The sequence below is a fragment of the Hemibagrus wyckioides genome, linkage group LG14, assembly GCF_019097595.1.
Source record: "Hemibagrus wyckioides isolate EC202008001 linkage group LG14, SWU_Hwy_1.0, whole genome shotgun sequence".
Lineage (NCBI taxonomy): Eukaryota > Metazoa > Chordata > Actinopteri > Siluriformes > Bagridae > Hemibagrus > Hemibagrus wyckioides.
In genome coordinates this window covers 25,521,556-25,593,644 of record NC_080723.1, presented here as the reverse complement: position 1 = coordinate 25,593,644, position 72,089 = coordinate 25,521,556, and the positions used below count along the sequence as shown (strand labels likewise).

The window sequence follows — 72,089 nt, the reverse complement described above, 5'->3', positions numbered from 1 at the left end:
CCACACTTGACACAATTCTGGTAACCTTCGAGTCAACAAAGCATATTCAGCCTTGATTCTGGTTTTAACTAGAGCTGTCAGCATTTTTTCATCATCCTGGGTGCCGCCCCACTGCATTTTATTTTTTCGTGTAAGCCATGTAGCAAGTTTAGCCTGACCCATGAAGAAGTAGTACAGCTTTTTTCTTTGGAACATACTTTACACATAAAGATGCTCTGTCCATGTGACTCCCAACCCTCTGCACCAAGCTCTAAGCCATGAAAAAAACCTGTGTAGACGTTCACAATGCATAAACAGCCCCTAGAGGGGTCGATGTGTGCCACGTGTCTGTTTGTGACCACGGTCCCATGCACTGCCACTATAGATCAGCTGTACGCTTCTCTATGGGTGGTTTGTACAGGGACCTCCAGCATCCTCATGGGGAAGAGTCTGGCATCAACAGCTCTGACCAACGTGACTCCTTTAACCCTGCCAGAAAATCTCTTTGAGCAACTTTGACACAGGTTTCATACAGTGCTTTCTTAGAGGCATCTTCCAGTGTTGTTAATAGTGGTGTTTGGAGGGACAAAAGTGCTCCCTTCTCCTGCTGATACTTCCCCACTGCTGCAGAGATTGATAAGGGAGGTGGGAGCTGATGGCTTCTCCCACACTTCTCACACTTCTCCCAGGATCCTGCCCCAGAGCCTCCCTGAAATGGGATGGTAGAGCTGAAACTACCTCTCCGAGCAGTCTCTGCATAAGGCGGGCTGACAGTATTCCAATCTCAGATCACAGATCCCTAGCAGCCTTCCGGTCACTGCCAGATCTCAGATCCTTGATTTTGGTGAGCCCTGCTTTCCAGAAATGCTGTTGGATGTAGGGAGAGGAGAGCATTCTGGACTGTATCTGGGATTGTGAAAGAGTGGTTCTTCTTCAGTGCATGGAAAGGGCTGTGTGCCAATGCTGCTGATCCTCAACGCTGAAGACCAGTCTCTCAGGACTGACTGGTAGAACAGTGTTGTTGCTGACAGGTCCATTTCCCTCAGGTTCAGCACCAATAGATTCTTTATCATAGTTCAAATGTTCAACGCGCTGTAGTAGGGTGTAAGCCGTGTCAGCCCATGCTAGTCCTTCTTCATAGAAAAGCCTTTGTGCTGTCTGCAGTTGGAAAGTTCTGACACGACATGACAGGTCAATCAGGCCTTGACCACCCTCCTGCAGCGGCAACTAAAAACAGAGGCACGAGTCCAGTGCTGTCCAGCCCAGCAAAAAGTCACTATACTCTTTTGAACATCCCTGATCAGTGACTCTGGAGGTTCGAGGACAGTGAAACAATGCCACAGCAAGGAGGCTATCAGATTGTTGGTAACCAGTACTCTCCCTCTGTAGGATAGCTGGGGCAGGACCCAGGTTCACTGAGACAACTTGGTACAACACCTTCCCCACTACCCCCTCCCAGTTCTTGTTTTGAAAGCCAGCTGTTCCTAAAAACACCCCAAGATATCTCAAAGTAGAAAACCTCTTCCTACACCAAAGGCTTCGAGTACCTGAAAGAGATGATCGTGATCAACCCTGTCAAAGGCTTTTTCCTGAACTAAAGACAGAAAACCCAGATCACAAGAGTTCAGCCTGCACAGTTCAATCACATCTCTAACAAGAAACAGATTGTCCATTATGGTGCGGTTTGGTATGCAGTATGACTGGTTTCTGTGCACTATCGTGTGTAAAATCTTAGAGTCACTGCTTAAAAGTGCCACAGGTCTTCAGTTCTTAAGAAGTCCCAAGTCTCCTTTTTTTGGAAGTAGTGAAAGTGCTGCTCTTGTGCAACTCACCAGCAATTTTCCATTGATAAAAGAGCTTTTGAACACCTCAAGCAGGTCTGTACCTAGTGCACGTCCAAGCTGCTGGACTGCAGTGGCCACTTCTTGAAGTTCAGGACCTGCACCTAACATGTTGCTCTGTTCAGGGGACAGTTTGGGAAGTTCTCTGAGTAGCTCCTCTGTGCAGGATGGTTCGTAGGCCTCAGCACTGTAGATGTCTATGTAAAATTTGGCCTTTCTCCTCATTTTAGATTACAGTTCCATCTCCTTGTCTGAGATAAAGCATCTGGTTCTGGGGTTTTGTCTTTTTGGTGAGGCTGAAGAAAAAGCTGGGGGCATCCATGTCTTTAATGCTGGAAAAGAGGCATGCAGGACAAGCGGCTTATCCATGCAGGAAAGAACTTAAAAACCTCTTCCTTCCAGTAAGCCACCCATGCTCACATCGTTACTGCAGATCTTTTTTTTTTTTTTTTGTATTTATTTATTTCTGTTTCAAGTTCTTGAGATTTGCTCTATTGTATTTGTATTATTTCCAACATGTATGTTGTGTATTTCTGACAGAATATCTTAATGTGTGTTTTCCCCACCTCCCACCAAGAATCTAGACTCTAGACTAGACTAGAATCACCTCTTCTTTTTCTCCACTCGTCCCAAAACCTTTTAAATTTCACACAAAACCCCTCACCCTGAAGCAATTTTGTGTTGAAGTCACAGTATGTCCTGTAGCGTCTCCAGGTTGGATCACTTGCTCATGGGGTCAGTTCCATCCTTCTCAAAACTCAATTAACCATTACGCAGCTCACAGCTGGGCCTCACTGCTTATAGTTGCTTCATTATACCTCAGCCGACATGCTGTAACTCATGGGAGTGAGTTCTGACTGAAGACACACACACACACACACACATACACACCCACACACACACATACACACACACACACACCCATACCCCCACACACACACCCACACACACACATACACACATACACACACACACACACCCACACCCACACATACACACCCACACACCCACGCACACACACACACACACACACATACACACACACCCACACCCACACACACACACACACACACATACACACACACCCAAAGCGGCTGGAAATGCTCATCCTGACCCCCCCCCCACACACACACACATAAGGAGAGTTCCTTTATTCAAGTTTCAATAAAACAATAGTAAAACCCTACCTGAGCCTACTATACATTAATATAAACTTTATCCATTCCTGACTTCACCATAAAGTATGCAAATGAGTGCCTGAGCGGAGACAAAGAAACTTTTTCCCTCCAAAAGTTTCAGGTGTTGGATTGGTCACTCTAAAAAACTGGGCGCGACCAAGGGATCAGTAAAAACCCTAAGCACCCATCTATCGTTGCTCGGCTCCGATTTTTCTCTGGGACAATACTTTCACTACAATACTTCTGAGACTTTGCCGGCAGCTTCAATTGAAGAACTTTGTTTGCACCACCGAAACCTTTTTCGTTCCAGCAGAATCTCTTGCTTACTCCGAGGACTTCGAATCTCCGAACCTCCTTGGTCCACTACATCTGGACTCTTATCAACGAACCAATGCAAGTAAAAGTTACTAATTATTTTAGATCCACAATTTTAAGCTGAAGCCCCTTTATTTAAGGCGAATCCTAATTACCTTGACGATTCTCACACAGGTGTAATCAAAACTCGATCTGAAACTTGTCATATTTGATCTCTTCTCTGTTTCCTTATCTCCTTCTCTCTCTCTCTCTCTCTCTCGTTCTGATTTCCTCCGTATTCCCTTCCTTAATCTCAATCTCTCTTTGCCTACTTATCCCCTCTCTATAATCCTTATTCTGTCTTTTATGTTATGTGTGTCGTAGTTAGTATGTGTTGTGTGTTTCTGTTTTATTAAATGCATTTTATTCACGAGTGATTGTCTCTGTGCTTTGCTCACAATTTTGGGGTCCCTGAACATTGACCTTGCTACGTGCTAAATTACAGCTAGTACTTTATAAAGTAGTTATTCTTTCTTGGCCAGGAAGATAACTTTTCCTGGAATTAATAAATAATTATACTGTCTGTTCGCTGGACAAACAAATCAAATAATTGTGTTATTGATTCTCTGACAGTTAGTTCTAAACTCCATTTGAATATTTATAATTAATTATAACCATACACATAAGTGTAAGTTATAATTACACTTAAATATTTAAATTTTGAGCTAATTTCGTCACAGTCCTGTGCTTTTTTATATCAGATGTCATTAGGTCTATTGTGACTAAATGATGATCTGGAATCCCAGTAGGGGAAATGCTTTATAAAATCTACTTCTATTGTGTTTGGTTATGTAAAACCTGTCCAGTCTTGCTGCAGAGATCCTTGTGTCAGTAACTTTAACCCATGTGTATTGTTTAATTCCCTGTTTTTTCCCCTCCACACATCAACTACACTACACTGACTCTTCAGATGTCTTTGCGGACTGTGGGTGTGGTTCTTCCCCATTTCTGTCTAAGGTAAAATCTATGGTACAATTCCAGTCCCTTCCCATTACCACTAATGGTCTGCTAATGTGTTGTAGGGCATTCTTGAGTTTATTAAAAAGCTGTGCTCTCTCACCACCATTGTTGGGATCACAAACATTTATAAAAAAAAGAATTTTATCCCTCTTATTTCTGTCTGTACCATTAAGACCCTACCCTGCTCTAGCTCTGTTCCCCACATTGTCCAGTCTGATTCATTAGCCCGATCACTGTGAGTCTCTTGTAAGAAAGTTATGTCTATTTTTTGCACTGTATCAGTTCTTTAACTACAGCTCTTTTATTTCTGTCCCTGCCACCATTGATGTTTAAAGACCCTTTAACTTCTTCACTGGAGGGATTAAGAGAAGGAAGAGGGAAGAACAGGTAAGAACAGCAGTGAAGACAGAAGAGGACACCCAGTGTGATGACTTCATTTCCGCTTTCTTTTGCCAATGGACTTCCGTAGCTTTGCTAAATGATTCTGTAACCTGTATCTCTTCTTTTTATCTAATTCCTCATAACTCGGTGTTCGTTGTCTTTACTGACTAACATCTTTATACTCTCTGAGACCTCTGCACACATTGACCATACCACAATTTTGAAATCCCCCATGCTGTCTAACCCACCTGTTTGTTCTAATACCTCTGCTCTGTTCAGCATGGTCACTTCTACTGATGCCTTCTCCATCCTTTTCATCTCTACACATCTCTCTACAGTTGTCTGAATGTCTGACCCGTTATTTGTTTTTTTCACTTTCTTTTACTTTCTCAATCTGTTTACCATCATCTACTTGTTCGTCACATGTCTGTTCACTGCTGCTCTGCGCATTAGCCTCTACAGTGGTTTGGTCAGTGTTCTGCCCTCCGGCAGCATCTGACTGCCCCACACTACTACTTGTTCCATCCTGCCTCTCAGCCCTGTCTCCTCTGGGCCCAACTTCCTCATTGTCCTGTGTTCTGTGTGGACAAACAAACTTTTTGTGGCCGATGTCCCCACACTCAAAACACCTCATGTTCCCGGGACTGGCAAATAGCATGTATGATTTTCCTTCATACCACACCCTGAAAGATATATCTAAGGTGGGTTCATTCAGAAACATGAGCACTGTGTGCCTGAAAGAGACGACGTGCTTCAGTGAGGGGTTTTTACAGTTCAGTGAAACCATTCTTATATCGCTCACTATCTTCCAGAAGCGAGACAATTCCCGCTCAATATTCTCATTAGGAATAAATGGAGGAATATTAGACACTGTAACTTTGGTTGTTGTTGCGTCCAGCAGCGTTACAAAGTAAAACTCTCCATTTACCCTGATACCGTCTTCAGTCAGCTGCCGCACGAGCTCTCTGTCTTTTACAAACACCACCACAGCTTTATTCATCTGCAATGCAGACACAATGTTATCACATCCCACACTCTCTCCTACCGCCAGTAACACCTGCTCCACCGAGACCTCGGAGCTGACCTCACACCACTATGGGATCAAATTTCCACCAAAAGTATCCCAAAAAATTCCCAAATTTTGCGCTGCGAGTTTCATGTAAATTCGGGGTGGCTTTAGCGTCACCACTGGTCCACTACATCTAGACCAGGGGTAGGCAGGTTCAGTCCTAGAGAGCCGCAGTCCTGCAGATTTCAGCTCCAACCCTAATCAAACACACCTGAACAAGCTAATCAAGATCTTCAGGATTACTAAAGCTACAGGCAGGTGAGGTTTTTTTTCAGGGTTGGAGCTGAAATCTGCAGGACTGCGGCTCTCTAGGACCGAACTTGCCTACCCCTGGTCTAGACTGACAGCTCCTCCTCTAGCCAATCAATGCTACTCGCAGTCATTGGCTATCTGGACAATCGTGCAGTTTTTTCGCTCCACAAGTTCTTATGGCTCATTCCCGTCAGCAAAATGCCGGACAGTCTCAGGTACCTGAACATAAATATATTGTTGGTGGCTGACATATACACTTTTTAAAGTTTTGCAAAATAAAATGTTGTCCTAGTTGGTCATTATATAGCTAGTGTCATTATATAGCAAAGATTTTTATATTTTAGCCGTAGTTAAGGTTATTGACTGTATAATCTAAAAATGGGGGAAAGTGTACCTGCTTTTCCATGAGGATGATGCTATTATGTATTCATCCTAATTAATTGGGACATGTGGGACGTGTGTCAGGTCTTTTTCCATGATAGTACAACTGAAAACAGTATCAAGACCATCCAGTGGTGCATTTAGACCATTCAATAATTTACCTCTAGTTTATTTTAAGAAATGTACCAGATTGTTGTCATTGTGGTTTGCATGTACCATGTGTGATAAAAATGTATGACTTTGTACAACAGAATGAAAACATCAAAAAAAGTGAATGCTTTTTTTTTGTTGTTGTTGTTGATAATTTCACTTTTTTTTGATATTCATAGATTGTTTCAAGGTTGCTTAAGAGAGACTTCTGTCTCGCCTACAGGAAGCCATACAGCACCTGCCTCTGGACCTGGATTATTTATATTTTATTTGCACAAATGGCTTAATATTGATCACTTCACACAAAAATCGTGCACACTTGCCTCGAGAGGTATATCTCTGTCAAACCTGTGTTCTATACTTTCTATTCGACTGGACACAAGGCATACCACTTCAGTTTCTGTGGATGAATTGAAATTCGACCAGCAGGACGTCTGAAACTCATCGTATCTGAGCAGCACCTCAGACAATTGATTGAAATTGGTCTAAATGTACCCTGCATTTCAAAACTGCTGGCTTGTCAGCACGAACTGTAGAACGGAGAATGCATGATTTTGGTATTACAGTGAGAGGAACATACAGTCATCTGACAGATGAAGATTTAGACAATTTTGTGGTTGCAATCAAAACAACATCACCACACTCAGGTTACAGAATGACGAGAGAACACGTGCAGGCTCTTCGTCATCGGGTACAGTGGAGCAGAGTCTGGGACTCTATGAATAGAGTCGATTCAGCTGGAGTCCTTGGTAAAATGTCACAACTTGGACATGTTGTAAGAAGATCATATGCAGTTCAAGCATCTCTGTCCCTTGTGCATTTGGACACCAACCACAAGCTGATCAGGTAAGTCAAATGTTTTTTATTCTGTTATCAGAACTGTTTATTTACCTGTGTGTTTAAGACACTCTCTTTATATTTAGATATTTGGGGGCATAGACAGCTACTCAAGAAAGGTTAGTGGTGGATTTTTTTCATGAAATAATTGTATAAATGTTTTGTAGTCATACAGTTATGTAGATGCTAGTAACTTTATAAAACAAGTTATTCATTAGATCATGTATTTGGGAGCAGCAACCAACAACAGAGCAGAGACTGCTCTAGGTTTTTTCCTTGAGGCAGTAGAGAAACATGGAGTTCCCTCACAGTATTTTTGCACATTTGACTACATCCATCCATCCATCCATCCATCCATCCGTCTGTCTGTTGGTCTTAAAACCTTCATTAATATTTAAAGCTGCATCAAATGTCAACTCTTCAAAATTTAAGATATTACATTTATTTTTAAAACTGAGGACACCATGCCAACACCAAAGTTTGATGTTCACAGTTCAGGGCTGTGGCGGGGGAAGTTTCATTCATAATCGAAGGTAATTTCTTGTTTGTTTAGGGTGGGTAATTCCCTTCAACTTTTTGAATTATAAATGACTGTTGGCTAATTGTATGTAAGAATATTTTTGTTTTTCATGTTTAGGGTTGAAAGGTTGTGGACAGGTGTGTGGATGTCCCTTTCGAACTTGTATTAGGATGTTCTACACAGTCTGGAAGAAAGTAGCTCTCTTGAGCCATCAAAAACCCTTCACCTCTTCTGTGTACATTATGTTTTTCTTCCACGCCTCCTAAGAGACCTAGGTACTTTTACTGATGCATGGAATGACCATTCCATCCGTACAGAGCAAAATCTTTCCCCCAATCAGCTATGGGAAATAGGAATTGCACAGAATGCAGTCAATGTTTCATGTGACATGGAGGTAGGAATGTAATGGCAAAAGTGCAATGCAGTATGTTTTATGTATATTATTCTTTTTTTTTTTGTTTTTTTTTATTCTAGGACCTCAACATTTCGTTGCCCGAATGCACTTACCCTCTGGAGGAGCAGAACACAGGAGTAGTGGTCCCTCAGGTGGAGTGTCTGCTCTCAGAGGATGAAATGGCACAACTGAGGACAAACATTAATCCAGTCTCACAGTCAAGAGACTTTGGCCAAGATATTTACTTGTCAGTGCTAGATTTTGTACAACAGCTTGTTGAAGCATAAAGCAAGAAAGTATAATTCTTTGATTTTTTTTCTGTAAAATTTATGGTGTCATTTTAACTAATCTGTACCTAGCAATTGTAACATTTTTTAAGCCTTAATTTATTTCATAACCAATGTGAAATTATGAGTGAATGAACACCTTTGATATGAAAATAAAATACAAGCAATGACTTTTGAAACCATTTTTTAACATTTTAATTAACATACAAAGGTTCCCTTAGAAAAAAGAACTTTCAAATGTAATGCAGCATTAAAGCAGTACCTGCTGTACCTTTGCACAGATCAAGTTAGTTAAGGAGAGCTAATTAACTCAAAAAGCAGCACTTTTAAAAGAGGCTCACTTAAAACATTTCAGAATAGAAATAAAAACAGAAAATTCAACTGAAGTATCTTAATGAAAATATAAAATGACTCCAGACTTCCAACAGGTTGGGATAAGAAATAAGTATTAACAGAAAAACTGTAAATTAATTCAAGATTCAAGATTCAAGAAGCTTTATTGTCATTTCCCCCACATATATCTGACGCAGTACAGAGTGAACTGAAACAGCGTTTCTCCAGGACCTGGTGCTACAGAAACATACAACAACAAAGAGTTCAACACAAAACACCACCACAGAGCTAGGACAGAAGTTGTCTTAGCCACGTAAAGTGCAGTGTGCAGCTAGGTGCAAACAGAGCATAGACAAGACAAAAGACAAGAAATACAAGAAAGACAACACAAAAAACACAGGACACTTAGTGCAGAAAAAGAAAGAAAAGAACATGTACTGGAATGTAAGTGAAATAAAATAAGATAAAGTGAAATGATTGTGCAAAAATACAACAGCAGCGGTTGAGGTAGTGCAAATAGAAATAAACATAAATACAACTATAGCAGCAGATGACAGGTAGAGGTGCAGTAAGTAATGAACAATATAAATTATGTGAGTGTGTGTGTGTGTGTGTCCACACAGTCAAGAGAGTGTGTGTGTATCTGTGTGTGAGAGAGACAGAGAGTTGTATACAGTTCAGTCCTGAGTGAGAGTGTGTGTGTGTGTGTGTGTGTGTGTGTGTGAGAGTGTAGAACAGTTCAGTCCTGGTTGTTGAGGAGTCTGATGGCTTGAGGAAAGAAACTGTTACAGTCTGGTTGTGAGGCCCGAATGCTCCGGTACCTCTTTCCAGATGGCAGGAGGGTGAAGAGTGTGTGTGAGGGGTGTGTGGGGTGTGTAAGAGTGTGTGTGAGGGGTGTGTGGGGTGTGTAAGAGTGTGTGTGAGGGGTGTGTGGGGTGTGTAAGAGTGTGTGTGAGGGGTGTGTGGGGTGTGTAAGAGTGTGTGTGAGGGGTGTGTGGGGTGTGTAAGAGTGTGTGTGTGGGGTGTGTGGGGTGTGTAAGAGTGTGTGTGAGGGGTGTGTAAGAGTGTGTGTGAGGGGTGTGTGGGGTGTGTAAGAGTGTGTGTGAGGGGTGTGTGGGGTGTGTAAGAGTGTGTGTGGGGTGTGTGGGGTGTGTAAGAGTGTGTGTGAGGGGTGTGTGGGGTGTGTAAGAGTGTGTGTGAGGGGTGTGTGGGGTGTGTAAGAGTGTGTGTGAGGGGTGTGTGGGGTGTGTAAGAGTGTGTGTGAGGGGTGTGTGGGGTGTGTAAGAGTGTGTGTGTGGGGTGTGTGGGGTGTGTAAGAGTGTGTGTGAGGGGTGTGTGTCTGTCCTCACTGTCCCCTGAAGGGTCTTGTGATCTGAGACGGTCCAGTTCCCAAACCAGGCAGTGATGCAGCTGCTCAGGACGCTCTCCATGGTCCCTCTGTAGAACACAGTCAGGATGGGGGGAGGGAGATGGGCTTTCCTCAGCCTCCTCAGGAAGTAGAGGCGCTGCTGGGCTTTCTTGGTGATGGAGCTGGTGTTGAGTGACCAGGTGAAGTTCTCCGCCAGATGGACACCAAGGAATTTGGTGCTCTTGACGATCTCCACAGAGGATCCATCGATGGACAGTGGAGAATGGTCACTCTGTGAACACTCTGTGTTCAACTTCATATAGTAACTCTCTGAAGCTGAACTCTAACCCTAGAACTTAATTTGTTCTAATGAAGAAATAAATCCACATTTTGGGCAGCCTAACAGCAGATCTAACCCTAGTGCGTAGCCCATTTTAGTTTTGGGTGAACCATCTTATAAAGATTACTCAGATAAAAATAATAATTATATTATTAATAATGATAATGAATAAATAAAATAATACAATGCAATGCCCACCTCCACATTCAATTTCTTGAAAGTAGTTTATGATTTTGCTTTCTGCTGAAGCCCTTGAAGCTCCTCTAGGACTCATTTCAGGAGCAACGTGGCTGAGAATGTAGTCAGTGTCTGGCTGGAAAAAGAACAAATTTTCAGTAAAAAAACTGACTGGAGTTTAATTTGGTAAAAAACATTTGACTTACTGTGCAATCCTCTCCAGGAACAAACAGACTCTTGCAAAGATTTGGATGTTCCTTAAGAATGTCCAGCAATCCATAGAGCTGAAGGCCTTTATGCAAGTCTCCAAGCATTGGTGTGACTCAAAATATTGCATGGAGAAAAATTGCTCTTGAGAAAAAAAAAAAGACTAATTTACTTTACAGTAAAAAACTGAATCTCTAACCAATATATTTTATTCTGTTTAGAATGAAAAAGTTATGCAATCAAGGTTAACCTGAATGTAACGGGAAACAGACTTCTAATTCTGTCATTTGTGGCATTTAGTGTTTAAAAGATAAACGGAAGGAAAAGCATGGTCCATACTTACCTAATTATGGCATCGTTTTGGTCCATGTTAAATGTCCCAGTGTATCCACAGCTAAGGATTTCATCTGTGAATTCTGACAGATTAGTTGCCTCTTTGACCTCATGAAAAACACAACAATAACAGGATGCCAAAATGTGGTATTATGCAAAGAAACAATACAATATACTGCTGCTAGCCATTAGGGAGTATTTGGAGTTACGCTACCTTTGAGATCAGCAGGGAGAATTCAATATCATCAATATCATTCTTGAAAATTTGGAGCATATCAATTTCCCCAGTGGTGAGATACATGTAGCACCACTCTCTCATGAAACATGGGGCTGGACCACCTTGAGCTAAGCTAACTGCAAAGATCTCTCCTGCAGTCCTATTATTCCAAAGTGAGAAAGATTTCCACAAACCTGAAGAGATCATTGTCACGGTCACTGTTGGAGTACTGTGGACTCTGCTCTCTGACCCAAGAAAAGGCGTTTTTGCAAAGCCACAGATCATTTCTTTGAGTAATATATGGAGAGAAAAAAGTGTGTGAATTACATAGATAATTATCTTTTTTTTTACACAGACACTTTTACTATACTTGATAACTTGCCTGTAAGAAACTCCTTCCGTAATGCACCAGAGTCGACTCCAGCTTCACCGATGAAGGTTACCTTTAGCTGGTTGTTTGGATTTCCTTTCTTTTGTCTTTGCCACTGCTTGAGCCCCCTCTTTAGTAAATTGTCACGTGAAACACAAATGTGGAATTGGTTTTCTTCATTTATACGGCTAGCAAGCAGCTCCAGAAGATCTTCTAAACTGTGGTAGGTGACATTGGGAGATAAACCAACATTACACAGTGTAACAGTCAATTAAGATTTTTGGAATGTTTACTAAGTGAAAAGTTTACCATAACACTTGTTGAGAGCTTGCACATTATACTGTATCATCAGCAGAATCATCACTTTGCTGTGATCCAAAGACTCCACTGTAATGTGAAGAGAATAAAGTGATTAGTGAAGTAAAGCATTTGTGATTGATTTATATCTGTACATTAACTTATCCCTATAGATTGTTACTCACATTGATTTTCTTCTCCACACAGGCTGGCATGCATTTCAATTTGTCTACAGGAAATTTCATCTGACATTTCGGACATGGTAAAACAGACTACAAACAGCAAATAGAAAAACAAATGTAATAGAATTTAAATATATAAAAAACATGATATAAAAGCACAGTGGGATAAAAATTACAAAAACATTTACAAATGCATGCATACTGAAGCCATCATAAAATAAACAAACAATTATACAACATTAATCCATTACCTCTTCATTCGAAGATGTTGACTCTTTTAACTGGCAAACCTGAATGCAGAGCCAACGCCTTCGGAGGCATGCTTTTGTTGCATGCTTTTGTTGCCTAAGGCATTTTTTGGAACTCTCTGGCATCGGTTGGGAGTGGATTAAGGTCAAGTTCCTCTTGTAATGGAACCACATACAACACTGTCTTTCCATATCCTGAGGCAGATTTAATTTGACAACCAATGTAACCTTCTGAGTCGGGAGGAATAATGTTTAGCCGTCTTACACCACTTCCCCCTATAAAGAAAGATACAATTTTTTATATACCAAAACATACAAATAGTATTAGACTCAAATAGTAAAAAAGAAGATATAAAGTCACCAGTAGCTTTATAGAGCATCCAACCTCCCCTTAAACCCTCCATTTTGGGGAATGCCTCATACAGCACACTGGTAAACTATTAGAAAATGCAAACAACTTCACTAATTCTTAAGATTTCTACAAGTACTGAAGAGTCTAGAGTAAACTTATATTTTCCAGTTGTCGACAAAGACAAACAGACCACCTTACCTCTGAATGTGGCATGTCCATTGTTACTGATATTGTCCTTTTTCCAAGCCCTGCTTGAAGAAGCTTCAGTTCATGTTTAGTTGAAGGGGTAGTTTCAGAGTTTTTATCCAGAACAAATACATTTAAATCAAAAGGTTTGATTGATTTTGTAGTTTTTGTTCTGGATGGTACATTTATTCTCTTTTTCCCAGACACTGCATGTCTTCTGAAAATGCTAGGAAAGGCCCTACAAGAAAAATAATTTTTATTTAATATTATACTTTTTAATGTAAAAAACTAATGTTAGCAGGTAAATAGACATATTTAGGGTTGTTTAACTAAGTTCACATTTAACTTTGTAACATCAACTTTAATAGAGTAGGGGTTTAATTATGTACATAATGCCTGCAAATAAAAGCTTTTAATATATTGGATTGAATATTCATTCTCTGTGTCCAGCAACATTCACCTGGCCATGTCCTGATCAATGGTGGTATTTGTCTGTCTTTGTACTTGTACTGATGTCTGCTGCCCCTGAACCTGCACTTGACCTTGTGGAGGTGGGGCTACAGGACTCTGATTAAGAGAGATGAGGCTCTGTGCTGCACTAACCACATCCGGGTACTCTGTCTGCTAAACACACAGTTAACATTAGGAGTTATATAATAAGTTTAATGTTGTGCATTTACAAACTATCCAGAACACTTCACTTTTTTGATGTTTTCATTCTGTTGTACAAAGTCATACATTTTTATCACACATGGTACATGCAAACCACAATGACAACAATCTGGTACATTTCTTAAAATAAACTAGAGGTAAATTATTGAATGGTCTAAATGCACCACTGGATGGTCTTGATACTGTTTTCAGTTGTACTATCATGGAAAAAGACCTGACACACGTCCCACATGTCCCAATTAATTAGGATGAATACATAATAGCATCATCCTCATGGAAAAGCAGGTACACTTTCCCCCATTTTTAGATTATACAGTCAATAACCTTAACTACGGCTAAAATATAAAAATCTTTGCTATATAATGACACTAGCTATATAATGAGCAATTAGGACAACATTTTATTTTGCAAAACTTTGCAGTAAATATTCATAATATACGTAAAAAGTGTATATGTCAGCCACCAACAATATATTATGTCCAGGTAGCTGAGACTGTCCTGCATTTTGCTGATTGGAGCCATAACAACTTGTGGAGGGAAAAAACTGCACGATTGTCCAGATAGACAATGACTGCGAGTAGCATTGGAGTGACGTCAAATTCCCCTCTTCCATTGATTGGCTAGAGGAGGAGCTGTCAATCTAGATGTAGTGGACCAATGGTGACGCTAAAGCCGCCCCTAATTTACATGAAACTCGCGGCGCAGGATTCTGAATTGAAAGTGAGGGGAAAAGAACATAAGCTTAAAAAAACTGAAAATATGAGCAGAAAGCAGGATTTTGAGTGTGAATAGGATAACTCTGAATTCACGTTTCAGTTTTGTGCATTTTATTTGTTTTACGCTTATTATTTTTTAAATCGAGACCGCAATACTTTTGGCGGAAATTTGATCCCATATACCGCACCCTCCACCGCTCAGGAGGGCCCCCATCCCCGCACTCCGCCATCCCCGCACTCCGCCATCCCCGCACCCCGCCATCCCCGCACCCCCCGCACTCCGCCATCCCCGCACCCCGCCATCCCCGCACCCCCCGCACTCCGCCATCCCCGCACCCCGCCATCCCCGCACCCCCCGCACTCCGCCATCCCCGCACCCCGCCGTTCCCGCACCCCCCACACTCCGCCATCCCCGCACCCAGCGCACTCCCCGCCCTCCGCCATCCCCGCACCCCGCCATCCCCGCACCCCCCACACTCCGCCATCCCCGCACCCAGCGCACTCCCCGCCCTCCGCCATCCCCGCACCCCGCCATCCCCGCCATCCCCGCACCCCCCACACTCCGCCATCCCCGCACCCAGCGCACTCCCCGCCCTCCGCCATCCCCGTACCCCCCGCCTTCCGCCATCCCCGCACCCCCCGCACTCCCTGCACCCCGCCATCCCCGCACCGCCGGCCTCCGCCATCCCCGTACCCTCCGCCATCCCCGCACCCCGTGTTTTGTGTTTGTTTTTCGTGTATGTTCAGTCTGAGGTTCTGAGTACTCTGGTCATTAATGATAGCTCTGTACTTCCTGCATTCAGCCTTCCATCCGGGTTTTATTCAGTTCAGTCTTCACTCCATCAGACCAGAGAATCTGTTGCTCAAATTTCTGAAGAAGTTAATGCTGGTTCTGATAGAAAGGGGTCAGAATACACAGTGCAGGACGGGTCAGGGCTGTTTTGGCAACAAAAGGGGAACCAACACAATATTATGCAGGTGGTGATAATGTTATGCCTGGTCAGTGTATAGTACTGAACAAAATCCTTAGACTCACATTAAAAGATTATATAAGGATATTTATATCTTTATTTATTTTTAGAAACAATGAAACTTCTCAAATGAAATACAAAGAGCAGTTAAGAACAGCAGAGAAAATGGAGTGACCTACTTTCATACACATATGGCTGGTACGTAGTGGTGTTTGTGGGTTTTGTGAAAGGAAGTGCCACTTCACAGTGTTCAGACACTCAGAGTTTTGTTCTGCTAAAACAGGAACATTTAAATCATTAATGGAGAAACGTGATGTTCTATAAGATCTGACATGGTTTCACTTTTTGCTTCCCAAAATGTAAAGCCAGAACTCTCTCTGTTTCCTTCAGTTCATTGTAGGAGCTTGTAACAGGAATAAATATATTTATATTAATGGAGCAATAAGAGCGCATGTTACAGCATCTTCATGTTTAACCACATCCTCATGTTTTAGCACGAAGCAGACGAGATCGGAAATCACGTGTGAGACCCAGACACATGCAGGGCTCTTATCAGTCTGACTGCAAAAACACTTTAATGATTATTAGAGGTTTAAATCAACTACAAAATTCTCTAAAATATAGTAAAGGAGTTATTTACATTCATTTTCTGTTTGTAATTCTGAACTCTGTGTTTGTCTTAGTGAACTTTTATCTTATGTTTATGTAACAACTTTTATCTACAGCTTACTCTGCTTTGCCCTCCAAATGAGAGTGACTGGACAATACATCCTCAAACTGCTAGGAATTCTTTCAATTTGTTTGAACTAAATAAACTGTAATAAAGAATTAGAGACTCGGGCTCATTGCAGCTAGCAGACGCTGGGATTAGCCTGATTGTCCGCCAGGATATGTGGGTGTGGGGGTGTGTGGGTGTGGGGGTGTGTGGGTGTGGGTGTGTGTGGGTGTGTGTGGGTGTGTGTGTGGGGGTGTGTGGGTGTGGGTGTGTGTGGGTGTGGGTGTGTGTGGGTGTGTGGGGGTGTGTGGGTGTGGGTGTGTGTGGGTGTGGGTGTGGGGGTGTGTGGGTGTGGATGTGTTTGGGTGTGTGTGGGTGTGTGTGGGTGTGGGGGTGTGGGTGTGGGTGTGTGGGGGTGTGGGGGGGTGGGTGTGTGGGGGTGTGGGGGGGTGTGGGGGGGTGTGGGTGGGGGGGTGTGGGTGTGGGGGGGTGTGCGTGTGGGTGTGTGGGTGTGGGTGTGGGTGGGTGTGTGTGTGTGGGTGTGGGTGTGTGGGTGTGGGTATGAGTGTGAGTGTGTGTGTGTGGATGTGAGTGTGTGTGTGTGTGTGTGTGTGTGTGTGTGTGTGTGGGTGTGTGGGTGTGTGTGTGTGTGTGTGGGTGTGTGTGTGTGTGTTTGGGTGTGTGTGTGTGTGTGTGTGTGTGGGGGTGTGGGTGTGTGTGGGTGTGTGTGTGGGTGGGTGTGTGTGTGTGGGTGTGTGTGTGTGTGTGTGGGTGTGTGTGTGGGTGTGGGTGTGTGTGTGTGTGTGTGTGTGTGTGTGGGTGTGGGTGTGTGTGTGTGGGTGTGTGTGTGTGGGTGTGTGTGGGTGTGGGTGTGTGTGGGTGTGTGTGTGTTGAGAAATTTCAGGAAAGCCTTGTTGGAACATAATTGTATAAAACTAACATGACACACCTACAAGTAAACAAAAAACTAAAACAATAATGAGTGTAATGATGAGTGAGATTATAGTCTCTCTTCTTCAATTCATCTACACACACACACACACACACACACACACACCATGGCTGTGTTGCTGTTGTTTTTTTTACACATTTTACCTCTGAAAAAATTCATAATAGAAATGATTCCATATTTCTCATCTTAAGAGATGTGTGTGTGTGTGTGTGTGGGTGTGTTATGTGATGCAATCATTACATCAGTGGACGGAATATTTCTCACTAATTTTTAAAAAAATGAATAAAGATGACTCTTCACATTCAGAATGGAGCCAGGTCTGACGTGGGGTTAGTCAGATATGGATTGATGTCACACCACCGTTGGGTGTGAATCTGATTATAGACACAGCTTGAGTTTCTGTGTTACTGGAAAGAGTACTGGACAGTGCACACACAACAACGGGCAGTAAAAATGCCCTCCAGTGCCTGTACTTCCTGAGGCTTCAGGAAGCTTCTACCCCATTTATGCCTGTGCCCTGAGTGCATGGAGTTTACTTCTTCACACTGGCCTCAGGACTTTCCTCAGTACACTCTGGCTTTCTTTCCCAGTTTAAAGACATCCATTGTAGGCTGAGTGGCATCTCTAGATCATCCAAAGTGTGTGAGTTGGTGTGTGTGTGTGTGTGTGTGTGTGCTCTGTGATAGGTTGGTACCCTGTTGTCCCCCACCTTGTGCCCTGAGCTCCCTGGGACAGACTCTAGGCTCCAGATGACCCTGAGTAGGGTAACATTGACAGAAAATGTATGGATGGAGAGATGAATGGAGGGATGGATTAATGGATTGAGGGAGGGAGAGATGGATGGGGGGATGGATAGGTGGAGGGAGGGAGGGTGGGAGATAGGTAGGGTGGGATGGGTGGATGGATGAAGGGAGTGCGGGATGGATGGAGGGATGGGTGGATGGATTGAGGGAGTGAGGGATGGATTGAAGGAGTTGGAAATAGATAGAGGGAGTGAGGGATGGATGGAGGGATGGATTGAGGGAGTGAGAAATGGATGGATAGATGGAGAGATGGATAGAGGGATGGATGGATGGAAGGATGGATGGAGTGAGGGATGGATTGAGGGAGTGGGAAATAGAGTTAGTGAGGGATGGATGGATGGACGGATGGATAGAAGGATGGATGCATGGACGGATGGACAGATGGATGGATGGATGGATGCATGGACAGATGGATGGATGGATGGATGCATGGACAGATGGATGGATGGATGGATGGATGGATGGACGGACGGACGGACGGATGGGTGGATGGATGGTGTGTAAATCTGTTTGGATTTTGCAGAGAAAGTGAGAAGCTGAATTGGAGACATGAACAAAAAAGAACTGACTCTAACAGTGAAACAGATGAAATAAAAGGGATTGTGTCTTCATCAGGATGAAGTGGTTTCTTCACGACTGAAGAAGAGGAAGTAGAGACGTAAAAAAGAAGAACATCAGGTTTAAAAGCAGCGAGAGAGCTGATGGTCTGGTTTATCTGGTTCAGGTTTCCTTTCAGACACACAAACTAGTTTTATTTTTATTATATTTTTTTCTGGAAAATTCAGTTTTTAAACATCTAGTAAACAAAAACAGCTGGAATTTGGTTTGATTTTTTTTCAACCTTCTGGAGATAACGTAAAACTCTATCTGTTTTTGTGTTTATGTGAAAAATGTATGTTTTTTGGAAATGCTTGCTACATGCAGAAGCAGCTCCAGGAATTTCCCCAAACCTAGGACTTCTATCTAACCCGGAAAAGCAGGTGAGATCACATGATCAGACCAGTCATGAGGGTTCTGTCCTGAAGCTCCGCCCAGCTCATTCCTATCCACTCAGCTTTAGTATATTATGCTGATGATGTTGCTGCCTGTATAATTAATGTATGACCTGCGCCACCTTTCTGTCAGTCTGATCTGAACACCATCTTCTCTTGGTGTCATCCTTCTGTATCAAGTTATGGGCAGAGCCTCAGAGCTCAACACATGAGCATAACACAGCTGCTGATCCAACAGGTAAGGACACCTCTCAGGCAATGAATCTACCTGAGTAAAATCTCAGACTGAGGAGGTGTGTTCACTCTTTACTTCAGCAGGAGCTTCGGTGGACACCTTTAGAGGATCTGATGTGCAAAAATTGGTGAGTTTTTAATATTTATAAGGAGTTTTTGTGTTAAATGAATAACTGACTGCTTTCACTCATAGTGCAATGTTATAAATCCAAATATACTGGTATAACTCATAATATACTCATGGGGAATTCGGACAGACATCAGATACTGTGGTGTTCAGTGACCGTAGCTTCATACAACAAATATGACCAATGGGGGAAGAAAAAGAGAAAACAAAACTGGTGATTTGTGTAAAGCTCACTGTTACAGTGTCTGTTATTAACATTTTACAGATAAATGTCTTTAAACAAGAGTAAACATAGTGAAGTATCAGTACTACTCGAGTGAAAGACCTAAGTAGAACTGAATTGAATTAAACTTTAAAATATAAAATTCAGATGCTGCTTGTCCACAATCAAGAGACAACAAAGAGATCAAAATGTCTGTAAAACACTAAACTTCACATGTTTATGAATCAGGTGAAGTTCAAGACCCTCTCCTTTTACACTGAATTACTCAGTTGTTGTTTTCTGTATCCTTATGAATCCTTATGGATCTGTAAAGTACACACTTTATGTTTTAATAATAATTATATATGCAGATAAGTAGGATTGTGTGACTTAATGTGAAGTTGTGTTATTTCACTGTGTGGTAGAAAAGACAGACTCATTTCTCAGTTTAACCACAGACACACTGCTGAGTGCAGGTTAGGACACGTTATACAGCCAACATGCAGAAGAGTCTGAGCACAAAGTCCCACAACAGTCATAGAAACGTATTTATTAAAGACAATCAACAATAAAGACAGACAGAGTTCTCGGTTTCTAACGTCACAAAAGCTTTCTTTTCCACCATATTGTCCCTCTAAGGCTGAGTCATGGCCATGGAACATGATAGCAGTCTGATGAAAAACACATTATGAAGCTCAGATATATCTAGTAAGCGTCTCGGAGCTCATTCTGCACATTTCTATACCGAGGTTTCACCTGCCCTTCTCCAGAAGTACAACAGGATGTTTAAAGTCTTCTTGTTGACATTATTTTAAATAAGAAGACGTCACAGAGGTTCATATCTGTTAAGTAGGTCTCAGATCTCTCTTCTAGCAGCTAATGATATATTCTGGATTTGGCGTCAGTCACTGAATCCCACTGTGGCTCCACAGCCATGTTTCTGAATCATTTTCAGATAAAGGGTTGATTTGAACCGGTGTTTGTGTGATATGAGTCTGTGTGTATTGTACAGTGTCCAGTGTGTAGAACAGCAGTGTGGGGTCTGCTATGTGAGGATCTGCTGCAAATTCTAGATGCGTAGATGTGATGAAGAAGGGATCAATAATGTGTGAACACGTCAGGTAGTCGTGTACTACGAGCTGTTTGATGATACTTTGTTGGATTCAGGTCTTCACCATGGATCCTTCTGAAGTCAGGAATCATTTTTATCGACGTTAAAAGATCATTGTCTGTTCACCAGCCTGCGAGCTGATCCACTTCCTCCCTCTACGCTGATTCATCACTGATGAGGCCCACCACATGATCACGTGGTTTAAGCTGTAATATTCACCACAGTTGTGTCTACAACACACACAGCAGTGGACTGTAGTGGGACTGAAGTTGCCTCCCAGTCAGGATCCAGATGCTCAGGAGTCAGTAGTTAAATTTAGCAGCCTATCTGAACGTGCCTCAGACTGTTTTGCTTGAAACAGTCCTGAGGTTCTGAGATGTGATCTCTCTCATGTTCATACCTGATTCAGAGCTGGTTTGGCATGTTTTCATAGTCGTCTGTATGTTTGAATTTGCTGAAAAGAGATACGATCCAAGCAGCCGAGGTGGGGTGAGAGGTATAAACGAGGTGTATTGTATTGCATTGTTTGCACTGTTGTGAAATCTACATGCCCATGTCATTTTATGTAATCGCTAATGTCAAGTCATCAGTGATAAAGATCAGGACTATGGACTTCAATTTCCTTTTCAACACCTTGCACTTTTGTACTTTTTGTTTATATCCTTTATTTTATATCTACTGACTCGCTCCACATGATTTCTTCCTATTTTCTGTAACAGCCAAGTGTTTATAAACACCAGTCTTTACATCTCCAGTAGAAGTTGTTCATATCAGCTGCAGGATCCTGAATCCAGTTTGGTTTTTGTTGTTATTGTAAGTCTGAAAGTCACTGGAATTGTATGTTTCATGGAGACTAACGCATGGAGACAATTGATCATTTTTTCATTAAAGTTTACAAAATTCCTGGTATTTAGTAAACGATTTTGTTATTTAGCCACCATTCTAATCTTACGAACCAGCAGCTCTGTCCGACCAGCACTAGAGGTGTTAATGTAATCTATAGGGGAACATTAATAATTAATAATTCATAATTAGTCCTATTGTATGTTTTGGTGAAAACACTCATGAGAATTAAAGCAATATAATATTTTTGTTGTCTCATTATAAACAAACTGTGCATGTCTTTTGCCTTTACGACAAGCTGAAAGAGTTGAGGTGTTTTTAGTTCTGCTCTCGCACATGCGCAGTAGTGGCCAGGTAAAGGTGTGCCAGCAGCTGCCGGTGTTTTACTGGAAGCCTAGTTACAGAAACGCTGCGTCAAAGCTTTATTGCTCTAAATTGGAGTAATCGATGTTTAATTCGACAAACGACATTGTAGTTTCTTTTTAGCTGAGCGCTCGAGAAAACAGGGAGTTGTTCTGTATTAATATGAGGTAATAATCAGGTAGAGGTCCTGCATTAAAGCGCTTCAGGGGCAGTGTAGGGTCTAACACTGTCTGGACTGGAGTCGGGTTTTCCCGCAAAATAAAGTAAGTATTAATTTCATACTTTACACTTGAAGCTGTTAGTTTATATAGTAAATAAATATCGTTCCACGACTCACTTCAGTTCTCCGAGGTTTAAAGATAATTGGTTTATTCAAATGATCCAAAACGTTCGTTATATTAATTGTTTAGAGCTTAACGAAATAAAAGGAAAGAATCAGTAACGTCCATTATATAACACAAAGACACATAAGCGCAAGAAAAATATTATTTATGATGTTATATTGACGCCTTGTGGACGATTAGAGGCATAACATTTCGCGTTTCTTTGTATTGGCGTGTTATTTATTATTATTATTATTATTATTATTATTATTAACACAAACACAACCTACAGTGCTGTAACTCCTCTGTATCTACTGTAAAAGGACAGTTCAGTGTGAAATATGTTCATAAGCTTCATTTCTTCAGGAGAAAGTCATACATTTCATTTATTCATTTTCAATTTAACGTTTATGTTTAAAATTAAACAAAGATTCAGATATTTTAATTGTAGTTAATAGAACACCAAGACAGATTTCGTGGTTCATGTGTGTGAAACTCAGTAGGTCATCGTTTTCGGGTTATTGTGTTTTCAGATCTGTTTATATCGTACCAAGAAACTTCACTGTTCTGAGAAATAAACATCTTTTAACAAGTGATTTATTTATTTAGATTTTTTTTGTTGTTTTTTTAATAAGAAGCAGACTTGCCACAGTCGCTAGGCAGATACACATTAAACAAAAAAATAAAAATAAATAGAAATGTAAATGAAAATAGACAAAACTATACTGTAAAAAACAACAACCTTTATTTATAATTTGGAGACAGAGAGAGAGAGAGAGAGAGAGAGAGAGAGAGAGAGAGAGACAAGGCGAAATCACTTTAACTCTTGACATAACTCTTCCAGGTTCACTTGTTTCCACCTGGATTTATTGTAAACACTGAAGGTGAGTGGAACACTGGGGATTTGTGTGTCGGTGCACTAACACTCATCTTTCCTTTCTCGTCTTTTACCCAAACGGTGTGGAGGATTTCTGTGTTGTGACACAGCGGTGACATTTCTTTTGCCTTTTTCCCCCCCGAGTCTTGTCCGTTCAGTCAAACAAAACATCATTACTCACACACTCTCTGGAAAAAGGGAATTAAACTCCTGCAGCGGTGCAGAATCTTACACCTGTAAATGTGGATATTATGACTTTTAAAGTTATTTAAGGTAAATGGACTGTGATCTTATTTTCTAGTAAAGCTAGGTACCTTTCTGGGCAGGACCATCACCAGCCTGCTTCATATTAATTATGATTTATTTAAGTTTATTTATTTAAGTTATTTTTCCAGCAATGTAAACTACAAAAACTACAAAACTTTATAGGCAGTTTATAAAGCTCGTAAATATCTTAACGGTGATAACCAGCACAACTTGCACTTTTATTATTGTTTATCGTATGATTAGAATAAATAATGTTTGTGAACATAAAACCGGCTCACGTACTTGTCAATCATCAAGCCATACTTTAACTAGATGAAGAAACGAAGGCTGAGTCGCTCTGTAGATCAGACCTATTCAACTGTTTACACTTGTGCTGAAATTAAACCACATTCTGAACACACAGACGTCTCAGTGAAGCAGCGAGAGAGTGAAGAGCTGCAGATTGTTTCTCCTACTCATACTAATGACCTCGGAGGAGGATCGTGTAGCAAAAAAGTAGTTTCCTAATTGGAAAACAGTAGCATGTGTGTTGCCAAGTGCACTGTTTATCCTCAAACCTGGACAACCTTTAATGTGTAAACAGTTTTTTATTCAGTCATTCTTATATAGATATTTTTTATTGATGACAATGTATAATAGAAGAATATATCTGGATCTTGTTCAAAGAAAAAAAAAGAGGGAAATTTATTTAGTATGTCTTTTCCTGTGGGATGATTTTCTAATTTGCAGTCGCTTTTAGTTTCTTTATTTATTTTGCAGTTGCTTACTCACAGCACGTTTCCTCACATCTAACAAATTCTAACATAATATAAGGTTACTTAATGCCGCAGAGTCTTCAGGTCATGGGGAGGTGGTAGCTCAGCGGTTAAGGTGTTGGACTAATGATGGGAAGGTTGTGAGTTTGAATCCTGGGAACTGCTGAACACCTGAGCAAGACCTTTAACCCTTAATTGCTCAGTTGTATAAAATGAGATGAAATTGGAAGTCGCTGTGGATAAGGGCTTCTGCCAAATGCTGTAAATGTAAATTTGTGGTTAAACATTTGTTCCACTTCTTTTGATTCGCTGCAGCCCTAACAATCTGATGGTTAATGTTAGATCTGTTGTAAACACATTTTGCTTTCAAATCATTTTTCTGTCTAAGTTTTGCGCTGCACTTCTACGCATGCTTCTAGCCCTCAGCCTTCGAATGCAGTTGCTAGATAATCTTTAATGAGTGGATTCCTCAGGTGGCACTGGCAACCCTTTGCTTTAGTTCTGTCTTCTCTGGAGGGTAGAGGATGACAACACCACCTTCAGTAGGACAGTTTCAGGCTCTCCTGCTGTCCCTTAATCTTCAGGCATTAACAGAAGTTCATGTGTTTTATTTCTCTCTTCTCCAAAAGGTAAAAGATGGCAGCAAAACCTTCATTAGGATCTTGTCCACGTCTCCTGCTGCCTCTCTTCCTGCTTTTTTGTTTAGGGTTGGTGTTCTACTCTTACTTCAAGCCCACTTTAAGCATTTCATCATGTTCTGAGGTTGCAGAATCCACGTATGAAGTCTGCATTGATAAATGCTTCGGTGTCTTCAACAAGATCTTTAACAGAAATGTAACCTCCATCAGCAGTTTTAACTACACGCAACAACAAATACCGACCACCAAACAAATCCTTGACCGTGACACCATCATACTAGCCTGGACATGGCCTTTTGGTTTTAGATTTGACGAAAAGGCCTGTGGTCCATATTTTGATATTGAAGGTTGTCGAGTTACAGATAATAGACTCCTATATGGCAAAGCCCATGGTGTTATGTTCCATCACAGAGATCTTGGTGATGATTTACCAAACCTGCTGAGCATGCCACGACCTCCACATCAGAAATGGGTGTGGATGAACATGGAGTCTCCTGAGAATTCAGAAAGATGGACTGATATTGATGGTTTATTCAATTTGACCGCCAGTTATCGAAGAGATTCAGATGTCTGGGTACCTTATGGGAGAATTCTACCAACATCTGTGAAGAACGAAACCTTTAAGATACCACCAAAGGATAAATTAGTGTGCTGGATCGTCAGTAACTGGAACCCTCACTATAGGAGAGTTGAATATTTTAATGAACTGAGCAAACACATCAAAATAGAAGGTTATGGTAGACACTTCAACAGGTACATTAATGATGAGGATTACGTGCCTACCTTGTCCAGCTGTAAGTTCTACTTATCATTCGAGAGTTCCATCCACGAAGACTACGTCACAGAAAAGCTGTTTAACCCTCTGATATCTGGCACAGTTCCTGTGGTTCTCGGTCCACCCAGGGAGAACTACGAGGAATTCATTCCAGCAGATTCATTCATTCATGTGGATGACTTCAAATCCCCTCAGGAACTGGCAGAACATCTCAAATTTCTGGACCAGAACCAGGAGGTTTATGAACGCTACTTCACCTGGAGACAAGCCTTTACTGCTAAAGGTTCATATTTTGGTCTAGAACACGCTTGTTATATGTGATTATATAAAAAAACACAAGGACTACAGGGTGTTTAAAAGTCTCAGTAAATGGTACTGGGGTTAGTTCATTTCATTTTACAAGATTATGTAGATTCTTAGAAAGGTGTATTTGTCCTGTCACTGAGTGTATTATTGTGGATGTCCTGTTGGATAGAAAACAGAAAAACATTCCATTTATATTTCACTCTTTTAACAATTGACGGTGAAACTAAAATAAGAATATTTGAAAATTCGGGTAGAAAATGTACATTGTAAGATTTGTCTCAAAACTAGAGAAAGAAATGTCCATGTCATGCTTTGTGTGAGTGGGGACTGAGCTGAGCTCTGAATATACTGGTGTTTAAGGGTTTTGCTAAATAAGAATAAATAAAAAGTTATTTTGGGGTCAAAGGCAAGGATTTGGGTTGCTGGTTTAAGGTTGTGGGTTCAAGCCCCAGCACTGCTGATCTGATGCTGTACTGTAATGTGTTTATGACAAATAAAACCTTCTTTCTTCTTCCATACTGCATCTATTGGTGATCATTTTTCTAAGGTGGGTGATATGGCCTTCAAAACATATCCTAACTGCTGGAGAACTTTAACCAGATCCTACAGCTGTGAGTTCATCCCAGTGAGGAAGTTCTGTTCCTCCAAGAGATGATGCCATTTATCTCTACATAGTCCTCACTATTCTGGGAGCTGCTGAAGGTGGCTTTAGTATTGCATTTGCTAAAACTAGACTGCAAGATTTGAAAGCCCTGTACATTGTAGATGGAATTTCATCACATCCACAATGTCCACGTCTTCAGCCCTTACAGCAGCTGTGGCCGAGCAGGGATGGTAGAAGATTGGGAAAAGCTTAAATGCAGGACCAGTGTTGTCTAAAGTCACACAGCAGAAAAGAGATGTATTATTAACCTTGTTTAAAACTTCACTGAACCAGAACTCAAGCTTCCTCCACCCTCACAGAAATCTCTGTAGTGTCTAGACATTCAGCAGGTACCACCTTCTACATGCTACACTACTGCTTGGCTTACTGAAACAATCCTGCTCGACACACATGGCATGACATAATACACACCAAAGAACTCTCCATGTGAAACAGGATGATCTGTCTTTTACTGCTCTTCCTTTGTTACTGTCTATTATTTCTTTAATTATTCACCATTTGAATACCATTTACTACCATTTGCAGGTATTTGTGGTATAGGGTTACATGTCTGAGTAATTTGCCTTCCTTTGTCTCATTCCTCTGGGACATGTCTGAAGTATGAGAAAGATGCTTTTAATAACAATAGTTATTTTTAACTTAGAGTTCATTCTCATGTGTGTCGTCAGTGTTGAGAATGTGTGAAGCAGTTGAACTGGAGTGAATTGTACCAGAAGGTCTTCTTCAGGAACAGAGATTAAGCTCTGGACTGGGACTGGTCACTGCCGGAGACTGATTAGTGGAAGTTCAGGAGAGGAAAATAAAGCTGAATCTCAGAACAATTAATCGAGTAACCATGAGCGCACAGAAACCGGGTTATTTAACCACAACACAAACAAACTAGTGGCCGTATTTTTTTTATTTATTCATTCATTCATTCATTCATTCATTCATTCATTTATATTTTATTTATTTAATTTATCTATCTATCTGGCCTCCTGGTGGTCCAGTGGCAGGATCTCGTGCTGTCATTGCCGTGGCCTGGGTTAGATTCCCAGGCAAGGGGCTAACACAGCCACTGAATTGTTAACTCAGTGCTGGACCCAAACCTGGATAAAATGGGATGGTATTGTGGCATCGCCTGGTACAGTGTCACAAACATCACATGCGATCAGCTGTAAATGAGATGCACTCATTCGTTAAGGTTGAACAGCAGCTGCTATATTTTACACAAAGAGATGGAAGAAGATAACAGATTTTACTGATGGAATCCACAAAGCTTCTGGTGCTTCTGCTGTGTCAGTTCCTCACTTGTGAAGTTCAGGACATCACCATGGGGCAGGAGCTCATAAAATAGCTCCAAGAAGAAATTTGTGATCAGAATTCATACGACAAAAGCCATTATCCTTCAAAATAATCTGAATCAACACCTTGAGATGACAAGCTTTAAACCTTTCCAGCAGAATGGCTTGATTTTCACAGATGTTGACAACACAGACACTTAAATTCCATCAGGTCTGAGATGAACATAGTAGCCTCCTGGTAGCTACCCTTTCATCCAGAAGAAACATCAGACTGGTGTCACTGCTCACACCGTTATCAAATTTTATTGGTGTCCATTAGCAAAGCAGAAAATGTGCATCAGGTAAACGTCCTGCACTTTATTACACTTCAGTCCAGAGGCACCTCCCATCACAGTGCGAGTGTGGTCAGTGTAATGGAACATTACATAGCAGTGACGTGATATGTCCGTGGTCTCACCTTACAGCTCACCTGTAATGTGGTCCTGAATTACATAAATCACACAGTCCAGAAACTGGTTCTGGATGGTTTGGAGCTAGGCTTCAAACCAGTGGTGTGTTCAAGGGAAGCAACAAGATCCATATGACCTCTGAAGGTCCACATGACCTCTGAAAACACCAGGATTTTTAGAGTTTTCCATCTCATTAAGAGCTTAAACACCCGGATACGGTTTATTAATTTAAGAGAATGTGCGTCTTTATCCACTTCCTTATTGTGGTTTCATTAATATGGAGGGGGGGGGGAGGGAGAGACAAAGAGAGAGACAACAAGAGAGAGAGACAGGCAGTGAGAGAGAGACAACGAGAAAGAGAGAAGGAGAGGGAGGAAGGGGGGGGAGACAACGAGAGAGAGAGAGAGATGGGTTCAGGTGTAGGTGTTAAAGTATCTTCCCTTAAAGAAATTCTTTTGCATAAAAACTGAACGTTTCTTTGACAATAGAAACCCCACAACCCCCCGCTTCACTTCCTGACTTCCTGCATCTTCTTCTCTTATGCAAAAACACACTAAGAACCAAACCAGTCAAACTGGAAACGCAGCCAGAGGGAAGCTGTAGGGAGAAGAAACGCACTGATATACACACAATATTCACAGCTACACCGACTCCAGGGACAGATGATCTAAAGCTACACACATGAAATAAAAAATCTCAAAGCATTACTGATCCCCTGAACCTAAAGACTCTCGAGATCTTCATGCTCAGATCAATACAGCAGTAACAAATAAAAACCACAAGTGCTAAGTCTCTGAGATGTTAATAGGTTTTACTAATTTAAATATTAAATTCATTTCTTCTCTGTTTAAAAAGCAGAGAAAAGAAAAGAAAAGACGAGAAAGGAAGTCCTAATTTATTCATTTTTAGTGAAATGTGTACTTAAGTCTTAAAGAAGCATTCATGTCACACATGGACACTAATATCACCCCTCAGTCTACTTTATGTTTAATTATAGAGCATACGCTTCAGCTCATTTCACTGATTTAAAAACAAGAAATCAAAAACTGAGCAGCATCGAATCCAAACTACAGTGAAATCAAACAAGAGTGTAAAATAAATAAAAAGTATAAGACTTAAAGACATAAAACTTTAAAAGAAAAAGCACAGACAGAGCAACAGTCTATAACACTGAACTAAAGGACCTTCACCTGGTTCAGAGCTCATGAAAAAGAACGAGATGTTCCATAATATCAGAGCTGGGACAGAAAAGATAAACAAAAATAAACAACATCAGGAGTTTTTACTGATCATGTGTGTAAAAGTGTTTAATATATTGTGTTCATTAAAAAGAAAAAAAACTTTTAAAGTAAAAGGTAGAGAAAATTCCACCATGAAAAAGAGTTGAGAGAAAGCGTGTGTGTCCTGAACAGCAGCTCAGAAAGGTGTTTATTAATCCATCTATTATCAAGAGAGATTATATTCTCCATAAATCTGACAATTAATTTATTCATCAGATCACTAAATGACCATCGGTCACTGAACTGCCAGTGCAACACAACTAACCTGTTTTATTTTTTCTACAGAGCTAAGAAATCAGAAAAATGAGGATGTGATGAAAAGAAAGCACATCATCACACACAGGGTCACTACAATCTCCAAAATTTATAATAAAGACTAAATCCTGAGATAAACGTGTTTGTAGATGATCAACACGTACAAGCTGGAGACAAAACAAAATCCAGAGTGAAGCATGATGATGCAGAATTTCTTTTAAAAGAGAATAAACTATATTATTATATCGCTAATAAAACATCTTGTGCTTTAGAGATTTTTAAGCATTAGCTGATTTTCATCACTACAAACACTGCACAGGGGTGTAAATGTCGCTGTCTGGATGTACTTTCAAATTTAAAACAATCTTTGCATATGTACTTTTAATTGCAAATTGACCCCAAAGCATGTAAACCCTATTCCCATCAGTGGACACTTGCTGAAGTACAGTCAGGAGAGTGAATACATCACTTATTACTACCTTGTACAAAGCCACAGACAGCGGTTGCGTAAGAAGGTTAACACCATTTCTAAACCTTGCAGATGGGAAAGTGCAGAAGAGGAGTGTGTTCAGTCTGTCTGTCGGCCGCAGAGTCAGCGAGGAGATAAACTCCAGTGTTAAAGGTATGTTTAAAACTTCTCTTTCAGTTCCTTTCATTCTTCTTCTAAATACAGGACACCTCTTTATGTGTCTTTAAAATCAGGAGCTTTTATAGATTATTCTAATGAACACAAGGAAGTAGAATCACTCTGAGACACGGATGTGACCGTGGACAGAGGAATAAAAGTGGACGGTGTGAGTAATTAAAAGACAATGATTTATAACACGGATATTAAGAAAAGCAAAGGTGTACCTTGTGAGAAAAAAAGTGTCATGTTATTCTGGTAAACTGCTAAAAGGTTAAAACTGATAAGCTATAAACATTCACATTACTAATTAATTATATAAAGCAAATATTTTACTTAACTTACAGGGAGGACTGTACGATCTGACCGGAACAATGTTTCCTAGAAATTTTACTGGATATTATACAAACAGTTCACTGCCAAAGATTGCTAATTATCAACATGCAGAGCTATCGTGTGTATTTCTGTACAGACTAGAGGAACAAACCCTCGTAATATAACCTGTCAGGGTGAAGGTCTGTGAACCAGCTAGCTAAACACTCAGGCACTGTGATGTATATATTTACAGCTCAGTAGGTTTGACATTAGATTATTAAAATACTGAAACTGGATTTTTGTTCTTTATTATTATTTTCGAAGCTCAAATAACAGTTAAGTCATTTGGAGAAACCCTTATCCGTGAGGAACTTCTTTATCAATAAATACATCCTCATCCTGTTCAGAGCGTCAAGGACGATCAGATCCCTGGAGGACAGTATAGGATGAAAAACAAAATATATTTAACAAAACTAAAAATAATAATAATAACAGTAACAAAGTATGAATTCATGTACTTCCTGTTTTTAGACGGAAGACAGATAGTGACTCAGGGCTGTGACTTTTTCTGGAAAATCAAAAATGTCATGTCATACAGTTTGTGTTCGAATGTTCAAATACACCGCCCCGCTAAAAAAAGGCAACTGCAACACAAACATTCTTATCAGTATTTAATTAACACCTCGTATAATGTCAGAGAATAATATACAGCCATACGAGGCTGTGTACTTGGTCCAGCTTTCTGCTACCTTGTTGTGGTGGTCAGTCAATCAGCAGTGTCAGGCCGTGTATTCCACACCTAGGCCTTCACTGGTGTCCTTCCTGAATTAATCCACCTCTATACCATCATGACGCCACGGCAATGAACGGTCCATTTTATTACGGTTACTTTTCTCAAAAAAGACATTCTTGATGCCGTATGCAGCAAACTGTAATCTCCGGAGGACGCAGCATCTGAAATGAGACACAGTGAATATAGAAACACTGTATAACAGTGCGCTGTGTCACAGGCTCTTATAGAGAACATGAATAACATTATATTACATGTAGCAAAAAAACACATGAACACAATTCAGTCTCACAAGTTTCCTTTCACTGCAGCAAAAACAAACAAACAAACAAAAACCCACAGGGGATCTGGAATGAAGGCAAACTGTTTGTTTTGTGCAAAAGAAAACCCAAAAGCATAAATGGTTCTTGAAAAATCTTACCAACTATTTTGAAGAATCGAAAGGATTTTCTTGAAAAGTCCGCCTTGAAAATGTATTTGTAAGGATGTCCGCGTCCAAATCGATTTCTTATATTTTATTTAGTTTGTGCGGGTCGCTGCCTCTGACTACTCCAATTATCCAATCAAAGGACAGGAAATTGCTGACGTAATCGTAGGCCCCAGTGAACTCGAAATCTGATTGGTTAATGGATCAGTTTCACTGCCACTTATTTTAAGCTCCGGACGCCTGCACTACTGATTCTGAAGGCCTTAAGGCCGGGCAAACCATGATGTCATCCACTGTCTGAAATATGATTGGATAAATACTCTTATCATAAATATACACTACTGGAAGCAGCGCAACCGAGAGAAAAGCTATGAAATGTAGAGAATAGACTATTGGGAATAATTTAATACACATTCATGGACAAATATATTAAATATATTAACATGCAGGTCAGTGATTCAGATCACTGCTGTTTAGGGCAGCCTTCTCTGACCCTTACTGACCCTGACGGTCCGCCACTGTCTATCAGTGAGCCTGAAGATTTGTCATGGAGGTCTAAGACAACTGTTTTGTTTTTTTTAACAAAGTGGACAAACAGCCTTATTTTTAACTGGACTGTTGCCATCGACCCACATGCTACTTTTTAGATGATTTGGGGTCGTAATTGTCTGCTCAATGCAGTTCTTCTGCTAGCTGATAGCATACATTTTTGTATCATTATATTAATTTGCTGATGGTCAAGAGGGTCTTTAAAACTTTTAGGATGCCCCCTGCTGGATCAGATGGCACACAACAAAGCAGTCTAATGCACTTAGGCTGAATGTTAATATTTGTCTGGGTGAATTATAAAATATGAATTTTTTCACCTCATGTTCGAATATCGGTTAAAAAGTAGCAGCCCTACTAATTCGGCTGTTTGGACATGTAGGAAAAGTTTATTCCACCACAATGTGCAGTCACAAAGCATGATACACATAACATTGAAAAGATTATATAAATAAGATTTAACTGGATTGTGATGCCAAATGTATCTGAGTTTCCATATATTACACCAAAAAACTTTTTTCTAACCAAATGCAACACATAAACTAATAACAGTTCATCTTTTTTTAGGGAACTTGGCTTTAACTGAAGTTCATGTTTCTCATTTCTTTCTCCTCCAAAAGGTAAAAGATGACAACCAAACCTTCAGTAGGATCGTATCAGCATGTCCTGCTGCCTCTCTTTCTGCTATTTTGTTTTGGAGGAGTATTTTACACCTACTACAAGCCCACTGTGAGCTGGTTCTCATGCTCGAATGTTCCAGTCTCCTCACATGAAGTCTGCTCAGATGAATGCCTCAAGGTATTGACAGCAAACTTTACCCAAAACACTACCACTCATAACTACACTACGCAAAAGCTACTGCTACCACAACCGACCCCCAAACCAGCTGACACTGAAGAAAACATCACCTTTTTAATCTGGACATGGCCTTTCGGGTTTAAATTTGATGTAAAAGCTTGTAGTCCACAGTTTGGTATTGAAGGTTGTCAACTTACAGATGACAGAAGCCAATATGACAAAGCCCATGGAGTTTTGTTTCATCACAGAGACATTGGTGGTGATTTCACAGAGCTGCTGAAAAGACCACGTCCTCCACATCAGAAGTGGGTGTGGATGAACATGGAGTCTCCTGATAATTCAGGTAGAAATGATAGATTTGATGCTGTATTTAATCTTACAACAAACTATCGAAGAGATTCAGATGTCTGGGTACCTTATGGGAGAATCATAGAAATATCAGAGAAGGACAAACCCTTTAAGATACCACCAAAGGATAAATTAGTGTGCTGGATCGTCAGCAACTGGAATCCCAACTTCAGGAGAGTGAAATTTTTTAATGAACTGAGCAAACACATCAAAATAGAAGCTTATGGTAGACACTTCAACAGGTACATCAGCAGTGAAGACTACAGGACGATTGTATCAGGCTGTAAGTTCTACTTATCATTTGAGAACTCCATCCACAAAGACTACTTCACAGAAAAGCTGTTCAATCCTCTGATTATCGGCACGGTTCCTGTGGTTCTCGGTCCATCCAGGGAGAACTACGAGGAATTCATTCCAGCAGATGCATTCATTCATGTGGACGATTTCAAATCTCCTCAGGAACTGGCAGAACGTCTCAAATTTCTGGACCAGAACCAGGAGGTTTATGAACGCTACTTCACCTGGAGACAACACTTCACTGCTATAGGGGCACATTTTGGTCTAGAACACGCTTGCCGAAGTTGTGATCTTATAAAAAGGAATAAGTCCTACAGAGTGTTCAAAAATCTCAATAAATGGTATTGGGGTTAGCTAGCATGCTACTGGCTAACATGAACTTCTGACTGTAGACCCCAACAAGATGAGCTTTTCCAGATAAGACATCAGACCTTTTTTTACTTCCCAGTGAACGGACCATAAATTATTATAATCATTTTTCTTCTAGGGGTTTAATGATGCACATCTCCTACTATTTTTATACACAGGAAAGCATAAAGCTGATGGCTAAGACTGAACTGATAGCTACAAGATAAGGAGCCAAACAATGACTGACCATGCCTGATAGACTGAGATATATATGTATATACAGGGCAAAGCATGAGGTTGAACAGGGAACAGGTGACATGGCAGAAAAATGGAACAATGGGAAGGGCGTGGCACAGATCATGAGCTCATGTGGGGAACAAACAATACAACAAACTATGATAAAACACCTGCCTGTACCCTCTGATGGTCTGGTAAGGAACCGTCCTAGCAGCTCCTGACAATTTGTTAGCTAATCCGGTCACCCTAAGCTTCAGATGTTAATGGGTCGCCTCTAAAGAGCTCAAGATCACGGCATTTTGTTATTAATTTATCCACTGCTTGTATAAAATTAACAGTATGTTCATGACAGTGGGCAGAACCTTCCTTCAAGCCATAAAACTGAACTTTGGACTGCCTTGTTTATCTTCAGCTCTATATTTTATTATTCTCATTAAACAGAACTGTGGAGGCCATATGTTTTTAAGTGAAAAAATCTTTGCACATTCTACATTATTACACAGTTGTACATGCCACAATCATTTCCCTCAATTTTAAGCTTATCAAATATACAGTAACTGTGCATTTATATTTATTCCAATATTACTAGATGTTTTAAATTCCGAGGTCGCAAGTCTATTTGCTAATGCATTTCCCATTCTGAGTTATGACCTGGTCATATATAAATGGCGATAGCAATTATTCTATTTGCTCTTTCACTTCCTCTGGGTTGTGTACAGAGCCTGAAAATTCAAATAATTCCTTTTGCCTTTCACAGAAAGCTGTCAGTGTTGGTGTGAGAGTACATGAGTACATCAGTCACGGTTAATGGCCAGGAGGGAAAATGTACTGAACACCCCTTTTATTTCTGATTTACTTCATAACTCATCTGAATAACTTTGTTTTAGATTCTTTAAAAGATTTTATATCAAGACTGTTCTTCATTCAGATAACAGGGAAGCTGTTAAGTAAATGCTAAATCGGCAGTATCATCTGTTCAGCACTTCTCCTTGACCGTTGATGACATCACTGACTGTTTTCTGTGTGAAGCATCAGAAATGCAAAAGGGGGTAATTTGTTTAGCTGTACCAGGTAGAGAGAATAAAGAACGACAGGGACATTACTACGAACAGGACGTCCATCTAAAATTCACGAGAAGACTAGGAGAAATCTGATCAGGAGGCCTACACTATACTCTGGAATTATGTGTTGAACATTTTGGCCATAATACTAAAAGATATCTTCAGGGTAAAACACCACATCACTAACATAACAGCTTCCTCATGGTGAAGCATGGAGGCAACAGCATCATGCCTTGGGGCTTTAATCAGGTTTGATGGAATCAGGAACAGTTCATTTTGGTGCAAACACAGCTTGTGTGAAGAGGATTTTCACCGAAGCACACCTTCAAATCAACAAAGGCAAAACATATAGAAGATGTACTCTCTCATGTCATTCATAATTTAAAGGCTTACTCACAGTTCTGAAAAAGTTTTGCATGCAAAGGGCGAAGACTATGAATTTAACCAATCACTAAGCTTGCAGTGAAGATGCCTACCATGTCTAAAAGAGAACTAGCATGAGTAGATAAATGAATAAATTCTACAAGGGTTACAGTCCTTGCCTTAAACTGTCAGTGGATCCTTAGTATACATGTCTGTCATGATTCGGAGGGATGCAGCCAGTCAGACCCAAGAGCAGGATAAAAACAGACCATGTGTTTATTAACTAAAAATAACACAAAACACACAACATGAAAAAAATCTCAAATACCTGAAGGCGTCGCTGCAAACAAAAACTCAACATAGAAAAACCTGATTAAAACTCAAGGAACCAAACACAACCCACAATGACGACAAAGGGACACCAGAGGGCAGGAATAAACAAGTCAACACATTAAGAGCGGATTGGTAACAGGTGACAGGACACGTGACATTCAACAAGGTAGAGTAATATACCTGTCAGAACCCCCTCTGGTGGTCAGGCAGGGAACTGTACCAGTGGTTCTTGACATTGTCCCACACTACCTGAGAAGAGTAATCAGTGTTTAAGTTTTTGTCATGGTTTAGGAACCCTTGACCCATGATCATCCTTGATCTCCTGTTTTCTAGCCCCTAACCCTCAGCTGCTCAGGCGTATAAATGAAATAAATCTAAGATGGAAAATGATGTCTGTCCAGTGCCTTTTGGTGTCAGATTTCATTTCAAGTTAGATGAAGAAAGAGGATTATTTATTCCATTATTTTCCCTGAAAATGTGATTGGAGGAAAAACTAACACTCTATAGACTGAGCATACACTGACTAAAAGACTGTAAGGCTGTAAGTTCTACTCATCATTCGAGAACTCCATCCACAAAGACTACTTCACAGAAAAGCTGTGTAATCCAATATCAGCACAGTTCCTGTGGTTCTTGGTCCTCAAAAACTAGTAGAGGTTTGAAATACCCTCATATGTGTGTGTACTGTATGTGTGTGTGTGTGTGTTTGTGTGTTTTGGGGGGGGGGGGTTACAAACCACACATGTCATGAAATTCGGAAACACAATGAGACCTCGTCTACACTAACTGGGATTTGATGGAGATATTTTGGAGTTATTTAAATGGCTGGTGTGTGTCATCTTATGATAATATAAACACGTGTTTATTCTCCATCCTGTTAAACACCACTGAGAACTCAATTTAACACAGGCACATGTTAATTCTTCATCATTCCATTCAATCAACTATTACGTATAATTTCGTTAAAGTACTACTAGGAACAGATTAATCATCTGCTTGGAACAAAATATTTGCCACACCTTAAAATACGTTAGTTACATAATTGTGGAATTGTGGAATCTTAACAGTCTAACAATACACCAATTTACTGTATTATAGTACTAAACTAGTGTTACAATTGAATAAATGTAATTAATTAAATACATGTAATTGTATATCATTTCTTTTATTGGGTCTACAGGGCATGGAATTTTACAAAATATCAACATCCTACATAAGAAGAAACTCTCACTGATTAACATGTGGCTATTTATCCGTTTTTAGACAGATGATGATGATGACATTTTGGTGATTACTGAAACTGAAAAGTTATTGCTATGATCGGTATCAGTGAGTCAGGCTCATGATGAGAGATTCTGCTGGTTTTATTAGTAAGATGTGATGGCATTTAAACAGTAAGTTTACTTTCATAGTAAACTATGAAAGGATGATCATCAGTGTGTGGTCATAAAACATGTGTGCAAACTGGCATGTACTTCACCTTGTGTAACTGTAATGGTCAGATGACTGGGTCAAAGCAGACCCAGTTCTCCCAGTTTCCCAGATCTCAATCTGACCTGTGGTATATGCTAGACAGTCTAATCCACTGAAGCTCCACCTCACATCTACTTCCTTGTTGCCCACTACAAAAGCATACCTTCAGAGGTCTTAAGGAATTCATGAGGTTTCTCACAAGGAGAAACTACACAATAATATTCAGGCAGGTAGAACAAACCCTCACTGTGCCCTTTAATAAGAACACCTGAAAACCTTCACATTTAAACAGTTCTCCAATCAGCCAAGCATGTGGTAACATCATACTGTATAAAGTCGTGCAGATACAGGTGAAGAGCTGATGTTCAACAGTTATTGGTCACAGAACATTTAATGCTCACATCAAACATTAGAATGAGGGTAAAGTGTGATCTCTGGCATTGTGGAGAAAGACCAGTTGATTATTTTTTTGAACTGTCAAGTTTGGGCAATCTGTCTGTGCCAATGATAGCATGAGTTTCCTGTTCTTGGATGACACAACATGGTCTTCTGCTGTAGTTCATCCATACCAAGGTTTGATGTGATGACATTTGAAATAGTCTAAATGGACACACATTAACACAATATAATCAGTGTCTTAAATAAGTGTCTTGTTTTATAATCATGCACTCAGGAATAATTTTCTTTTATACAAATAGCTGTTCAATATATTTATTTTTTTTATATATGAAATACATTATAATACATCTCAACTTGATTTTCCAGTTTCAGTGCTCAATTATAATTGCTGACAAATTCAACACCACACCTACAGTGACGTTCAATCCCCCGAAGAATAGCTGAAATGTCTTGACAAAAGCATGTGCATCACACCCATTCAGTTCCCACCCAATGTAATATCTTTGTTAATGAGCAGAAGGGAACTGCTCAGTTCTTAATTTATTTAAAAGAAGTCAATATTAGATACTTTATATTACCTATTATTCATCATCTACAATAACAAATGAAGCAACCAGTAACAGTCGAAGAAATTCAACACTTTTTCATTTAACAATTTTAAAATAAACATGTTCTACTCTAATGTAATGTAAATCTTCTACCCCTTTGTTGGTGATTTTGGACATTTTTAATTGACCTTCACTGTGTGCTAATGATGTACGCTCCAAAACAAAAGAACTGACAATATTTTTAATAAAATTAGATGAGGAGTGACCCAGTTAGTAATGTTTACTGAATGTAGTGAACTTTTACTCTCACCTTACACTGAGGAATGTTCCATGACCTAGGAGGAACTAGGAGGAATTTTCTCACTGTTTCTATGAATATTAATGAGATGACAATTATAAAATATCCAGTTTTATAAATGAAAAGAGGTTTCTTTGATTAAACAAATAAAAATCTAATCATAAGCAAACCATTTCAATCAATATTCCAGAAGTTTCAATTACTGAATAATTATACTGTATATTTTACAGAAATTGGTCAAACAAGACTTCAGTTTGATCCATAAATATTATCCATCCTGGGTATTCCAAAACAAACATGGAATTATATCATGGTGGCTTAGATTAACCCACTAACTTGAACCTTTCTGTTCAGAAGCCCGGTAAATATTTACCACATAATAAGAATGTGATTTTTCACCTTCCTAAAGCAGAAAAGATGACACCCAAATCTTCCAGGGGAGGATTTCATCATGTTCTGCTGTCACTGGTTTTGCTGCTGGGTGTTGGAGGACTATTCTACACTCAGTACAAGCCACATGTGTGCCATGAGACTGCAGACTCAAAATATGAAGTTTGCAATAATACATGCCTCAACGCTCTCAGAGATAGCTTCATGACAAACATAAGCATCAAAACTCTTAAACAACTACCACCAATCAACAAACAAGAGGTGTCGGAACTCAGAGCCCCCTCTGAGTGGACATATCACAGGGTGGAATTTTAGATTGTGTCTAGTTCTCTTTAGTCTTCCATAATCTTACCTACTCAACAAACTATAATAATTTAGCCAAAATAAAGGAGATCTCAGTCAGCAGATGAGAAGAAGCAGGTTTCTTTATTCAGCCATGCAGTTGACAACATGCATTTCTGAAGAGAGCAGCTGGTCTGAAAACCCAGACAAAATTCCCCTCTACTTATACCCCAGGCACCCCATGGCGCCTCCTTTTCTCTAATTTAAATATTTCTAGCAATTTCCCATTATGTTCAGTGTATGGCTACTTTAATCTCTCCTTCATTAATTTACATACGTTTTACCAGTTCCCATTATTTTCGTATTTGTCCCGATACCGCCACTAAATTAATACCATCCTCCCCTTGATGATGTCAATTTTCCTCCTCTCCAGTTCCCCTTATTTTTAGGCCAAGTCAACAATTTTTAGAAAAAAATAGCGCCTACTTATAAGCGCCGCTTCCTCATTGACTTCATTTGTCCGCCACCTCTCCAGCTGTTGACCTCGCATGTCGCCCTCCACAACAATGTGTAAGTACCCTGACCTCTTCCTTTATGTCATTACGACCTTTTCTCTGCCTACTTGATCTAAGTTTTAATTTTATTTTCTTTAAAATAAGCTTTGCCATTAAGCTGCCTCATATCCTTCCCTCTTTTCATCACTGTTGGTTACTGGTATTCCAATGTTATTGTCTCTCCTCGCCTACCACTGTCATGTCACAGTAACCTGGCCTATTCCCCACATTGTATTCCTCATGCCTTATTGTGTTCCTCATGCCTTAGTGCATGCTCTCTCTTGTTGATTATATATAGTCACAAAATATGCACTTCACTCATCTCTTCCCATCTCCCAGTCTCTTCTAGCTCAGTCAGCCCGCTGCGCTATCTTCCAGAGAGGTCCCAGGAGTGCTCTGCGACGTTATCGCCAGTATCAGCTTTCCTGCCTGGCCATTGAACTTACTGGTTTCCTGGAACACCTATCTGAGTCCTCTGTTCCTGAGTCTCCTCACCTCACTCACCACATCGTGAGAGATACAGTCTGTCTTGATCAGAGCACCCAATTTCACCCCACAACCTGTGATCAATCTACTCAGACCTTCTACTGGCATTGGACATGCACCACCTCTCAAGGCGTCCAAACTGAGGACTTCCCTGTTGAGATCTCCTCTGATGATTCTTCCTCTGACTCTTCTTCGCCTCCTAGTTCCCCTGACGTTCCCCAACCTTCGCCTGGATTTGTGCCTTTGCCTTACAGTATTCACGATATTCCCCAATCTTCTCCTGTCTATTCGCCTCCAATTTCTCCCACTGATTACTCTCCAACTTCTCCTCAGGAACCTGAGATCCCGTCTTCTACAACTGACCCTCCAGTCCCACTGATCCCACTGGATAGGCTGACTGACTGAGCTGTAACTCCTAATGTTCCAATAAATTTCTCTTTTCTGTTTTTCTAGTCTCTGTGTGGTTATTATGCTAGCCTGTTACTATTAATAATCCTGCATGATTATTATAAAGACTCTGTCATAAAGGTTATACCTTATTATTATAGACTTGTATTAATCAAAGCCAACTACTTAATTGATACACACTACTTTTACGCAGAATATTGCTAAGTCAGAGCTTAGAGCATTTAGTACATTATTTCTTAAGCTATTTTTAAAGCTAGCTATATAATTCAAAGCTGGGTATGTTATCTTTCTCCGACATCACTCCCCCCTTTGAGACTCTTGAGTCTCACAATCAGCATGTACATGTCTTAGGTCCACTACTCTGTGTTTTTATCCCTCATAGTAGTTACATCATCTTCTTATGACATTACACACATGGTTCTCATGCACAATGTCCTTTTAGATGAGGCACAACTTCACTTTGCATGCCGTAGAGGGTCCGATGGAGCTCCTGGGAGAGGTTACTAGCACTTCACCAGGTAGCTCATCACTACACAGTCCAATGTGTCACGTGGACACTATCTATGTCGGGTAGACATCAGAAATGTCGAGTAGACATCAGAAACATCTATGACCATGAAAATTCTAAGTTCCACATTATTAAATTCTTTTTGTATTTCTAACGCATCAAGTACGCTTTTATATCACTATTCTAACATCCCCCACCTAGTTTACCTCCTATTTCTGTTGTCCTCCTCCGCCTTATACTATTTTCTTATTATGTCCAATTCACCCAATGTATTCACCCAGTATATTATTCCCACAATTCTTTTTGGAATATTATTTCCATACCCCAGATTTTGGAATACCATTCCATCATGAATATTATTTCCATACCCCACATTTTGGAATACCATTCCATCATTTCCATACCCACATCATTTCCATACCCACATCACTCCCCTACTTACTCACTATGCTTCTTCTCAAGGTGAACCAGGAGTGGGCGAAAAACCCTCAAGTGCCAATCACAAGGGAAAATTCCCACTCTGCCCGCATTTTGTCTGCGCGACAGCCTGTTTTGCCAGGATCACCAAACACACATATATATACATACATCCATAATATTTATGTACACAGTTTTTTACAGAAACGCAATGCAATAAGTCCAGGTTAGCACTTACGATGACATAGATCAGTTCCACCACCAGTAGTGGGTTTTGTATAATTGGGAAATCCATCTTGGTAAAGGCAGGCGAATATGCTCTCGTGCCCGTAGCGCAGCCCAAATATCCGTATGCATCAGCAATCCAGTACACACCCCTCGGGAAGCCACTATCTCTGAGTCTTTAGCTTTCCATGAATAGAAGAGCTGAGACATTGGCTTAAGGTTGTCCAATCATTTGCGCTGGCTCTTTGAATGAGAGATGCATAGAAAGTATCCACAGAACGACACAGTTACCATTTGTACTGTTGTGGACTGGACAATATTGCGCCTGATGAGGAACCCATGTGCCTTAGAACTTCTGTAAATTTGAGCCACTGATATGGAGCGACGAAGTAGATATGTCTCTACTGATAGGGAAAGTCCGCGGGGAAGTTTGAAATTCAACGAGCACTTATGGACTAACCAAGTCGATTCCACATAATAGAAGTTAGCCAGTGCGAGTATTCTAGTGATTGGACGCACTGCTTCCATATTGAAAGTCCAGTCTGTGTCCATACAGCAGGGGTGAAAACCTTCCACCGTGGCTGTGGGTCTTCCGATTCATGCAGTGCCTCCAAGGTTGAAATCATATTGCAGCACGCCACACACTGGAGTTGTTGCCATTTCAGATAGATCTTCCCCTGCTCATCATGTTTCAGCTGTCCACATGGAAGAGTCATCCGCTCATGGTGGCAGCGTGTGTCACCTACCGCCTACACTGAAGGGCTGCCCTCGGGCTCTGCGAGGTTGCCATGGATCCTGTGCACAACATACATATATACACACAACAGAGAGGAAAGACAAAAAAGAGAAAAAGACACACAGGAAATGTCACATAACAACACTTTTAACTCTTTTAGCAATAATACGCCATATTGTCCAACAGGGAACAGTCAGATTCTTGCTTCAGCCTTTCATCATCTCCACTGTCACTTGCAGCGTCCTTAATGTCGGGGTCACTCATGTCCTGCATATGGAGCTGCATATACTGCCCGAAAAGAGAGTGCACAACCTTGTCCAATAAGGCACGTAAGCATGGTAATCCGCAACAAACAATAAGTGCAATGACCAGTAGCACTACTAAAATGGTTGTTCCGATACGCGTGAGTCTGGCCAGCCAGTCAGTGGAAAACAGCCAGTCAAGCCAGTCTGGGTCTGAGGAAGCATTATTGGAGACCATTTCATCCCGAGCTGCTTTCATCCGCGACAACAGCGTGTCCAGTGGGCCTGCAGGGCCCATATGCAGAGGAACAATGGTACAACAGTCAGATCCTATCAACTCACACACTCCCTGATCGGGTCCGCGCATCATGTCTATGGCGAAATGATTCTGTACGGTCATAAGGGTCGTTGCATGGAGCTGTTCTGATACCAATTTTAATGCTTCAATGGTGTGGTTAATAAAACGCTGCTGGTTATACCAAATATAGTTAATCCATGCCGTATTTCAGTGTATCTGTACTGCTGGAAGCAAAATATTCAAAGCTGTAGACGAGCCTCTTCGAAGGGCTAAATGTTCGTTAGGAACCCCAACTGGTATCCCTTCCCAATTTATATAAATATTTGTGTCCGGGCCCCATTTCGGGAGTATTGAGGAGTTTGTGACCTGCAAGTACTTTTTCCGATATAAGCCTGGAGAACCAGTACTGCCAGTACTGTGTCTGCAAGATCACGCTTGGGGCGGCGTAAATGTACAGGTTCGAACATGTTATCAACAGTCTTGCGTGCTGCGTCGTGCAACCATTGGTGGTACAGGTTCTGTGGAGATTCGGAGCCACTTGTACCGTTGTACTGCGTGATCTTTGTGATGTTAACATAATCTAGCGCCTCTTGTATGTCCTGGCGCAAGGTTCCTACGGCCAAATCACAAAGTTTCTCGGTTCTACAGTTCCTAGGAATCTTTACCCTGAAGTCGATCCCAGCCTGGCGGATTTCAGTGTAGGGGTGCCCCATGGGCACGGATACACGAGCCTTATATTCTTCTAGCAGGACCGTCTTCTGAAGATTAGGCTTAGAGGTAGAATTCCCAAGGATACTGTAATACCAGAGCGGATGAATTACTCTGCAGTACGCCTCTTTTGGTTTTCCTGCTATAATTACACTGCTTGTTGGACTGCTTGCACTGTGACGACTATGGGGCGACTTAATGCGTACTTCAGCCGTCACCGTATAATTTATCGCCGAATTATTTATTGCCCACTTGATAGGATCCACATTCAATGGTGGATCGGGTCCCAAGTATTCAAAAGAGTATATGACGAACACAATTTCATTCTCGGGTATCATGTTTGCCTTTAAAGCATGTCCTATCAATCCTATTGCACACTTCAGGTGATCCTGGACCGTGATCTCAGCCTTTTTCTTCGTCAGATTCGGTGTGTGCCATTGTCCTTGATACACTATATGATCTCCAATGGCTGCCTTGCCATAACCTATGTTTCTTCTGTACCGTGAATTAGCCTGTTTTGCAGAGTACCGTTGTTTCCCTTGGGTCAGTGCGGGGTGCGAATTATTAGCTAGTATTACCTGAGTTGAGTTTGCCTGCGTCATGTTTGCCGATATCGTAGTCATGTGGCCAATTGCCGCGAACATCCACACTATTCCTATGTATACGCTAATTAGTACCACTACTGTAGTGCAATGGCGCAGTTTCAGCGTTTGTTCACGGCCCGCTCTCACGACCCTCATTCTGACTCTACTGAGCTATCCTGGGCTATATCTGCTAAATCCAGTGTTGTTAGATCTTGTGCATCAAATGCCTGGGACGGTCTGTACCCTGATGGACCTGGTTTGGGCTCGCCTAGCAAGTCTTTGATTGTTTCAGGTTCTCTTAAAAATTGGTGCACTATTGGTTCAAAGTCGGGAATAGGTGAACTCAGGATCTCTCCTGCTTGCTCCTCGATATTTGGGCCCGACTCTAAGGTTTGGGACTCTGCTTTCTGCTGTGCTTTCTTTCCCTTTCCCCGTGTATTGTATGCTGGTGCCTCTGGAAGCTCTACGTCTTCTGGGTCAGTGTCTTCCTCCGAGTGAGCAAGCTGCACCAGTTTTGAGCGCGAGTCTCTCCACTTTGGCCCTTTTCCTGCTGCTCTACAACAATGATTCCAGTGTTCTCTACCTTCAACCTTGATCACCGTTGGCATTGCCAATACTACCTTGAATGGTCCCTCTCTCCTTGGTTGGCTCCAATGCTTCCTTTTGAACACTTTGATATACACGTAGTCTCCTGGCTCCACCTGACGAAGCTCCTCCTTCTCTACACTCACACCATGCATGGCTTCGCAGACCTGTGAATAAAGAGTTCTATGTATGTGGGTTAGATGTCTTACATAGCTTGACATTTCACCCTCTAGCTGTTCCAGCGATGGGCCCTTGTAAGGTCCCCGAATGAAGGCTACTGGCATTGGCCGTCCCGTAAGCATTTCATGTGGTGTCAGATGAGTGTTTCTGTTGGTTTGAGAACGCATGTTCATCAGTGCTAACGGCAATGCTTGTACCCAATTTAGCTTTGTGCTCGCACAGATCTTAGCTATCTTCTCTTTCAGCACTCCATTAGCTCTTTCTACAATCCCCTACAAACTTCTAATGTTCCAATAAATTTCTCTTTTCTGTTTTTCCAGTCTCTGTGGTTATTATGCTAGCCTGTTACTATTAATAATTCTGCATGATTATTATAAAGACTCTGGTTGTCATAAAGGTTATACCTGATTATTATAGACTTTTATTAATCAAAGCCAACTACTTAATCAATACACACTACTTTTAGGCAGAATATTGCTAAGTCAGAGCTTAGAGCGTTGAGTACATTATTTCTTAAGCTATTTTTAAAGCTAGCTATATAATTCAAAGCTGGGTATGTTATCTTTCTCCGACAGAGATCATAGAAGAACAAAACGAAGATCAGTACCCTGGCACACTCATACTAGCCTGGACATGGCCTTTTGGTTATAAGTTCAAAGGAGAATCCTGTGGTCCACTGTTTGATATTGAAGGTTGTCGAGTTACAGATAATAGACTCCTATATGGCAAAGCCCATGGTGTTATGTTCCATCACAGAGATCTTGGTGACGACTTACCAAACCTGCTGAGCATGCCACACCCTCCATATCAGAAATGGGTGTGGATGAACATGGAGTCTCCTGAGAATTCAAAAAGATAGACTGGGCTTGATGGTTTATTCAATTTAACCACAAATTATCGAAAAGATTCAGATGTCTGGGTACCTTATGGAAGAATCATAGAAGCGTCAGAGAAGAACGAAACCTTTAAGATACCACCAAAGGATAAATTAGTGTGCTGGATCGTCAGTGACTGGAAGCCTCACTATAGGAGAGTTGAATATTTTAATGAACTGAGAAACACATCAAAATAGAAACTTATGGTAGACACTTCAACAGGTACATTAATAATGAGGATTACGTGCCTACCTTGTCCAGCTGTAAGTTCTACTTATCATTCGAGAGTTCCATCCATGAAGACTACTTCACAGAAAAGCTGTTTAACCCTCTGATATATGGCACAGTTCCTGTGGTTCTCGGTCCACCCAGGGAGAACTACGAGGAATTCATTCCAACAGATTCATTCATTCATGTGGATGACTTCAAATCTCCTCAGGAACTGGCAGAACATCTCAAATTTCTGGACCAGAACCAGGAGGTTTATGAACGCTACTTCACCTGGAGACAACACTTCACTGCTGAACGTAGTATGTTTGGTGTAGAGCAAGCCTGTCGTATATGTGATCATATAAAACAATACAAAGGATACAAGGTGGTCAAAAATCTCAGTACTTGGTATTGGGGCTAGGTATGTGAGGAATGGACATTGTTCAACAACATTTACTCAACAACATTAATTGGATTAATTAGATTGTGTATCCTTTCCATCATGTATCCTTTCTATCATGTCAACTACTGATCCAAATGTTTAAACTATCTCAGTCTAATTTGACTATTTATCTTAATTTCCGTATATATTAAAATTTTGGTGCATCTGATTTACATTTCAAATAGTAATTATATACAAAACATTCTATTTGTTATGTTTGCGTGTACATATTAAATGGTTAAATAAATGTCACTACTCTGTGTTTTATTTTCCTAAAGCAGAAGAAATAAAAACAAAAGAAAGTCAAAACTCAAAATCCACTTCACAATTCTGGGTTCCAAACCTTTGAACAAACCCTTAATTGACTTACCTTCTCTTCTTTCTGTTCGTTGAATCTGCTTGTCCATCTAAATTGCTGTGTTATGGTTTCATTACTTATTAGAAGTTAGAAGCTACATACAGTATGCATTAGTTGGGGATCAAAAAGAATCAATGTAAAAAAATAACCAATCTCTGGAAAGTTGTTTATTTATGTAAATGAGTGTATGAATGGACCATGAAGTGTCCAAGGATTGGAAATAAAAACAAAACAAAACAAAACATCTAAGTACACTTTTTGTAAAAAGAGTTTCAACTACTGAAACGTACACACAGGCCATCATGATCCAGCAGATGTTCACCCTTTTATAATTAATTATCACACTCTATGACAGCTGGCCTGAATATTATGAATACTAGGTGGTTCCCAAGGTGTTTTCTGGTGTTCCTACACAATGGTGGCTTTGTCTGGTTTGAAATGCTGGGTGTGGATTTTCTTTTATATATTTTCTTTTCATGAGAACTTCGTGGTTATGATAAACACCCAAACAGTGACATCAACTTATATTTGAATTCCCAGTAAAAGCCAGAGAAATGGTTAAGGTGTGAATTGTTGTCTAAAAGGCACATTTATGATTAATTTAATAAAATGTATAATATTTTGAATGTTAAGAAAATCAGTAGTTTTATAAGTACTCTAATTCCACAGTATCAGCTCATATCATTAAATAGAAGAGTGCGTCACTGCAGCAGCACAGGTATCAGTGTATCGTAAATTATTCCCACCCATTACCTACCCCAGGTATGTTCTGTCAACATGTACAAACTCATCAGCACAAACAGGTACAGGCAGTGACGGATCCATGTTTGCTCGCTTTAATTAAAAAAAAAAAACAAGACAAAGAGGGCTGGAAGATATGCCGTGCTACAGAGCAGTGATATGAAAACACTCCCTAGTACTGAGAAATAGTAATGTATTGTAATGTTACAGTGATGTTACAGTAGAGCACTGGAAACCAATGCACATTGTGTACCTAGCTTCACAAATTAGTGACAATTACCTGTCATGTGTAGAAACTCAAGCAATGTATAGCTGCAATCTCTCAGCATACACAAACACAACATGTGAGGATCAGAGCACTGACATTTGTTTTTGAGATATTGAAGCTTAAATTAAACTGCATCAAGTCAAATAGGCAATCATTGAGATTAATAGGGATCAGAACTGTTATCTGTCTAAACACGAGAATAGTAAGACAGGAAAATAAGCACCATGTCAGATCTGGGAGGTGTTGTATTATTATCTGCTCTGCAGTCAGGTTCTGATATTCTCAGCTGGAGGATTTTTGTGGTTTTTAGTTAAGGTTAAAAAAAAAACCCTTAACAGCACATTTTCCATATAATACTTTACTACTTTAATACTATTGGATGTCAGCGTGTCTGGTGGACATCTCATCGTAGAAGCTGAAACTCAATCCCAGCTAAACTGAACTGCTGGTCATCCCAGGCAGAGGTAGGTAGTAACGAATTACATTTACTTCGTTACATTCACTTGAGTAAATTTTTGGGGTAACTTGTACTGTTAGAGTATATTTAAAGATGTGTACTTTTACTCTTACTCAAGTACATTTTTAGTGAAAAAACTTTACTTTTACGTCGCTACATTTGGTGGCGTTCCTCCGTTACTGTCAAATGGTAATAAATATGAGCTTTTTAAAATAATTAGTTTATATGGCTTGTTCGCAAGTCTCGCGAGACGTTAGAGAGGCTGCTACAGATCTCCTGCTTACGTTTAATGCGTTTAGAGGAAGATGATGAAGCTGAAGTAGAGGAAGACGTGTGCAAGTTAATGGAGGCAGATGACCCATGACCTCAAGTTCAGTCTGTGTTTACTCCAAGATGTCAGAAAGAATAGTTTCATAATGCGATGCATGCTGTGTTCACCAAAACCACCTGACATCACAGTGTACAAGAACTCCAGCTCCAACCTGAAAAAACATGGAGCAGTAAGGGTCAAATTTAGGCCTATTTGAACCCTATTAATGGTCATTTGGTAACTATGGGCACATTGAACTTATTTTAATAGCACATTTCTCACACTGTCCGAATGTTTTTCCTCATATGCCCTTTCGTGCCAGCAATGACCAATATCTTGTGAATCCTACAAACAACACAGGTTCATGAACAAACGTTCATTCTAAACATCTGGACAATTTCACACCCATTTTCCACAAAACTACATCAGTTTTCCAGAACACTGTGACGTCATGCATTTCTACACAAATACGGACATCTCAACAAAGTGTAGAACACACAATAAACACAGGATTGTATTTGATTTTATTCCTACCTAAAGAATGCATGTAATTATAAAATGTAATATATGCATATATTATTATTTCATCAGAGGATTCACCAAACAAGCTTAAGGTTTATGCAGAACTGATCAAGTCAAGAAAACGAGGATCAGTCCACAGGAAAATTCTCTAAAACTGATTGTTCAAGAAAGAACATATGACAAAATAAACATTCACATACTGAAGGGCAAACACACACAAACAAGTTCATACACAAACATATTAACACACACACACACACACACACACACACACACCTTCTCTTTTGTTCTCTGTTAGCTTGTTTAAATACAGATGCTGACAGGTTTGTGTTGTGAATGTGAAAATAAAGACAGAGTTAACTGTTAGAAAAACACCTGGATGTGTGTGAGATTTTATTGCAAATGACAGGTCATGTAATGTTAATGTGACCATCACTGGACTGAGATGTGGCCATCACTGGACTGAGATGTGACCATCACTGGACTGAGATGTGGCCATCACTGGACTGAGATGTGACCATCACTGGACTGAGATGTGGCCATCACTGGACTGAGATGTGGCCATCACTGGACTGAGATGTGACCATCACTGCACTGAGATGTGGCCATCACTGGACTGAGATGTGGCCATCACTGGACTGAGATGTGGCCATCACTGGACTGAGATGTGACCATCACTGGACTGAGATGTGACCATCACTGGACTGAGATGTGGCCATCACTGGACTGAGATGTGACCATCACTGGACTGAGATGTGACCATCACTGCACTGAGATGTGGCCATCACTGCACTGAGATGTGACCATCACTGGACTGAGATGTGACCATCACTGCACTGAGATGTGACCATCACTGGACTGAGATGTGACCATCACTGGACTGAGATGTGACCATCACTGGACTGAGATAGGCTTCTTCACTTCAACCTGTGTTTTATAAAAGCAGAACAAAGAGACTTTTAAGGAGATGTGTGTGAAAGCGTCCCAAGTAGTTTGAAATTCTGGGTTTTTCACTCAGTCAGATCAATCAGATCAGCAGTAACTAGTAACTAGCTACTTGAGTAGTTTTTTCATCCAATACTTTTTAACTCTTATTCAAGTAACTATTAAGATTGTTACTTTTACTTTTACTTGAGTAAATATTTCTATAAGTACTTGTACTTTTACTTGAGTACAGATTTTAGATACTCTACCCACCTCTGATCCCAGGTGATTCATCCCCAGGTCAGGGTCTTGTGATATTCCTGAACAACTCTCTGATCTCCCCTTCAGCCACTGCTCACAACCTTTGGGTAACCATGGTCAATCAACTCTCCTTTTCCTCCCATGTAGCTAATGTCACACGCTCATGTTGATTTCTTCTGTACAACATCAGATGGCTTCAGCCATTTCTATCCACACAGGCCACTCAGGTGCTAGTTCAGTTTCTGGTCATTTCAAGACTCGACTACTGCAATTCTCTACTGGCAGGTCTACCTCTGAGGTTTTCAACCTGACACCACCCCACTGCTGCTCCTCCACTGGTTTCCAAAATCCACAACACTGACACTTGCCTACAAAGCCAGGAATGGACCAGCTCCATGTGTCCTCAAAGCTCTTATTACTCCACACACTGCACCTCGCTCCCCCAGATCCACTAGCACTGCTCGACTGGACCCACAGGGTATCTCTCAGGGAAAGAGGTAGGTATAAGTCTAGACTCTTCTCTGTTCTGGCACCAAGGTGGTGGAATGAACTGCCCCTAGATGACCGTACAGCCGGGTCACTGACTGTCTTCAAGCTACCTCTTCCTGAAACACCTGAATTGTCTCTTATTTTTCCCTGATTCTTCTATGTATTGTTGTATGTACATTTAAAAAAAACAATCAATGTTGAGTCTGTGTCCTACTAAACCAGTGTTAATGTATTCACTGATAGAGACTTCAATGCCAGAAATGTAAATGTAAATATCCATTAGGTGAATATTATCATGGTTGCTAATACTCAGTGTTGAGCAGGAGAGCTCCAGACACACACACACACACACACACACACACAAGAACAAAAAACATCTTTATTCACCTGATATTTATCACATCAGTCAAATGAATTGCAGATACTGGATGATGGAGGTAATAATATTATGTTTAATTATATCACATCACTGTCAGTGTCATCACAATTCATGCTACCATCACCTGTAACTGAATAAATGTTCATAAACAGTATTTAGTTAACTAACATACAAGCTAAGCTGAACATTCTGTTCACAAATAACTATCACTGCTAATGTTACTTAAAATTGAGCTAATATGAGAAGACCTCAGGTGGGTTGGAGCTAACCTGACTGCTAACATTAGCCATTACAATGGGCTTGTCACTCTTCGATCCATACCAGAAACATGATTTGTACTGTGTGGAAACTCAGATTTTGTTCTGCGCATGTGTGAAACTGCTGCTACTTCCTGTCACAAGTCTAGAGACATGAATTCTTCTGCGTTTTATATAGAGTTTCAAGAATTTCTTTTATGGAGAAATTCATGACAATTCTGCAAATCCTCTGAAGGTGAGATGGGTGTCTATGAATTTTATCACCAAAGGTATCACAGAGACTTATTCCATGGGGAGGAGACAGAGCCGGCTTTTCTGCAGATGAACAGTGAAGATCAACAAAATGTGCTCAGGAAGGCCATGAGGAGTGAATTAACTGAAGCAAAGCATGACTTTTTGTTTATATTTCGGTCTCAAGAGGACATGGAAACATTTTTCTCATACTGTGTTGATGACCAAGGCCTGAAGGTCAATGCCAGATTCCTCAATCAGCAATTGCAGTGGACGAATGAGTGAGTGAGAGAACGACTGAGGGAGAGAGTGAATGAACGAATGAAGGATGGAAGGAATTAATTCATTTATGAATGAATGAATAAATAAATATTTTGTGTGTTTTTTAAATGCAGACATTTTTAAAGCTTGCTGAAATAAGTAGAACATATCTTCAGAAAATTAAATATTAAATGTAAAACACACACACACACTTCTATACACATCTGTATTACATGAATGGTGTTTAGCAAATGTAAAATATTTAATGTACTTTTTTTATTTATTTAATTTCATTTAATATAATTTAATTGATAAATTTTACAAAAAAAAGTGTATTTATATGAAGAGAATCACTAGTACAGAGCTATTTCTTGACAATGTTATAAGACGTTATAACTGTCACTACTCTATCTGTACTGGAAACACGGTTTGTACTGCGCATGTGCGGAAATGCGTCTACTTCTTGTCTGAAGTCTTACAAAACGATTTACAGCAGGTTATTTACATGGCAGGCATTTCTAATACTGTAGTTATAATACAACTAATAATATAATGTTATAAAGTATTGTTGTCGCGCATGCACAGAACAAAACCTTCCACACATGCGCAGTACAACTCATGTTTACGGTACTGATCCAATATTTCAAATATTTGGCAGCTAGCTAACATGCTCTAACCTGACTGCTAACAGTAGCCTGCTAGCTAACATGAGATAACTTGACAGGATATGGAGTTTTTAAATCCACAGTCACTTCTGTTAATGCTAAGCAGTTAGCTAACAATGAGCTGACATGCTAATGGATTTTGTTGTCCTCAAGCCACATATACATTTACAGTAAAATGAATGCAACAGATTTCTCAGAAGTTAACTCTTACCTGTGTTTATACACACAATGTTATCTTCTCTCACAGTGTAAATATTAATATCTTCCTCAATCTCCTCTGGAGGCATTTTGTGGACGTCATCAATGCTAATGCTAACTAGTGTAACAGACTTAATGGTTATTCTATTTAAAGTAATTATAGATGTTTAATATTCATTTTGTATATGTGTGTGTGAGTGCATTTTTCCCTTCTGGACTTGCCGTAGGTAGGCAAGTGTACATGTGCACAAGATACTTGAGTTTTCGGGCAGTGTTTTAAGAGTTTTCTGGAGATGTGCAGCACAGAAATAAAGGTTGTGTTGGAACCAAGAAGTTACGTTATTTCATTTCTTAGTTCCTAAGTGTTTAGGCGAACCCAGGAATAATGCTCGGTTACAATGGTGGCAGCAGTTTTGTTTTGTTTAGTGTTTCCGCCAAACAGTTTTGCAGCGTATGTTTATCTAGTTATATTAGCACCAAAAGTGTTTATATAGTTAGCGTGCGCACGCTTCCAACGATTCACAGACGTGGTGTAAAGACGAGGATTTATTTTCGAGACGGGACCGTGACAAGAGCAGCAGACACGTGAGGATTGAGCTACTGCCGTTATTCTCTGGTGATGAGAGGCAAAGTTTTTTATGCTGGGCCCGGCAGTTCGAGGTCGCAGTTAGGGCTCTCACGGAGGGAGATGGCGCTGCTTCGTATAATTATGAACTGGCAAGGATTTTGCTGACACGGTTGAGCAATTCAGCATTTCTCTTATGGGACAGTTTTTCTGATAATGTTCAGTCTGATTACAAAGCAGTAAAGGAAAAACTGAAGGAGGCTTTTGGGCAAAGGCAGTTTATGGATCGCTTCAGGGCCAGTCTATCAGCCCGCCCCCGTGCTACGCGGGAAAGTTTGGAGGTGTATGCGGCAGAGATCAGGAGATTGGTTGACGAGGCCTTTCCGGAATATGGGGACAAAGCCCAAAGAGAGGAGAAATTTTGTAGTTTCCTAGCTGGTCTGGATCCTGTGCTCAGAGCGAAATGCCATGAACACGGAGCCATGGATTTGGAGGAAGCTGTGATAATTGCAGGTCAGTGTGAAAATGCAAGAGATGCTGTAAAGACTTAAAGTTAGAGAGAGCTGTTCTTTGGATGAGCCCCTCTCAATTCAGAGGGATGTGCCAGTGCGTTTGCGGGGGCCGTGAATGCCAGTCGCAGGTCTTTAATTCAACGCAGAGGGGCTGGTCACCGGAGAGGACTTGTTGAATTGTTTCAACGGAGTGATGACCGTAAGTCAAGCATGGATTTTCGTGACTATAAAGACCCATACCCATCTCTCATACCCATCTCTCTCCCATACCCGCATGTAAGTTCCAGCACTGCATAACCGCCCCCTGAAAAAGAACTATGTGGCAGCCCGTGCTGTAAATGGACAGATGCTGGATACATTGGGCACAATTAAGGTAACGCTGCAGTTAGGAACTGAATTGTTTCAGCATGTTTTTTAAGTTTTAAGGGAAACCACTCAGGCTGTATTGTTGGGATGGGACTTTCTACTGAAAAATCATGCTTTACTAGGCCTTAGCCGTGCGAAGCTTCAGTTGTGGGACATCTCAGTTCCTCTTCTTACCAGCAAAGATTTCATTCCGATGTGCTGCAATGTGTCACTGGCTACCACTACGAACCTGCCGCCTTTCATCGAGTCAGTGGTACCAGTTAAAGTGTGTTCAACATACCCAGCTGAGTTGGTGAGTGACTTTGTGGGATATTTGGAAACTAATGGAACCTAACCTCTTCAGGCCTTGTCGAGGCGCACACAGTGACTACTGTTCACAAGGGACTGATGAAAGCTCGGATTTTGAAGCCTACTGGACAGGTTTTTAGCGAAACAACTTTAACAGCAGCATCTCCTGTGTCATTGAATGAGTCACCTATCTCCAAATCAGAAAGAGGTGCACTTTCAGCATTACCGTTGGAGTATAATGACATCTTTAGCTCTGATAGGCAAAAGGCGGGGAAATGTCAGTTGGTGAAACATTACATTAGAACAGGTGATCAGACTCCTATTAAACAGCGTGTAATATCGTGCTTCTCCTGAGAAACGTGCTGAAATAGGGAGACAAGTAGCTAGCTTGCTGGCCGAAGGTGTTATTGAGGAGAGCTGTAGTCCCTGGGCATCACCAGTAGTTGTGGTGAAAAAGAAATGTGGGGCTTGGCGTTTCTGTGTTGACTACAGACAATTGAACAGTGTGACTGTAAAGGACTCACATCCTCTGCCTCTTGCTGCATGATACCCTGGATGATGCACTGGCTGGCTCTGAATGGTCCAGCACATTGGATTTCTCAAATGGCTACTGGCAGGTGGAAGTTGCAGAGGAGGACAGAGTATATATAAGTGGCAATCCATGCCGATGGGCCTTTCAAATTCCTCTGCCACATTTCAGCGATTGATGGAGCTGGTTCTTAGAGGGCTCCCATGGCACATCTGCATGGTTTATCTGGATGATATTTTGATCTACAGCAAAACATTTGAGGAGCACCTGCTGAACTTGAGAGAGGTGAATTCGATCAGCTGGCTTGAGACTGAACCCAATGAAATGTCATCTCGCTAGGGATCATGTTGTTTTTCTGGGTCACGTTGTTTCTAGTAAAGGTCTTCAGCCTGATCCAAGGAACACAGAGAAAGTTGTAAGCTGGCCGGTTCCCCAGTCACCATCTGAAGTCAGGGCCTTTGTGGGACTTTGCTTGTATTATAGGTGATTTATCAAGGACTTTTCTAAACATGCGGCTCCTCTCAACCAGCTGGTTGGGAAGAACGTGCCATTTGTATGGACTGCAAAGTGAGAAAGGGCATTCAAACTTCTGAAAGGCGTGTTGTCATCTGAACCTGTAACGATGCTGCCCGACTTTAGCCTGCCTTTTAAAATCAAATGTCATCCTTTTTATCTTCCTCGGGGGTTTACATCGGTCATAGTCAGCGCCGTTTATATTCCGCCTGAGGCGGACACGGACACTGCTTTATGTGAGCTGCATGAAGCACTCATATAACACCAGACTCAGCACCGGGATGCTGTGCTTATTGTGGCAGGGGACTTTAACAGTGCCAACCTCAAACGCACAGTGCCGAACTTTTACCAACACATCAGCTGCCCCACCAGGGGTGAAAGGACACTGGACCATGTGGAATAAAAAATTCTACTGTACTCACTACAAAGATCTGACTCCAGCTCCACACTGACCCGACAGCTCAGTCTGAGCAAGACTCACAATTAATTAGGACTCCTAACTAAATAAGCCAATCAAGCAGACTAGATGAATGCAGATAAGAGATTTTATTTGCAATCAGCGCTGATACAAGAATTGAGATGCTCACGCATGAACGTCCCAACAACCTCCGGAAGGGGAACTCCAACCACAGCCTTTATATACATTCTCCTTATCTCTCCAAATGCAACACGTCACTGGCTCTTTGCTGAGACAATCCCACCTATTTTTCTTTTTGGAACTTTAGGTTCTTTTTTACACCATTATCTTTGAATTTACAACTTCTCGAATACCATTATAATTAAACTTTCCTGAATTATTATATTAAAAAATTGGGCGTTTCCGCCCCCACCAGTGGGATTGTCTTCGGCCTCACTCTCTCCAACACCTCATTCTTTCTCAGGAGACAACATGGGTAAGTTCCCAGTTCTTCTGGGGCCAACACCCTTTTTTTACTCTTTTTCCACATTACGCTCTACATTCCATGGCTTTATGATTTATCTGTTGTCTTTTGCATATGTAATCTAGATATTTAACCTGGTACCACCATCGCCGTCCAGCACGGGCTGCGTTTACTTCATAATGAGATCATTGCCACTCAAGGTACCAGTGGAGCGAAGATGGGCCATGATGATCTAGGGTGCATCTCTGCCATTGATTGGTCCAAATTTGGGAAGCCTTGTACCACTGAGAAAGCCTGCCAGACTGACATCATTGATACAACTGCTTGTTCTCTAAAGCCCTTGCAGACTTCGTGCAAGGCCCACGACCGAGCTACATGTCGCGTTAAACCCTACATTGTTCTTAAGCTCAAACAATCTAACGAATAAACCTTACCTGAGAACTCACTCATGCTGTCCCCTGGTTATTTTCACACAACATCAAATACACACTTCATACATATATCCTTAATTACAAAATTATCTCCCACAACCACTGCTACACTACAGTCAGAGACGGCTACAAGGCACAATCTCACCCACTCTTTGGGAAATCCGACCACGCTGCCATCTTCCTCATGCCAAAGTATAAACAAAGGCTCAAGCAGGAAGTTCCAGCTTGGAGAGAGGTCTTAAGCTGGACGGACCAATCAGTGGCCACTCTGCAGGACGCTCTGGAGGATGCAGACTGGGACATGTTCCGGCACAGCTCTGATGACGTCAGCATGTTTACAGAAGACTGACTATCATCAGAACGTTTCCCAATCAGAAGCCATGGGTGGATAAATCCGTCCATGACACTCTGAGATCCCGCTCCGCTGCGTACTACACAGGGCTCACCAGCAGTAACATGGAGGAATATAAAACTGCATCCTACAGTGTGTGCAGAGTGGTGAAGGAGGTGAAGTGGCGCTATGGACAGAAACTAGAGTCACAAGAGTGGCTCTAGGAGTCTGTGGCATGTACTAAGGACTATGACGGACTACAAAACACCATCTTCCAGATCGGTGAATGCGGACTCTTCACTGGTAGACAAGCTAAACACCTTTCGAGGCTGCAGCTCAGCGCACCAATGGTGTTACCACTGCTAACAGTGCTATAGGCAGCACACATGAGGAGCATGCCGGAGAGGACAACGCGTTCATCATCCCAGAGCACAACGTGAAAAAGGCATTCAGTAGAATGAATACCAGGAAGGCAGCAGGACCAGGTGGCATCACGGGTCGGGTCCAGAAGGCCTGTGCTGACCAGCTTGCTCCTGTGTTCACTGAGATCTTCAACCTCTCCCTGGAACAATCTACAATCCCGACGTGCTTCAAACGGTCCACCATTGTTCCTGTCCCCAAGAAACCCCAGCCCACCTGCCTGAATGACTACCGCCCAGTGTCCCTGACCTCAGTGGTGATGAAGTGCTTCAAAAGACTCATCAGAGACTTCATCACTTCTTCCTTACCTGACACCTTGGACCCGCTACAGTTCACATACCGTCCCGACCGCTCTACTGAGGACGCCATTGCACACCTCCATCATACAGCCCTGAGCCATCTGGACAGCAGGAAGGGGAATTATGTTAAAATGCTGTTTGTTGACTACAGTTCAGCGTTTAATACCATAATTTCCTCCATACTCACCACTAAGCTGGAGATCCTGGGCCTTATATGTCGATGGATGTCCAACTTCCTGCGAGACAGACCTCAGGCAGTACGGGTGGGCAACCATGTCTCACCCTCACTCACCCTCAGCACTGGAGCCCCCCAGGGTTGTGTTCTGAGTCCCCTGCTGTACTCACTGTACACCTTTGACTGTGTGGCCACTTCCAGCTCCACCAACATTGTGAAGTTTGCAGACAATACTGTGGTGGTGGGCCTGATCTCCAATAACAACGAGATGGCCTACCTAGAGGAGATTAAAAACCTGGAGACATGGTGCCAGGTCAACAATCTCCTCCTGAACGTCAGCAAGACTAAGGAGCTGATAGTGGACTTCAGTACAAAGCAGGAGAGGAATTACCAGCCCCTCACTATCGACGGGACCCCAGTGGAGAGAGTGGACAGTTTCCGGTACCTAGGTGTTTACATCACGCAGGACCTGACATGGTCCTGTCACGTTAACACCCTGGTGAAGAAGGCCCGGCAGTGTCTTCCGTTCCTTGAAGGCGAACACAGAGAGAATGAGGAGGAGCTTCTTCCCTCAGGCCATTCGGGCCCTCAACCAGTACACCTAGAATCTGGACTTTCTGGACTTACCCCCACATGACATGACATTCTACCTCAGCTGATTGTTGCACATGCAATAATTGCACTACTTGTATTCTGCACTACTCTGTACACACAATAACACTCTCACTGTACATCTTCTCTGTACATCTTTGTGTGCACACTGCACTGTCACTTTACTCCCTGTTCATTTGGACATTTATATTTGCCTTATATATACATCTACATATATATTTATATATTTATCTTACATATGCACACTGTACATACTGTATTCATTTGCTACACCATTTCAAAGACCATTTTATCTACATATATGCATATACTGTATCTTCTATATATATCAGAGTCTACACATATATATTTATTTATATATTGTTTTATTTTTTCACATATACTATATATATACTATATTGTACTGTATTATATTAGTATATTGTATTTTTGGTTTTTTATATTTGTTTTTTTTATATTTAGTTTTTATAAAGCAGTTTTATATTTGTATACATTATATATTATATTACTATTTTTTGTTAATATTTTTCTTATTTTTATATTATTTTATTTTTCTTATTTTTCATATTTATAATATTTACTGCTATTGATACTATATATATATATATATATATATATATATATATATATATATATATACGTAGATATATATTTGCATATGCATATCTGACACTTGATTTTCAAGTTATTTTCGTTTGTGACTTCTACCATTTAATTCCCAACTTTTCCCTATATATTCATAACTATATCCCCTATTTTTCATGTCCACACTTTTTTGTCCATGCAGTTTCAGCCTAAGAGAGGAATGAACTTGAGCATGTAGTTGCATATGCCAGTCGGTCATTGAACTCCACACAGAGGCGTTGGTCCACATTTGATCATGAACTGTGGGCTATTGTATGGGCAGTGAGGGAATTCAGGCATTACATTGGACTTACTGCTTTTACCATTATTACAGACCATCGTGCACTCTTGGCGCTTCGGCGTATGTCTATTGATGATGACCCAACAGGAAGGAGAGGAGGTGGATTCTGGAGCTTGACCCACTGAATTGGACCATTGTTCATGAAGATGGACAGTGTCACAGGAATGCAGATGCACTTTCTTGATGCCCTGATACAACTGGTTTGAGTGCAGTGGAGTCCAGTGGGGATGAGGTTGTTGAAGTGAATGTCGTGAGTTCTAGTCCACTTACTCTTTCTCTCTCTGTGGAGTTCACTGACTCCACAGAGAGAGAGAAACTGTTGTGAGCTCGATTGCCAATTCAGACTGCAGGTTTTCCCTATCAGGTTTATCCTGTGATTTGTCTAACTTTAGGGCTATGCAACAAGCTGACCCAGATATTGAAACTGTTTCGGTCTGGGTGGCGCAGTCACAAAGACCATCCAGTAGAAAGCTCAGAGGAGTGTCCAAGTGTTTACGGAAGTTGTGGACTGAGTTCAGTCGGCTCTAAATCATTGATGGGCTGTTGTGTCGCTCTGTAGTCTGTTCCCTCACAGGCGAACCTATAGTTCAAGTGGTTGCTTTTCTTTCTGCTATGACCTCTGAAATTCTTTTGCAGCTGCATGAAGCCCCAACTTCAGCCCACTTCTCTTCTGAGAGTGTGTGGGAACAGGCGAGACAGTTTTGCTACTGGCCTTCCATGTACAGGGACATTAAAGCATAGTGTGAACAGTGTAAGATATGTCAGACTCGTCGTGGTCCTGTTCCTTCCCATAATGCCCCTATGGATGGGTCCCTGTCAGCCTGGCCATTCGATAGAGTAGCTATGGACATCTTAGAGCTGCCTGTGACCACAAAAGGAAACAGGTATGTGTTAGTGGTTGAGGACTACTTTACAAAATTTGTCAATTTGTATGCTTTACCCAATCAGTCAGCACAGACTGTCACAGAATGCCTGTTTGAGGACTATGTATTGATTCATGGTGTTCACACCATGTGGTGTTCATACCACAGTCAGACAGTATGGTTGAGCGCTTTAATAGAACTTTGAATGACCAACTGGCTAAGACTCTTTTAACCCATGGGGGGGAGTGGGATGATTATGTGAAGCATGTAGCTTTTGGATATAACACTTTGCCCCACTCCAGCACTCATTTCACACCGTACTTTTTGACTCATGGACGGGAAGCACGAGTGCCAGTGGATGTGCTGTTATCCAATAGTTCTTTTTCACGGATAGAAGGATCTCATGCTGAGTTTGTTTCCTCCATGTTGACTAGACTGGACTCTGCCTGTTCCTTCACTTTCACAAGATCAGGTTTTGTCCGATGACTCTGATCCTCTTATGTCAATATCCTCTTCCATGGAGTTGGATGTTTCTGGTGTGGTGGATGGCAATCCTCACCAGGATTAGGGTAGGGCTGGGAGGCCTTGTAAACCTCCTGCTCATTTGAAGGACTTTGTTTTGTATTACACACAAAAAGAGAAACCAACAAGAAGTGATTGCAGTTAGGAAAAATGTTGTTGTACTGTGTTGATAAAATGTAGAAGTAGAAGTAGAACGTGAAGTAGAAAAGTAGAAAAACAAAAGTAGAAGAACGAGCTTACTTTTGTGCTGTACTTAATGTTATGTGTTAATGTGCACGAATGTTTATTGACTGTTGACTGTTAACATCATTCTTGTTTTGATTATAAACGGGGACGTTTATTTCGTAAGGGGGGAAGTATGTAACAGACTTCATGATTATTCTATTCTAACCACTCTGTTTACACACAACACTAATCTGTTTACACACAACACTAATCTGTTTACACACAACACCACTCTGTATACACACAACATTAATCTGTTTACACACAACACCAATCTGTTTACACACAACACTAATCTGTTTACACACAACACTAATCTGTTTACACAAAAAAACACTCTGTTTACACACAACACTAATCTGTTTACACAAAAAAACACTCTGTTTACACACAACACTAATCTGTTTACACACAACACTAATCTGTTTACACACACCACCACTCTGTTTACACACAACATTAATCTGTTTACACACAACATTAATCTGTTTACACACAACACCACTCTGTTTACACACAACACTAATCTGTTTACACACAACATTAATCTGTTTACACACAACATTAATCTGTTTACACACAACACCACTCTGTTTACACACAACACTAATCTGTTTACACACAACACTAATCTGTTTACACAAAACATTAATCTGTTTACACACAACATTAATCTATTTACACACAACACTAATCTGTTTACACACAACACTAATCTGTTTACACAATAAACCACTCTGTTTACACACAACACCAATCTGTTTACACACAACACCACTCTGTTTACACACAACACTAATCTGTTTACACACAACACTAATCTGTTTACACAAAAAACCACTCTGTTTACATACAACACTAATCTGTTTACACACAACACCACTCTGTATACACACAACATTAATTTGTTTACACAAAAAACCACTCTGTTTACACACAACACCAATCTGTTTACACACAACACTAAACTGTTTACACACAACACTAATCTGTTTACACAAAAAAACACTCTGTTTACATACAACACTAATCTGTTTACACACAACACTAATCTGTTTACACACAACACCACTCTGTATACACACAACATTAATTTGTTTACACACAACACCAATCTGTTTACACACAACACTAAACTGTTTACACACAACACTAATCTGTTTACACACAACACTAATCTGTTTGCACAAAACATTAATCTGTTTACACACAACACTAATCTGTTTACACACCACATTAATCTGTTTACACACAACACCACTCTGTTTACACATAACATTAATCTGTTTACACACAACATTAATCTGTTTACACACAACACCACTCTGTTTACACACAACACCACTCTGTTTACACACAACATTAATCTGTTTACACACAACACTAATCTGTTTACACACAACACTCTGTTTACACACAACATTAATCTGTTTACACACAACATTAATCTGTTTACACACAACACTAATCTGTTTACACACAACACTCTGTTTACACACAACATTAATCTGTTTACACACAACACTAATCTGTTTACACACAACACTCTGTTTACACACAACATTAATCTGTTTACACACAACACCACTCTGTTTACACACAACACCACTCTGTTTACACACAACATTAATCTGTTTACACACAACATTAATCTGTTTACACACAACACTAATCTGTTTACACACAACACTCTGTTTACACACAACATTAATCTGTTTACACACAACACTAATCTGTTTACACACAACACTCTGTTTACACACAACATTAATCTGTTTACACACAACACCACTCTGTTTACACACAACACCAATCTGTTTACACACAACATTAATCTGTTTACACACAACACTAATCTGTTTACACACAACACCACTCTGTTTACACACAAACACTAATCTGTTTACACAAAAAACCACTCTGTTTACACACAACACTAATCTGTTTACACAAAACATTAATCTGTTTACACACAACATTAATCTATTTACACACAACACTAATCTGTTTACACACAAAACCACTCTGTTTACACACAACACTCTGTTTACACACAACACTAATCTGTTTACACACAACACTAATCTGTTTACACACAACACTAATCTGTTTACACACAACATTAATCTGTTTACACACAACACTAATCTGTTTACACACAACATTAATCTGTTTACACACAACACCACTCTGTTTACACACAACACTAATCTGTTTACACACAACACTAATCTGTTTACACACAACACTAATCTGTTTACACACAACACCACTCTGTTTACACACAACACTAATCTGTTTACACACAACACTAATCTGTTTACACACAACACCACTCTGTTTACACACAACACTAATCTGTTTACACACAACACTAATCTGTTTACACACAACACCACTCTGTTTACACACAACACTAATCTGTTTACACACAACACTAATCTGTTTACACACAACACCACTCTGTTTACACACAACACCAATCTGTTTACACACAACACTAATCTGTTTACACAAAAAACCACTCTGTTTACACACAACACTAATCTGTTTACACAAAACATTAATCTGTTTACACACAACATTAATCTATTTACACACAACACTAATCTGTTTACACACAACATTAATCTGTTTACACACAACACTAATCTGTTTACACACAACACCACTCTGTTTACACACAACACCAATCTGTTTACACACAACATTAATCTGTTTACACACAACACCACTCTGTTTACACACAACACTAATCTGTTTACACACAACACTAATCTGTTTACACACAACACCACTCTGTTTACACACAACACCACTCTGTTTACACACAACACTAATCTGTTTACACACAACACTAATCTGTTTACACACAACATTAATCTGTTTACACACAACATTAATCTGTTTACACACAACACCACTCTGTTTACACACAACACTAATCTGTTTACACACAACATTAATCTGTTTACACACAACACTAATCTGTTTACACACAACATTAATCTGTTTACACACAACACTAATCTGTTTACACACAACATTAATCTGTTTACACATAACATTAATCTGTTTACACACAACATTAATCTGTTTACACACAACACTAATCTGTTTACACAAAAAACCACTCTGTTTACACACAACACTAATCTGTTTACACAAAAAAACAGTCTGTTTACACACAACATTAATCTGTTTACACACAACACCAATCTGTTTACACACAACATTAATCTATTTACACACAACACCACTCTGTTTACACACAACATTAATCTGTTTACACACAACACCAATCTGTTTACACACAACATTAATCTATTTACACACAACACCACTCTGTTTACACACAACACCACTCTGTTTACACACAACATTAATCTGTTTACACACAACATTAATCTGTTTACACACAACACTAATCTGTTTACACAAAAAAACACTCTGTTTACACACAACACTAATGTTTACACAAAAAAACACTCTGTTTACACACAACACTAATGTTTACACAAAAAAACACTCTGTTTACACACAACACTAATCTGTTTACACACAACACCACTCGGTATACACACAACATTCATTTGTTTACACACAACACTAAACTGTTTACACACAACACTAATCTGTTTACACACAACACTAATCTGTTTACACAAAAAACCACTCTGTTTACACACAACACTAATCTGTTTACACAAAAAAACACTCTGTTTACATACAACACTAATCTGTTTACACACAACACTAATCTGTTTACACACAACATTAATCTGTTTACACACACCACTCTGTTTACACACAACACTAATCTGTTTACACACAACACTAATCTGTTTACACACAACACTAATCTGTTTACACACAACATTAATCTATTTACACACAACACTAATCTGTTTACACACAACATTAATCTATTTACACACAACACTAATCTGTTTACACACAACATTAATCTGTTTACACAAAACATTAATCTGTTTACACACAACATTAATCTGTTTACACACAACACTAATCTGTTTACACACAACACCACTCTGTTTACACACAACACTAATCTGTTTACACACAACATTAATCTGTTTACACACAACACTAATCTGTTTACACACAACACTAATCTGTTTACACACAACACTAATCTGTTTACACACAACACCACTCTGTTTACACACAACACCACTCTGTTTACACACAACACTAATCTGTTTACACACACCACTCTGTTTACACACAACACTAATCTGTTTACACACAACATTAATCTGTTTACACACAACACTAATCTGTTTACACACAACATTAATCTGTTTACACACAACACCACTCTGTTTACACACAACACTAATCTGTTTACACACAACACTAATCTGTTTACACACAACACTAATCTGTTTACACACACCACTCTGTTTACACACAACACCACTCTGTTTACACACAACACTAATCTGTTTACACACAACACCAATCTGTTTACACACAACACCAATCTGTTTACACACAACATTAATCTGTTTACACACAACACTAATCTGTTTACACACACCACTCTGTTTACACACAACACCACTCTGTTTACACACAACACTAATCTGTTTACACACAACACTAATCTGTTTACACACAACAGTAATCTGTTTACACACACCACTCTGTTTACACACAACACTAATCTGTTTACACACAACATTAATCTGTTTACACACAACATTAATCTGTTTACACACAACACTAATCTGTTTACACACAACATTAATCTGTTTACACACAACACTAATCTGTTTACACAAAACATTAATCTGTTTACACACAACATTAATCTGTTTACACACAACATTAATCTGTTTACACACAACACCACTCTGTTTACACATAACATTAATCTGTTTACACACAACATTAATCTGTTTACACACAACATTAATCTGTTTACACATAACACCACTCTGTTTACACATAACATTAATCTGTTTACACACAACATTAATCTGTTTACACACAACATTAATCTGTTTACACACAACACCACTCTGTTTACACACAACACTAATCTGTTTACACACAACATTAATCTGTTTACACACAACATTAATCTGTTTACACACAACATTAATCTGTTTACACACAACACCACTCTGTTTACACACAACACTAATCTGTTTACACACAACACTAATCTGTTTACACAAAACATTAATCTGTTTACACACAACATTAATCTGTTTACACACAACACTAATCTGTTTACACAAAACATTAATCTGTTTACACACAACATTAATCTGTTTACACACAACACTAATCTGCTTACACACAACATTAATCTGTTTACACACAACATTAATCTGTTTACACACAACACTAATCTGTTTACACACAACATTAATCTGTTTACACACAACACTAATCTGTTTACACAAAATAACACTCTGTTTACACACAACACTAATCTGTTTACACACAACATTAATCTGTTTACACACAACATTAATCTATTTACACACAACACCACTCTGTTTACACACAACATTAATCTGTTTACACACAACATTAATCTATTTACACACAACACCACTCTGTTTACACACAACACCACTCTGTTTACACACAACATTAATCTGTTTACACACAACATTAATCTGTTTACACACAACACTAATCTGTTTACACAAAAAACCACTCTGTTTACACACAACACTAATCTGTTTACACAAAAAAACACTCTGTTTACACACAACACTAATGTTTACACAAAAAAACACTCTGTTTACACACAACACTAATCTGTTTACACACAACACCACTCGGTATACACACAACATTCATCTGTTTACACACAACATTAATCTGTTTACACACAACACTAATCTGTTTACACACAACATTAATCTGTTTACACACAACACTAATCTGTTTACACACAACATTAATCTGTTTACACACAACACTAATCTGTTTACACACAACATTAATCTGTTTACACACAACACTAATCTGTTTACACACAACACCACTCTGTTTACACACAACATTAATCTGTTTACACACAACACTAATCTGTTTACACACAACATTAATCTGTTTACACACAACACTAATCTGTTTACACACAACATTAATCTGTTTACACACAACACTAATCTGTTTACACACAACACTAATCTGTTTACACACAACACTAATCTGTTTACACACAACATTAATCTGTTTACACACAACACTAATCTGTTTACACACAACATTAATCTGTTTACACACAACACTAATCTGTTTACACACAACATTAATCTGTTTACACACAACATTAATCTGTTTACACACAACACTAATCTGTTTACACACAACATTAATCTGTTTACACACAACATTAATCTGTTTACACACAACACTAATCTGTTTACACACAACACCAATCTGTTTACACACAACATTAATCTGTTTACACACAACACCAATCTGTTTACACACAACATTAATCTGTTTACACACAACACCAATCTGTTTACACACAACATTAATCTGTTTACACACAACACCACTCTGTTTACACACAACACTAATCTGTTTACACACAACATTAATCTGTTTACACACAACACTAATCTGTTTACACACAACACTAATCTGTTTACACACAACATTAATCTGTTTACACACAACACTAATCTGTTTACACACAACATTAATCTGTTTACACACAACACTAATCTGTTTACACACAACATTAATCTGTTTACACACAACACTAATCTGTTTACACACAACACCACTCGGTATACACACAACATTCATTTGTTTACACACAACACCAATCTGTTTACACACAACACTAATCTGTTTACACACAACACTAATCTGTTTACACAAAAAACCACTCTGTTTACACACAACACTAATCTGTTTACACAAAAAAACACTCTGTTTACATACAACACTAATCTGTTTACACACAACATTAATCTGTTTACACACAACACTAATCTGTTTACACACAACACTAATCTGTTTACACAAAACACTAATCTGTTTACACACAACATTAATCTGTTTACACACAACACTAATCTGCTTACACACAACATTAATCTGTTTACACACAACACTAATCTGTTTACACACAACACCACGCTGTTTACACACAACATTAATCTGTTTACACACAACACTAATCTGTTTACACACAACATTAATCTGTTTACACACAACATTAATCTGTTTACACACAACACTAATCTGTTTACACACAACACCACGCTGTTTACACACAACATTAATCTGTTTACACACAACACTAATCTGTTTACACACAACACTCTGTTTACACACAACACCAATCTGTTTACACACAACATTAATCTGTTTACACACAACACCACTCTGTTTACACACAACACTAATCTGTTTACACACAACATTAATCTGTTTACACACAACACTAATCTGTTTACACACAACACCACGCTGTTTACACACAACATTAATCTGTTTACACACAACACTAATCTGTTTACACACAACATTAATCTGTTTACACACAACACCACTCTGTTTACACACAACATTAATCTGTTTACACAAAACATTAATCTGTTTACACACAACACCACTCTGTTTACACAAAACATTAATCTGTTTACACACAACATTAATCTGTTTACACACAACACTAATCTGTTTACACACAACACTAATCTGTTTACACACAACACCAATCTGTTTACACACAACATTAATCTGTTTACACACAACACCACTCTGTTTACACACAACACTAATCTGTTTACACACAACATTAATTTGTTTACACACAACACCAATCTGTTTACACACAACACTAATCTGTTTACACAAAAAAACACTCTGTTTACATACAACACTAATCTGTTTACACACAACACTAATCTGTTTACACACAACACCAATCTGTTTACACACAACACTAAACTGTTTACACACAACACTAATCTGTTTACACAAAAAAACACTCTGTTTACATACAACACCACTCTGTTTACACACAACACTAATCTGTTTACACACAACATTAATCTGTTTACACACAACACTAATCTGTTTACACACAACATTAATCTGTTTACACACAACATTAATCTGTTTACACACAACACTAATCTGTTTACACAAAACATTAATCTGTTTACACACAACATTAATCTGTTTACACACAACACTAATCTGTTTACACACAACACCAATCTGTTTACACACAACACTAAACTGTTTACACACAACACTAATCTGTTTACACAAAAAAACACTCTGTTTACATACAACACTAATCTGTTTACACACAACACTAATCTGTTTACACACAACATTAATCTGTTTACACACAACACTAATCTGTTTACACACAACATTAATCTGTTTACACACAACACTAATCTGTTTACACACAACACTAATCTGTTTACACAAAACATTAATCTGTTTACACACAACATTAATCTGTTTACACACAACACTAATCTGTTTACACACAACACTAATCTGTTTACACACAACATTAATCTGTTTACACACAACACTAATCTGCTTACACACAACATTAATCTGTTTACACACACCACCACTCTGTTTACACACAACATTAATCTGTTTACACATAACATTAATCTGTTTACACACAACATTAATCTGTTTACACACAACACTAATCTGTTTACACACAACACCACTCTGTTTACACACAACATTAATCTGTTTACACACAACATTAATCTGTTTACACACAACACTAATCTGTTTACACACAACACCACTCTGTTTACACACAACACCACTCTGTTTACACACAACACCAATCTGTTTACACACAACATTAATCTGTTTACACACAACACTAATCTGTTTACACACACCACTCTGTTTACAAACAACACTAATCTGTTTACACACAACACTAATCTGTTTACACACAACACTAATCTGTTTACACACAACATTAATCTGTTTACACAACACCACTCTGTTTACACACAACACTAATCTGTTTACACACAACACTAATCTGTTTACACACAACACTAATCTGTTTACACACAACATTAATCTGTTTACACACAACACCACTCTGTTTACACACAACACTAATCTGTTTACACACAACACTAATCTGTTTACACAAAACATTAATCTGTTTACACACAACACTAATCTGTTTACACACAACACCACTCTGTTTACACACAACACTAATCTGTTTACACACAACACTAATCTGTTTACACACAACACTAATCTGTTTACACACAACACTAATCTGTTTACACACAACACCACTCTGTTTACACACAACACTAATCTGTTTACACACAACACTAATCTGTTTACACAAAACATTAATCTGTTTACACACAACACTAATCTGTTTACACACAACACCACTCTGTTTACACACAACACTAATCTGTTTACACACAACATTAATCTGTTTACACACACCACCACTCTGTTTACACACCACATTAATCTGTTTACACACAACATTAATCTGTTTACACACAACATTAATCTGTTTACACACAACATTAATCTGTTTACACACAACACTAATCTGTTTACACACAACATTAATCTGTTTACACACAACACTAATCTGTTTACACACAACACCACTCTGTTTACACACAACATTAATCTGTTTACACACAACATTAATCTGTTTACACACAACACTAATCTGTTTACACACAACATTAATCTGTTTACACACAACACTAATCTGTTTACACACAAAACAACTCTGTTTACACACAACACCAATCTGTTTACACACAAGACCACTCTGTTTACACACAACACTAATCTGTTTACACACAACATTAATCTGTTTACACACAACACCACTCTGTTTACACACAACATTAATCTGTTTACACACAACGCTAATCTGTTTACACACAACACTAATCTGTTTACACACAACACCACTCTGTTTACACACAACACTAATCTGTTTACACACAACACTAATCTGTTTACACACAAAACCACTCTGTTTACACACAACATTAATCTGTTTACACACAACATTAATCTGTTTACACACAACACCACTCTGTTTACACACAACATTAATCTGTTTACACACAACACCACTCTGTTTACACAAAACATTAATCTGTTTACACACCACATTAATCTGTTTACACACAACACTAATCTGTTTACACACAAAACCACTCTGT

General features: G+C 39.9%; 1 protein-coding gene, 2 long non-coding RNA genes and 2 pseudogenes across 9 annotated transcripts in view; 4 read left to right on the top strand and 1 right to left on the bottom strand.

Annotated features, from left to right (window-relative positions):
* Positions 1-8,763, top strand: part of LOC131365057 (uncharacterized) — a 13,506-nt gene extending 4,743 nt beyond the window's left edge. The window contains exons 2-7 of one of the 4 annotated variants that reach the window (XR_009206552.1): positions 2,051-2,221; positions 3,312-4,309; positions 4,648-4,699; positions 6,725-7,391; positions 7,469-8,177; positions 8,377-8,763. This is a non-coding gene — a long non-coding RNA (uncharacterized LOC131365057). Of the gene's footprint in view, positions 1-2,050; positions 2,222-3,311; positions 4,310-4,647; positions 7,392-7,468; positions 8,178-8,376 lie in introns of all 4 variants that reach the window. The other 3 variants (XR_009206550.1, XR_009206549.1, XR_009206551.1) reach the window with 3 other exon arrangements.
* Positions 8,764-11,926: 3,163 nt separating this feature from the next.
* On the bottom strand, positions 11,927-12,671 carry LOC131365058 (uncharacterized). The gene is made up of 4 exons (XR_009206553.1): positions 12,639-12,671; positions 12,391-12,477; positions 12,218-12,295; positions 11,927-12,126 (listed from the first exon to the last, which is right to left on the bottom strand). It is a non-coding gene; the product is annotated as an uncharacterized LOC131365058 (long non-coding RNA).
* A 6,408-nt stretch (positions 12,672-19,079) lies between these two features.
* LOC131364699 (4-galactosyl-N-acetylglucosaminide 3-alpha-L-fucosyltransferase 9-like) lies at positions 19,080-36,937 on the top strand. Of its 4 annotated transcripts, none has more exons than XM_058407969.1 (4): positions 19,080-19,232; positions 19,310-19,356; positions 30,288-30,368; positions 33,070-36,937. In XM_058407969.1, exon 4 carries the CDS (start codon positions 33,077-33,079, stop codon positions 34,244-34,246), a length of 1,170 nt encoding a protein of 389 aa, XP_058263952.1. In that variant the 5' UTR covers positions 19,080-19,232; positions 19,310-19,356; positions 30,288-30,368; positions 33,070-33,076; the 3' UTR covers positions 34,247-36,937. The 4 variants fall into 4 exon arrangements, with proteins under 4 accessions (XP_058263952.1, XP_058263954.1, XP_058263953.1 ...); XM_058407971.1 differs by having other exon boundaries at positions 19,099-19,232; positions 19,313-19,356; XM_058407970.1 differs by having other exon boundaries at positions 19,216-19,356.
* LOC131364700 (4-galactosyl-N-acetylglucosaminide 3-alpha-L-fucosyltransferase 9-like) lies at positions 22,000-26,333 on the top strand (annotated as a pseudogene).
* Positions 36,938-38,434: 1,497 nt separating the features above from the next.
* On the top strand, positions 38,435-47,768 carry LOC131364701 (4-galactosyl-N-acetylglucosaminide 3-alpha-L-fucosyltransferase 9-like; annotated as a pseudogene).
* The last annotated feature ends 24,321 nt before the right edge of the window (positions 47,769-72,089 follow it).

Bases quoted from the DNA above. Each gene is read 5' to 3' on its own strand.
- LOC131364699 (XM_058407969.1), top strand. From the start codon at position 33,077: ATGACAACCAAACCTTCAGTAGGATCGTATCAGCATGTCCTGCTGCCT.